Source organism: Gasterosteus aculeatus, chromosome 11 (genome assembly GCF_964276395.1).
Source record: "Gasterosteus aculeatus chromosome 11, fGasAcu3.hap1.1, whole genome shotgun sequence".
Classification (NCBI taxonomy): domain Eukaryota; kingdom Metazoa; phylum Chordata; class Actinopteri; order Perciformes; family Gasterosteidae; genus Gasterosteus; species Gasterosteus aculeatus.
In genome coordinates, this window is record NC_135699.1 from 15,821,231 (window position 1) to 15,891,407 (window position 70,177).

Here is a 70,177-nt window from a genome sequence, read left to right on the forward strand (position 1 = left end):
TCTGGTAAAATCACGTTTGTCTTGGATCAATTTATTTATTTATCTGCTCATTTCAAGTTTGTGACATAATACAGATCTCTAATCCATTTAGATCAATTGGTCGAGGAAAGAAATGATAGTTTGGGTTTAAATAACTACTGTTTTTAGGTAACTATGTCATGTAAAATTGTTAAATTCTTACTTTTGCTTTCTTGGGACTCAAATGTTTGAGTCCAACCTGCAACCTGCTGTTCATTTAGAGTTTTATCCAAAGATATTCAACCGAACCTTGAGGATAAGTACTAGGAATAGATCCTGATGGACTGTGCATTGGTTGGACTGGTTATTTCACATATTTCTTTGCAATAATCCTGTTTTGAAGATGCAAATACAGATGTAATGTTGTGCTATAAAGATGCATATGCATGTTTTACAAAACAAATTAAAATATCTTTGATTTTAAAATGTTTTAGGTTTTTTTTTAAGGGTGTGATCACAAAGAATGGAATATCCTTTTTCGCAATTGTGGCAACCTTAGGATTCTTCTACAAAATCCACTCTGCTACTTGGCAGTCAAAGTTTATCTTTGCCGCATTTTATCGTGAGAACTAATTGAAGCAGTCGGTCTGCGATGCGATTACAACATTGTGTTTATTAGATTCTCTGGGAATCTAATGTTGAGGTCAGAATAACTCCTCCGTGGTGACGCGGAGCTCCTCAGGTCGGTCGGACCAGCGCGTTTGTTATTCATCACGCTGAACACCAACATCCATCTGCTGCGAAAGGTCTGTGTGTCCAAGACACATTTCACACAGACGGCAGTTATTTTGAAAGAAAGAGTCAGAAATACACCAAACACACAGCTACTGCCTTCAAATGAATAAATAATATCCTCAACATGTAGATAACAGTGAAGAAGGAACGGTAACTGTTTGCTATTAAATAGAATTATTTTTAAGCCTCTTGAGACCCTAAGAAATGATTTTTCTCTTTTTTTTTTATCAGAGGAACATATTCCTCTGTGGACCCTTAAAATAAAGAATACCAAGCTGACTGTACTCGCTGCCTAACTACAAATGATGTCGATTTTCTGTCACGCTCCAGCAACTTCAACTAATTATTTGTCGGCTGAAAACTTCCAGGCTGACCGTCGCCTCTTTCCATTCGTGGGAGATAAAAAAAGTAAACTCAACAAAAAGCAAACGTCAATTTGGAAAAAGTTTATCATTTAAGCTCGTCTTTCACGAGTCGGCGTCTGTCGGTGCAGGAAATTAAAACGATGGATTGTCAAACGGGAATTTGTCCACTGATCCAACGGCCTTTATCGTCAATCGGCGGGACGCGGCGAACGTCTCCGAACCCTTGATCCACATTAGTGTCACAGTCTGCTGCAGCGACTCGTTTTTCGGGCCTTTTTCCTTGCTGAGCTGCAGTCAGCACACCGGGCGCCGCTTCTCGTCAGCTGACACACTCTGAGAATCCCTGGCAGCTCATATATCAAGGGAGATCCTCACAGCAGTACTTCTCTTCCTTCTTCAATGCGCAGGGTTAGTATTTTAATTAGTTGGCTAATTGTCTAAGTAATTGGAAGACAACTTAGCTCAAAGAGTAATCAATCTCTACAGGGCCGTGTTCTATCACATCAAAGGATCTGTAATTAACACTGCAAACCACGGGATGGTCTTTGACTGAGCTCGATAGCGCGGAGGCGCACGATCGCAGATAACGCCGAGGTTGAGGAGACGGATCTGGGAGGCCTCGGATGAGCGCGGAGAGGCGTTATCGTTGAGACGCAACCCGAGTCGAACCCAAAACACTTAGAAGACAGAAACAGTCAGACCTTCACACGCCGGCTGTGATGCAAGAGTTGCACTGTGCAAACGAGAGACGGAGAGAGAGAGACGCCGGTTGGACGCTGATACGGGCGGCGTTTGTTCTTTTAAAGTCTGTAAAACTGGAAAAAAAATGAAATGTGAATGCAGCAAAGCTTGAATATTCTTCCCTTAAATTTCCCCAAAGAATACCTGTTAGCATGATTTAGACAACAGGATTGGCAATTCATTAAATGTTTTCATATACAGAGTATCAATTTCAGTTTGCAGCAAAGCTCACGTCGGGCATTAAAAGAAATTACACATTTGGGATGAACAAGACTAATCATGTCTCGGATTCATCCATTTGAGGCCCCTTAATTTCCCTGTTGTAGAAAACAAGACGTATAATGAACAATTATACATAAAGTTAATTTCAGTGCAGAAGACTTAATTAAAATTACTAATGAAAAAGGGACTGTGTACAGTGTTGAAGTTTATCCATCAATTCCAAAATGAGTGGATGCTTTGTCTTCGTGGGCCGTAATGAAAGTGACCTAAATGGCAACACAAGGTATTTTGCTTGTTTACGAACAAAATGACTAACAACAAACCCTTGTTATTCATTCTGAGAAGAATTTAACATAATTGGCCAGACTGTGCAGAGAAAACAGCAGCTAAACATCAATGCTATTACATTATTTCATCACGACGTATCAGATTATCAATTAACAAATGCGTTCAAAATGCAGAAACGAGCGTCATGCTTGTGGCAGCAGCCTAAAACGGATAATTAGGATGAAACATCCAGAGGAGAGAGTCATTGGAAGACATGATATTCCCTGAAGTGATCACCCCCCCCCCCCCCCCTCGCTCCACGCCGCGAGGCACAATCCGCGCTGTGGCACTGACAGATTGACAAATAAGGTTAATAAGTACTTTCCACCTCTCCTGAAGGCTAATCAAATATTAATCCTTGAGGTGTGGTCAGCAGAAAGAAGAAAAAAAACAACAACACAACAAACAATTGGTGGAGGGGAATTGATTGAATTGATTCTCTCTCGTAATGCTGGCGGTAGAGGAAGATGAAGAGGATGAGGAAGAGGAGGAGGGGAGGGTGCCGAGATGGAACTGGAGGAATTCATTTTACACTGAGAACGGACAAATATTTGGTTATAAGCGCTTAAAGCAATTTCAATTTTTAATCCATCTTCACATCCTGGTGGCTCGCAGTTTATACGCCACATGCTCCCAGTCTTTTTGGATGTGAGGCAGGTTCTTGAGCCCCCCCCCTCCCCCGACTCGCCAAACACACACACAGCAAAAAAACAATGCCTTTTTGTGTCATTCCCCATATTGCATTACACATATTTTAGCATAAATGCTATGAAATTTGTGTTTAGGATCTAATATGAAAAGGGTGATTAATAAAACGCAGCAGACAGGTAGTCAGACGGTGGGAGGTGAGTGGGATTCTTATAAGTGCCCCTTTGCACAGACAAGGGAAGAATCAAAGTACGGAACCCTTAAGAAAAATATTGGTGACAAAGTAGAATTTTGCACAATCTCTTTCCCTCCCCGAACAGTTCTTCGCTAATCGGAAGCCTCGGGACATCTCGAGGCCTAGTGGACCATGTGAGTAGAGCCCCCCACTCATGTACTGATAGGGCAAAATTGGATCCAGTGAGAATGCAAAGAAGCTTATCAACCAACGCTTGCAGGCGTCGCTCCCTGCAGGAGCATATGTCAACATCATTTATTAGATGTGGCCAGGGACTAAATTATGTATGATCACAAAACGGGAGAAAATGGAGGAAAAGGGATCGCACACAGCAGGTGGGTAGAATAATATTTGTAGAGAATATGAAATTATTAATAGAGGCCCTTAAGGGGGAATATTGGTTAACATTAACCAGTAAGTCATTTGTAATGCTCGGAGTTTGTCATTAATCATATTGGACGTTTCAGAGTCATATGTAGTTAAGTGAATGTTTTATTCGCCACCCTGTTTTGGAGAACAGCGTCCATATGAATCCCGTCACATGAATTCCTACATTAAAGTGAGACTTTAGACACAACGAGACTCAAATCAAACACTTCCAAATAGCATCCAGCAAATTGAGTCTTGATGTGGAATTTAAAAACCTGTTTACTGTGTTTCCTTCACTCACAGCCAAACATATACTAAGTAGCTTTAATGTTGCCAGATGAGCCATCTCTCAAGCGAAATACTCCTCAGAGATACTGTGTAATTGACTCCACATCTAACAGTATGGAACAAATCCCACTAGCAGAGGAAGTTGACAAATTGCATTAAAAACACTCAATTGGGCCGGGATTGGATAGAAGCTCATGTTCCTCCTTATCCCATTAAACATGAAACACTTTAATCTCTAAAACTTGCTGACATACCAGGAAACGCTTAAGCGCGCAGCCTGTATTTGATTCGTCGGGGAAAAATCGAGGTGCGACGACGACGACGCGGCACCGCGAACCACTTTGAGCGCCTGTGTGAGACAACGGCAGAATCTTCACCTGCCTCAACGCGGGAAAACAGCATTATTTTTAATCAACGTCAATTACAACATCGTTTACCAGCTAAAGCGTTGACACGCGGAGCGCTTGTTTCAGCTCCGCTCAAAGTGGGAAACGTTAAAAGACTCAAACTGTCAAATCATCCAAGTTTCTTCCTCAACGGCTTACCCGATTTGAACATGTTCCGCTTCTTTTCAGGACATGTAAACAGGTTTTGACATGGGTCTGGTTAAATATGTAAGACATGCCGGAGAAAAAAAGAGGAGAGGGAAATGCCTGCGCGAAAAAAAAAAACCTGTCAACACACAGTACCTGCTTTAAATCTGTTCCCCATTTCAGGCAATCTGTGGGAACCAGGCCTGTGGAGTCTAATCCTGTTTTCATCCGCACCCCCCCAACACCCCTCTCATCTGTATCACACTTTCAATTCCACTTGCTGGGGCCTTTGTGTGATTTTCATTTGATCTCGCTTTTAAAATTCAAAATCTTTTCAAGGTTTTTTTTCGGCGTTGGATTCGCGCTGTTGCCGTGAAGCCTTATTTATGTTTCAGATTTGGAATTGCAAATCGAGAGTGTGTGATTTACGGGGGGGAACGGGGGTCCAAAATTCCTCGGCATCACCTTTTATAATTCTGTGGGTTTAAAATGTTAACACGGGTGAGCTGATTCGTGCAGTTTTAGCCGGTGTGTGGCAGAGTGTTTGTGTGTGTGTGTTTGTGTGTGTTTGTGCGTGTGCAGAGGATTCTCTGACAATAATCTATAATAAACTTATTCGTATTCACTGAGCCTATTAGTCTTTGGCACAGAAGTACTGTGTTTTTTTTAAATGATGTATGCATCACATACCAAGCAAACTACTGTGCTCTATTTTAATGGTTTTCATATCAAAGATTTAATGCATGTGACTGCACTTATTACTATCGAAGAGTGGCCTTATTTTGTTTAGCTTCCAAGCTTTTATTTAACTTGTGTAGTTTCTTTTTACCCTACTTTGTATTGAACACTCTATCATGTTGTTATCTCACCATCAGAAAACATCTCACTGAATGTCACATCCGCTTCACGTGGCTTTTCTTCAGGTCAGTGACGCTTTGCATTGTAGCGTAATATCATGCACATTAGCTTTTACAGGTGTGGTGCCATTGTTTTCTCCCTGAACGTGCCGGAGCTGTGCAGCTGCGATTGCCGCGTCTCGTTGGTGTGAAGCAACCATGCAGCAACGCGCCTGAGTACATCCGAGATGCTGCAGCAACCATTGATTGAACTTGTTGGGAGTCACCGCCGAGGTGTTGAGCACTCATACGCCCGATGATCACTCCCTCCAAAGTCTCAACAAACTCTCGGATTTGCATGAATACAACACAGCAATAATGCAAACATATATGGAACACAAACACACGGCGACGGCATAACTTTTTTGTTTCCATTAGTGCTGGCAAACGCCACTACTTCAGTGGGTCGAGATGCAGAGGAAAGTTTCTGCAGAACAAACAATGTTTTCTTTGATCAGAAGTATAAGAAGCCCGAGGCTGTGAAGCACCTGTATCTATAAGAACGATTCCATAAGAGCGATGAGAAAGAAACTTTGGATCTGCATTAACGGAAGAAATGTAATATGACCTGCTCTACAAATAAATGGCTTCTGCTGAACTCAGTTATGACTGAAGAGCACGTCATAGATGATCCACATTCCTCAACTACTTTAAAAAAAGATGCACTTGGTGGTTTTTTAAATGTCAAAGCGGAATAAACAACTGAATCTTGTTTTTTCTGTGTGTGCATCTCAAGCATGAGCTTCTCAGTATATGTCAGCCTTCCCTCTTTGTGGGCCTGTGTCGAGGCGTGTCGTCGCCTGTTGTGGCGTGTCGTGGCGTGTCGGCGCGTGTCGAGGGCGGTTGGATGAGCCGCGGTGGTGCTGACCCGACGGGGCGGAGCGGCATCACAACGCAGGGCTGGTTTCCCTCTGTCATCACAGCCGTGTGCTCAGGCCCGATACCCGGAACAGCTGAAACATCAGATATGCAAAATGTAAAAGCCCCGTGGCGGAGCAGCGTGTGAAAGAGTGGTATGTGTAATGGATGGAGGGTCACGGGGTCACTGTTTTTTACGTTGCCGTGTGTTATCCTAACCTGATTGGTTTCTGTTAAAAGTTCTTATTTGAATAACAAAGACCCTATTTACCATAAAATAACAGGTGAGGTTAATGGCAAATTATTTGTTGCATTAAAAGCAGAGTTTTGCACGTTTTTTACCGCTTAATGGATTTTATTTTACAGAATATTCTCTCAAAACCTTCATACTTTTGTGTGAAAGTAAATCTATTTTTCATGAATTCAAAGCTATATTAAAAGTACAACTTAAGGGACCATGAATTAATTATTTTGTATTACACACCAAGAACAACACACAACTATGACATTTTGTTACACACACTCTTGGGTGGTCTCATGGACTATTTCATATATTATTATTAGTAGTTTCAAATCTCTCTTTGTTTAAGCCACGTCAATATAGTAAAAGAAAGGAAGAGGTTGCAAATTGCAAATAAACATTCACAAAAAAAGAGAAGCATTTTATTTGTGACGTACATAATGTGACGTCTCCAGAGGAATCTACGCCTATCGTACTATTATCATATTATCATGCATTTAGGTTTACAATTAAAGGTTCTCAGCATTGCTCACAGAAGAGTAAATAGTTCAACTGTTTTCATTCATCACAATTTTTGCTGCAGATTCTTTATGCTTGTGAATGTATTTTAGCAGCAGGACTGTTCAAAATAAACTACTAGCTAACCGTTGTTATGTAGGAACATGTCAACCAACAAAACAATGCGGCTCACTGATTCTGAGCTTTAATAGAATCTGGACAGCGATGAAGCTCCAAATCATTTTCTTGTCTTTTCTTAGCAACAAGCGAAAAGGAGGATAATAGACTTTTTTATGTGTAACTCTCTTCCAGGATCACCGACGTCGCTTTTGGCCTTCAACAGCTTGCTGAAGCATCCATAAAGTGCACCAGACTAACGACCGGAGACTAATTGATCCGTCTTGTAATTGTGGCCTGTACATGCAGCTGTGGATGAGCGGCACCTCTCGTCTTCTCATGATACCGTCTTTCTATCGTGCAATGCAATGCCCCATTACTAACAGCCCTGCAGAGCTACTGGCATGCTTTGATGCCGGTGTTGTGTGCAGTATACTGTTGGCTTCAGCGAGGTCCCCAAGCTTTCCCCACCTGAAGCACGCACACTAATGGCTGTAGCAGCGGCTTTTCCCATGACATTTGGAGGTTAATTTGCGCTGGTTTCATGGTCATCTATCTATGGGCGGTTCTGAAATTAGCATTCACCACGCTTTCTATTGACAGAAGTGTTTAATAACCCGTCAAATCAAACAGGATGCTCGGCGAGCGAGGGCCTCCGTGCACAGACGGCGTGCTCTGGTCAAACTGGACCTGGTCTGAAGCGTATTCTGTGACGCTTCAAAGCAGATGGACTTTGTCAGCGTGGAGGAGACAGATTAGGGAGGAGAGGTTCTCGTCCTCGCCGCGGGTTTCTCTTTATTTTGACATATTTACAGCCTCGCTCAATCGGTTATATCTTTGCACTTTCTCTCTTTCTCACGTCCTTATTGCCCAACGTTGTCTTCTTTCTTTGAGCATGAGGGAAGTTGTTTACTTTCGCAGGCTGAGACTACTTTTGCAGAGTTGAATGAATGATGCTTTTCTTTGTGAGTGAGTGGGTGCGGAGGAAGTGTTGTAGGCTACGGAACAATGTACCGTGTTCACCAACGCATTTGGAGAGGCTCGTGTTAGCTGCAAAAGCAGAAGAAAATCATGTGCATTTTTTGTCTAGGAAATTAGTTAAAGTCCATTAAATACATTTCACATCTTTTTTTTGATCCCCTTTATAATTCCCAGCTTCCTCTTCCACCCTTATCTTACTCCAACCACTGTTGTGTATAATTTCACATCCACAGATTCACACGGCATGTCACCAACTCAGAGTGAAATATACTTATGTTCAAAGGAGTCCTAATGTGGAGTGATGGGTGGGCCTGCTGCAGCCTCAGAACCGTTGACACACAGCTGTCTTTGCTATAAATCTTGCAAATCCACTCAAAGAAAGAGTGGTGAATTGCTTCTGCGCCTGAAAGTAAGTCCAACAAGAATCTTCCTGTGTACACCAATATTGAGCAAATCATTTAAATCCACGGATGAAACGCAGTCAAAGCTACATCTGCGGTTCTAATAATGCGGAGCAATTCTTCTAGATTATGCGTGTGACCAGAATGTAAATAAATCAACAAATGTGACGTGTAACGTATAGTTACTGGACAAGGTTAATCCTGCAGGTTAATAAATACAATGCATTCCCTTCTTAATAGCATGCATGGCCTTGTCAGAGTTCCTTTATCTACAAGCTCTGTCTGCGAGGCTGTTATATAATTATATCATTGCTTTTTTCATTTGCGTTCACCCTTGGGGTGAAGAACAAATTAAAGCACTCAGTATGTTAGCTTTATAAGCAGAATGTCTGCAACACAAACCATAACAAAAGTTCATATTTTCTGTGTAATGAATGTTACATTATTTATACTATGAATTATGGATGAACTTGTGCAGACCTGAGCAGCCCTGAATTGGATGCCTTGTAATCAATCCTTGTCTGGTGGACCTCTCCGAAAAACAGTTATTAGTGGTTACCCTCGATCACAGCTGTACTAACTGGCACGGAGCAACAATATGAGCTATAATTACCTGCAGTGCAGGTTTAAATCTGTCTTTGATTCACAGAACATTCATCGCGAGTAATTTTCAGAAAAATAAATATTAAAATATTGTGGCGATTTAAAGATTGCGGCAACAGAGATTAAGCGACGTTGAAAGGCTCACTGAAGTGAACCGTTAATGCTTTTTATGAAATACGAAAAAGAATGCACATTAAATGACAGCGTCCTTTGAATTAATACACTTTGTAACTTCACAGGCAGCGGCATAAGTACTGAGCTGAGATAGGAAGGAAACACTATTCATGGTGTTTTTCTTCCTAACTCCACTTTATTAGCTTATTTCATTCCCCATTCTCCTCATAGTTGATTCAATACATTTCCTATTTGCATAAAACTGTCCGGTAAGATTATCTTCACTTATTCGATCTATCCTAAGAGTCACCTTGTTCAGGATCTTATATGAATAATGAGATTTTAAATTGGAAGACACTCACACAGAGAATGAGGCATTTACAGTTAATTCATCTCATTGAGTTACATTGCTTAGAGGTATTGGAGGGTTTAGATTTTCATTCAAGCATCATATTTAACAGTGTCTGCTTCACCCACTTTACTGCCATTGAAATTTAAATGGCCTGAGCCTGACAGATCCAATATTGCGGCCCACTGTTGCTATTTTCCTGGGAGCAAATGCATTGTCGAAAATCCGTATTTTCGGAGAAAGAGAAAGCAAAAAGAGAGCGATCACACGGAAGCCCCTCACTATTGTGCTCTCCCCTTTTTACAAATACTTCAATAGGACCGAACCGCGCTCTTTATTTGCCTATTTATAGAAACTGATACACATCTGAATGATTTTCACATCTCAAGAATCAGCATCCAAAAATGCTTTAAAGATAGAAGAGTATGAGCCAGTGTTTTATGTAACAAAGACATTTAGTACGATAGCATCACAGTAGTATATAGCCTCTACTTTTGCGCGTGCATGTGACCTTTGACCTCAGTCACATGCCAGAGGGCGTGCAAGAGGGAACTTTTGGGGGGTAGGAGGGGTGGGGGGGTGGGCATGTGACCGCCGCCATTTTGACCGGAAAAATGCGTCATTGAACTTTTGGGGGGTAGGAGGGGTGTGGGGTGGGCATGTGACCGCCGCCATTTTGAAGTCATGCCCCGGAAATGCGTCATTTTACGAATGGATACGTTAACCATTTTTGACGATGATGTGCTTGGTTTTGATTGGAAATTTGCCATATCAGTGGGTGTTTTATGCGATGGGCGTTAGTTTTGACCGGAAACACGGGACTGTAGGAGGGGTTTCATCATATATATAGATGTGTTATTCACCTCCACCACCAACGCACTCATTTTGGCCTCATCCGCTGTTGCTGCTGCTGTTGCTGCTGTTGCTGGTTCCGCTACTATTGCTGTGCACACGGATTCTTTGCAAAATGCAGGCTGCATATTGCATGGAGCAGGCCGCAGAGACTGACATAGGTATGTCTACAGAAAATAGCCCATGCTATACAGATGTAGATGCTTCCCAGAGCCGGAAAAAGCGTGAGGGATGTCTTTCTAGAGAGCCGGCTGTAGAGCTAGAGCTGGAGGGTGTTTATGGGTACGTGTATAATGTTAAATACTATGATGGCACGGTCACTATGATTTCTAGAATCAAGGCCCAAGACAAGCTAGGAGGGGGTGTTGGTGAAACAGTTGATGATGAGGCTGCTGTGGGGGGTCGACATGGGTGTATGTCTGTAAAAGATTGGCAGCAGTTTCGATCAATTGTCTGCATAGATCTTGAACAATCAGGTTTTCTAGAATCTCTATACTCTGTTCAGTGGTATAGTACAACCGGGCCTAAAATACACCATCTCATGGCAGATCGGTACAACAGACGCCCTGACGATTTCATTTTTTTAAACGTTTGTGAAGACAGAGAGTATGTGGTAGCTCAAAGAGGCCGCCGAGGATGGAGAGAGCATCCGTACCCTCTTACCATTGAAGAGTTTAATATATGGTTCCCCCTCGTGTTCTTTGTTCAGTGGTGTGACTGGCCCGCTCTGCAAAAAGTGTTTAGTCAGATTGACAAATCTATCCAGAGAGACAGCGTCAGTAAGGCTTACGGGGCTGTTAGAAAACGTCTTGTTTACGACAATACACCGAGCGGTGTGCAACCTGGTATATCTACTACCATGTGTAGACCGAAAATAATTCACCCCTCAATCATCTAAAAGAATGACAGGTGGGTTATGCTAATGTTGTGTGTATATATATATATATATATATATATATATATATATATATATATATATATATATATATATATATATATATATATATATATATATATATATATGTATATATATTTCTGTCACTGATGTTAATTCATGCAGAATCATAAAAAAAGAAAAACATTTTTTGTTTAGTCTCTGAAATCTCAGGGACCCAGGGGGGATGGACCCCGCCCACTTCTCCTTCACCTCCAGCTCTGATGGTTCACACCCCGCCTCAGACTCCGCCTCCCGGACCGACGGCCACACAAGAAAAAGAAGAAGAAAAGAAGCTCTGTGAACCTCACGAGGTGTTTAAGGATACTGCACGGTTCCTAGAATACCTTAGAATCGGGGTGCTACATCTGTTGAACAAGGTCTGGGTTAAATATAATATAGAGATCTGCTACGGCTGTCAAACAAATAATCCCAGTCAGAAAAACCATCCGTGTTTATATCCATGTGACTGGTTCTACGAACTACACTTTGATCCGCTGATGAAAAGGCTCTGGAATGACAACTTCATATCCGCCATCCTCCTGTTTATGGATATGAATGACCTTCAGGTCGATGCAGACCGCATCCAGGGGGGTGCGGAAGTACTTCTTGACGAGCTGAAATCTGGAGGCAATGCGGCTGAAAGTATCCAGAAAATGTATGATACACTGATCGGGGAAGATGAACTCAAAATGAACCAACTGAAAAAGCTTGGCAGGTTGTGGGGAGAAGTATCAAACCCGTATGAAGCATGGGAGGTACCCGATGATGATGATGATGATGATGATGATGATGATGATGCGACAGACATTGATGCGTAAAAACAATCTAACATGCTAAAAACAAAAACAAAATGAAATCGAAAATGAATGAAGTTCTTGAGTGTTTTTATAACTGAAAATGTATTTTTGCTTTTGCAGTGGGGCGAAATACTACTATACTATCAATCTGCTTGTCACATGTTGTACAAGAGAAATAAAATATGTTGTAACGAATGAACTGTCGGGCATTTATACTTTGGTATTATCATGGAAGGGACTCTACAGAAGATTTATCTAGACCCAGCCCATCCGGGAGGGTTAGGCAGTGTGTCTAAACTTCGCAATGCGGTTGGAGAATGTACCGGGGTGACGCCGTCACTATCTAGTGTTAACGAATACCTACTAGCGCAAGACGTGTACACATTACACGCCAAGGCAGCCGTACATTTCCCGAGGAATAGGGTTTTGGTCCGCGGCATTGACAAACAGTTTCAGGCTGATCTAGTTGATATGGGTGAATATGCTGAGGAAAATGATACTGTGCGGTATTTACTGACGTGTATCGATGTATTTTCCAAATATGCGTGGGTTAGATGTCTTTCTAACAAATCGGGCCTCACAGTCACAAAAGCCTTTAAAGACATTCTGAGTGACGGACGCATACCTGTGAAACTTCAAACAGATGAAGGTACAGAGTTTTATAACAACCACTTTCAGCGGTTAATGTCACAGTATAAAATTACGCATTTTTCAACATCGAACGAGACCAAGGCCAGCGTGGTGGAGCGCTTTAACAGGACTTTTAAAACCCGCATGTGGAGATATTTAACATCCGTTAATTCACGAAGATATGTGGATGTAGTACAGGAGCTTGTCGAGGCCTATAATAACTCACACCACAGGTCCATAAAGATGCAGCCATCAGCAGTCAATAAAGACAATGAGAAGACGGTCTTCATCCAACTGTACAAGTTGTACCCTCAGAAGCCAGTATGCTTTAAATTTAACAAGGGCGACACCGTGAGAATATCAAAACTCCGCGGGGGATTTAGGAAGGGTTATAAACAAACATTCACCGATGAGCATTTTACAATATCAAGGTGTATAGCCCGAGATCCTCCGGTTTATAAACTAACTGATTGTGCAGGGGAATTGTTGAAAGGTACGTTTTACGAACCGGAGTTACAAAAAGTAATTATAGGTAAAAACAAGATGTTTAAAATAGAAAAAATTATGGATAGAAAAATCTCCAGAGGCAAGAAGCAGGTCTTTGTGAAATGGTTGGGATGGCCCGAGAAGTTTAACTCCTGGGTCTCAGAAAAAGACATAACGGATGCTTGATAAAAGACACATGCATGCATCTTGAGAGCTCACTCTTAAACCGGCCACCATAGGACACGGCACGATGACCCAGAATGGTTTTTATGTTACACTACCTAGTAACGCGTCTGCTCAGGTTTATCCTAAAAATCAGATATGGAACTACAGGACAAAATTAGCCAAGGCCATTGTTCTGAGCGAACCACATGAGGTGGGGTTGGTAGAATTCCAGTATCCGAGAGTGTGGTACAGTTTTCCGAAAACAGATGCGGTTGTAAAAGTGTACAATGGTAAAAATAGGGTTAAATCGGCCTTTACTATGGACATTGGGGTTTATGAGTCTATACAGGCTATTGTTAAAGCGTTTAATGCTCGAATCAGCACTAACACGCAGCTGGAGGGGGTATCTATGCATTATAGTAGTGTTAAAAACCGCGTATACTTTCTGGGGTCAACAGAGGATTCAACTATAACCTTTGTAGGACGGCTCGCGACAATATTGGGGTTTAAAGATGGGGAGGCTTTTCCCCTACCGACTACTGACAGATCCCACATCACCCCCTATCCCGCCGATATACATGCAGGTTGTTACACATTTTACATATATAGCGATATTGTCGACTATCAATTAGTGGGGGACAGCCATGTACCTCTTCTAAGATGTATAAATGTGGCTGCCGAACAACGACGCATACCCACTCTGACTTACGACAGGCCGCAATACACATCTCTCTCCAAAAACGTTATTGATGATATTGAGATATCCATAAAAAACGATCAGAACGGATACATACCCTTTTTATACGGAAAGGTCATAGCGAAGCTACATTTCAGACCTATAAAACAGCGTTTCTGAAAAGAAGAAAACAAGTGGAAGATGAGGAATAGCCACTACACACACGACGACGGCCGATATATGGCATATTATATGAACCAAGCCGGCGGAGAACTACCGGGATTTATAGGATCTCAGACACAATATGGCAATGGTTTGGGGGGTATATTTCGGGGGCTGCTCAGGATGGCCCTTCCTCTTTTAAAACGGGGGTTCAGCCTGGCTAAACCACATTTGAAAACAGCCGCTACTAACATCATCGGAGACGTTGTATCAAATATAGCCAAAGGACCGTTCTCTGGGGCTCAACAACAACCAGAGCAGCAGCAGGGTCACGGCATGCTAATACACACCCGCAGGGCTTTGAAAAGACCCCCCACAGGCAGGGGCGGTGCGGGGCCAGGGACCAAAAAATGTAAAAGGGATGGTAGGAACAAGGCGGGAGTCAAAAAGAAATCTGGCACAGCCCGAAGAGGTTCTCAGATAAAACGCGCCCGGATTTTGGCTAAAGACATATTTTAGAGGTAGAAACTATGGCGCTCATCCATAATCAGTCGGCGGAGTGTGTAAAGTCTGAACTGGATCTCTTTACTGTTCCTTATACACAAACGTCCATAGAGAAATATTCCTTCATCGAGATCCCGCCAGTCTCATCCATTACAGACAGAGGCCCTTTGGAGTTTCATATTTCGGCCAGCGGTGAAGATTACCTGGATCTGAACGATACCTTTCTGTATATGCGTGTAAAGATAACTAATGCGGATGGGTCCAATTTAGCAGCCGATGCTGATGTCGGCTTCATAAATTACCCTGGATGTACCTTATTCTCCCAGGTTGATATCATGCTAGGGGACAGGCTCATTTCACAATCTTCAAACACCTACCCATACCGAGGCATAATCGAATGTTTGCTTAATTACGGGAAAGACACCCTGGAGACGCAGTTTAGTACAGCTCTGTTTAGTAAAGACACCGCGCAGCATATGGACGAGACGTCTATTAAAGGGGACAACGAGGGGCTGGCCGCGCGAGGAGGACACACCGTTGAAAGCCGTATAGTGGAGTTAATTGTACCAATACATGCCGATTTGTTTTTTCAAGAGAAGCTGTTGCTTAACGGCGTTGATATTTCCTTGAAATTTATACGGTCAAAAGACGAATTCTCTCTGATGACGGCTGCAGCGGCTCAATACAAGGTCAAGATAGTCGCCGCTAGTGTATTTGTAAAAAAGGTCTCCGTAGCTCCGACGGTCCGACTGGCGCACAGCAGGGCTCTTCAACACACAAACGCCAAGTATGCCATCGACAGAGTAGCGCTGAAAACATTCTCCATTCCGGCGGGGACCCGAGTCTGCAACCAGGAGAATCTATTCATGGGCCAGATCCCTAAGTTTATTGTTTTAGGGTTTGTTGACAACGAAGGATACACGGGTAGTTATACACGGAATCCCTTTAATTTCCAACACTATGACACCGAGTTTTTAAGCATTTACGCTGATGGCCACGCATATCCAGCGAGACCGCTACAGCCACTCTTCCAGAGCGGCCAGTACGTGAGAGAATATTACCACATGATTCAAACAACAGGTCGACATTTAAAAGACAGATCGCTGGCTGTAACACGGAGTGACTTTGGTCACGGTTACTCGCTGTTCTGTTTTAATCTGGAGCCTGACGACGGGCAGTCGGGGAACGTGTCACTAATCAAGACGGGGAATGTGCGCCTGGAGGTCCGCTTCAGAACGGCCCTTCCTCGTACCATAAATATCATATGTTATTCTGTTTTTGACTCCGTTATCGAGATATCAAACCAACGACAAGTCTTGGTGGATAACTTTTAAACACCATGAACACCATAGAGTTGACGAGTATTGTTCGAAAACGGGTTGTTAGGGGGGTCGATTTTATGGGCGTGTTAGCGTGTGACCAGCTGCCTATGAAGGCTTTGCGCAAGTATCCGGTGATGACTATTGTAAATACGCACCCGTCCAGCAGCCCCGGAGAGCATTGGTTGGCGATTTATATCACAAAATACAAGCATGGCTTTTTCTTTGACAGTTTTGGAAACCCTCCTGATTATGAACAGTTTCCAAAAGAAATAGTTAATTTTCTCAATTATAACTGTACGACTATGTCTTATTCTAGGAAACAGGTTCAAAATAATTTTACTACAACCTGTGGCCAACATTGTGTGTTTTTTCTATGTTATATACAAAAAGGCTGGTCTTATTCACGAGTTTTAACTTTGTACGGACCTAATCTAGTCAATAATGATGCGATGGTCTGTCGTTTTGTTAACAAAATCCAACCCTCAGGGTGTTGTGAGGATGCTTTTACGTGTGTACAATGTGTGATCTAATGATAAACTATCCTGTGACGTTTTATGAATAAAATATATAAAGACAACTTTCAGCAGTGAACACCAATTTTATTTTCCATCCACAAAGAACAGACTAACAGATAATACAAAAGCATTACAAACACTTGTGTAAAGTTAAAAACAAAATAATAATAATACAAAATAAAATAAAAATAATATGCATCCAGTACAAGCTTAAAAATAAAAAAGACATGTGTCACACAGTAATAGCCAAACAAATCTTAAAAATCTTCCCACGAATCATCACTCCTAAAAAATTTGGTCTTTAGGGATTTAGGTGTCTTAAAGGGGGTGCTGTCTATAGATCGGCTGGTCCTAGTTTTTGTTTTGAATGACCCCGAAACATTAAAACCCCCGTCATAAACTGCATCACCACCCTTATATTCAGCAATAGACCTCCTAACCTGCGTGTTGGGGATAGCGGATAGGGGGATATTTAAATCAGCTAGCGTTTTTAAAAATATCTTCCAACCGATAGGTCTAGATTCGTCTAAAACATTATACGAGGACGTGACACTTTTCACCAGATCATACAGATGGGTGCCTTTGATCGTTTGATTGTTGACAACGATCTCCCCTCGGTCTGTCCAGGATATGTCGTTTTTTGCGTGGTTCAAAGCATCCAAAATATATTCGGCATGTTTTTTACTTTTTTTAGGTATGTGCCTGATCACATTGCCTAAAATCACATCTTTTCCTGGTACGTCATCTGCTGAAACGACAGGATTTGAGCCCGTGTCACTTTCACCGGAGGGTAGTGGTAAAGGCAACGCCCCCTTCTCACGCTCTCCCTGTCTCACCACAGCCAAGTATCTTTGTAAAATAACGGAATATTTTTTGGCTTTTTCGTACATGTCTGTATCAGGTTGATTCAACACGTCAATCATAGCTCTATCAAGCTCATTTTGCACCGCCTGTCTTATAGACTCTCGTTGATCCTGCTGCTTATAATGAGGCTGCTGCTTTACCAGGCCAAGCTGATGCTGGGGGACCAGAAACATTTTTTGGGTGTGCTCCATTTTTAGCCCCTCCTATTGACAAGACTAATTATAAACGGAATAGCAGCCCCTAATAACGGTAATAAAAAGCCCCCCGACTGGTTGAGGGTCTTTTTCTTCTTGGTCCGTTTAACTTTTTTATCCGCCACCAGCCGGATAATCTTCTTCTTCTTCTTTAAGAGGGCGAATTGTTTGTCGGTCAAAGGAATGTTACCTCTCAATACATTGAGTGCGATCTCACACAGAGAGTCGATAAAATCCGTGCTGGCGTTATTAACAATGACACGTCGCACACGAGGCGTAGATTTATATATCAACTCCAACAATGACAAATTCCTCTGCATGCGTGATGACATTTTAGCGTTATTAACGCCTGTTTGTTTTTTTGGGGATATACACAACCTGTTGGTCCGATAGCAAAGCCGTTCTGAGTCTTAAATGTTCGGGGGTCAACGCTTTATAATCTATGAGAAGATAGCCATATGATTGTTGGGTCGCATCGTTAAAGGCCTCTAAAAAATATTTAGTATTACCCGGAAACATCTGTCTGGCCAGTAGTGTGATTTGATATTTATCCCTAGGGTTTTTAAACAGAATGAGATAGTTGGTGTTTAAACTAATAGTGCGACTAGATTTACCCTGAATAAATAAATTTTGTACTAAATATATACAGCTGAGATTTCTATGATGTACATATTTGGTAAAAACATTTTGAACTTCTATATTATTCCCGGCATCATTCATTAAATCGTCTATAATGAGTAGATTGTTTTTGGCAGGAGGTAGTAAAACATCATCGCACAGAGACTCTGGTAAGCCCTCTACAAAGTTAATGTCTCTGGTTTTAAGCAGTTGATCATATAAAGGCTGCCAGCATGAATAAATGTAGACGACATTGTCAATACGATGTGAAATAACCCTCTCAGCATTTGCAATAATATCCTTGACAAAAAAAGTCTTTCCACAGTTTGAAGGCCCACTCACTACCAAACTAAAGGGGTGTTGTAGTCGTGCATCAAATCCCTGATCGCTGTTAGTATCCATAAGGAAGGGTCGTATAGTCAGACAACACCCTCCGCTTATTGTACACCACTCTGACTTGCTTAAAAACTGTCTCGTTTTTAAGATGGAACTTCTTTTTATCACGCCTGATAGTTTCAGACACTGTGGTCAAAGTGTGTGTGTTGTGATTGGTTACATAAGCCTGTACGAGGCCAATCAGTGACTGGGGGGTGACGACGGAGGCGTTTCTAGCGTTTAATGTGACGCCTTTACATTTGACAGCTGTTTTACCCTGTACCGTGTTATAGGCATAGCATTTGGGTCCTCCTGATACAAACTCTGTGATGTAGTCTTCACTAGGCAGCCCGCATATGTCTCCGCTGTTTAACTCATCAGTCAGGTCACCAAGATATGCCCCCAGGGGCGGCACCCAGTCGCTCCCTCTCGATGTAAAGACAATGCTGTCTGTGTCACAGTACAAGACCCTCTCCTGCAGTTTGTCTAACAAGTCGTAGAGCATCAATCTGGCATGGGCAGTTGTCAGGGCTCCTATAAAGACGTTTACGTCTTTTATACGGGAACCGCGGGCGTCTGCATGTCGCCACTGTACCAAAGCCACGTCATCTGAGATAAAACAGAATTGTCGCACATCAAAGTGGTCACTAAACATCAATTGTGTGAACCGAGCCGGATCTGTGATCAGCTCGCATGCAGGCATATTATTGCGCATACTAAAACGGCCCCACAAAGAGTTTAGGAGGAGTTTGTTGCAGCTTCTCATGGCTTTGTTGACCCTGATTTTGTCAGGGTTTAATTGAATGCCTTCCTTTTCAAAATAGTCTTTGACATATTTCTCCTTGTCGTCGGGGGTTTTAACATGGCCAGGGTAGCCTGACGCTTCCTGTTTACACTTCATGAATGTCTTCACATACCCGCTGAACAATGTGTCTGTTTTGTTGGGGAAATGCCAAACTTCATCAATGGACACAAGCCTGTATCCCTTTTCCACAGCCTTCTGCAGTTCAATTGACACCCAGACCCCCTCCAGCAGTCTGTCTCTGTCTCCGTGAGTGCACTCGCCACTCTGATTCAAATCCTCAGCACATTTGCCACACAATGGGAACATGAGTTTGTCATGACATCTGTATGGTAGGACCGGGTGAAACAGCCCTCTGGGCGGTAGCACTGTGCACTTTATGAGTCCAAAATACTTGTCAATAGACTCAAAATCCTTCAGGATAACCTGAGGATGTCCAACTGGATACTGCTTTTTAGCCTGAACCGTCGGATAAAGACTGGTGAAGTCGTAGTACCTGATTTTTTCATCAGCACCGATCTTGTGGTACAGCTTCATAGCGTTTGTACGTCCCCCAAAGAGGGCCTTTCTAGGCTCTAGACGCTCACGCTTTTTGTAAGTAACCATAAAAGCCTGTACAGCCCCGCTCGTCCGTTTTAACGACGACCACTCACACTCCCACATCACTACAACTCGCAGCCCGTGTTGTTTTTGTAGAGAATATATTTTGTCCATGAACACCCTGTATTGTCTACCGTAGGTGATTTTTGTAACAGGGTTCATGTCGCTCTGGACGTGGCATTTGACACATCCGTGGAAAAAACATCCCGCAAATTCATAGCAAGTGTTTGTTACAGAGTTATAGCCATCCACATAGAACGGCTCAAAAAGCTGTTCACCGTGATTGAGAGCATGTTTAATCTCAATATTCTCTGTGAGGGCCACATATTCAAGCCATTGCATCGATACATCAGAATACGTCTTATTCTGAGCAGTGTATGCCCCCTCAAACGTCAGAGCAACTGTGTCCTTTGGGAGAAACAGGGTTTTGAACACCCCCATGCAGCTCGATGCTAGGGTGGTAAATGAGAAGGGGTCAAGTTCCGTGCACTCTATGAATGTCTCACGATAGATGCTGCAGGCTTTTCGCAACACTTCTACATCGTTAACACAGTAGCGTCCGATTTCTTTTTGGAAGTCAAATGTTCCTCCTGAAACGGTATTATACCATTCCATGAATCTCGCTTTATCGCTATCACTCATATCGTCAAAGCCGTAGTAGGACGGATCAGGATATTTACCGACATAATACTCATGCTCCCGGGTGTTGAACTTGTGGGGAAAATAGCCTTTCTCGACATCACTGAACCCTAGGGCAGCGGGGGTTTTTGACAATCGCATGGGAAGGAAACTGAATGAGTCAATCCATCTCTGCCGGTATGACCTGTCATACATCAGTATCACCCGACTCCCTCTCATGGTGACTTGCGGAGTGATCTTTTGTTTGACAAAATATTCCAACAGAATATAGTTGTCAAAGCCGGATGCGTTGTGGGCGATAAACGTGTAGCCTTTGTATCTAGGTCTTCTGTAATACTTCACAAAGGTGTCCACACAATTCAAAGTACTGAAACAAAACTTTTTTCCCTCTAAATCCATAGCACATACATAATTTGCCTCGTGTTTTCCGTTATGAAACCTTGTCTCAAAGTCAAATAATATGTAGGTTGTTTGCGGCTCTTTCTTTTCAAGAGGCTGAATAAAACACTCATGTTTATCATTGCTCTCCAACTGTTGCTCACCACAGTGGACGCAGACTTTTGGCGCGCATTTGTGCGCTTTTTGTCCTGCTTTGTATGTTTTTCCACATGCCTCACAGTATTTCATAGCATCACAGGGGATGAGGGCATGGACGCTTTCTGGCCGCTTGTGCTGATCAAAACAATATTTCGACTTACATATGCGTTTACAATCACCGCATTTCTGTGTTTTACCCAGCTGTGTACGACACTCTAATGTAAAACACACATTACACAGCTGTTCACAGCTGTGGTATAATCGATGTTCATAGGCTTGGTAGCAATACTGACATACTTGTTTTGCCCCAAAAAAGCCTTGCTGGTTTTCAATCAGGTGATAATGGTCATTGTGTAGATATAACCAGACTGTCCGGGGATGAGGCGCATCGTGGGTTTGGAAACACTGAAGTCGTTTACGACCTGCTGCTGCATGGTGGAAGATTATGATTTTCACACCCAGATGTCTTTCGAAAGCATCTACATCGGAGAATGAGACCTTGTGCATTGGTCCAAAACCCAACGATCTATGTAGTTGAGTTGCAAATCTCACTTTATCTTGCAGGGACATGTCTGGATGATTAAAATGTGCTAAACAGAGCGAAAAGCACAGGTTATTATCAGTATTGTCAGGGGTGTGCAGAAACCGCCCCTTCTTTGATAATATCACATCATATGGGACATTTGCTAATTTTAGATAACCCCCACCGTTTCTGTTTTTAGCTACGGTGATCACTAATTCCAATTCATCATCCGTTATAGTCTCATCATTGCTCTGTATCACTTGTGCAATTTGCTCCATAAACAAGTCAGAGTTGTACGACTCGTTTACGCGTAGAACAGCTTGTATGTCACTAGCCAATGAAGGTCCCCGTAACAAAACGTTCAGCACACTACCAGCCGGAGAGGCCTCTACAGCTCTATCAATTACACCCGCCACTATTTCTCTGACCATGTAGGGGATTTGCTCGAGGTCAGTAAGATCCACGTTTCTGAAATCAACCCCTTGTCTAAGCTCAAATGCATTGAATGAAGGCATCTCTCTCATGGTGACTGTCCTTCCCTCTATGCCTGAGGAGGTCTCACCCCCCCTCATTATCTCCCCTCCTCCTGTTAGTGTATCATCATGCCCCCCTTCTGTTCGGGCCTGCTCCCATGACCCTCCCTCATGACCCTCAGCAGGCCCCCCAACACCCTGTTCATGCTCCACATCTCCATTTGCCCCCATCTGATTCAGCCGGTCGTCACATATTTCTGCCAACACACACCCCCCAGCCCCTGCATCATTGTCTGTGTACACAAGTGGGCCGTCTGCATGATCCAACACGTGGCTATTTGCGCCTGTGGTATTAAACCCTGGGTCTAGGACACTGACCAAGTCTGCATAGCCGCTATCTAGATACGATGAATGTTGTTCCGTATAATGAATTCTGTCAACATCATGAAAAGCTTCGGCAGGGTATGCAACAGCAGCAGCAGCAGCAGCAGCAGCATCAACGCGCGATCTCTCCACCAGTGCACGTAGGCTTTTAAGCTGTTTCTCTGTATTCTGTAACAGGACCCTATACCCATCATCATTATTATTATGGTTATCCCCTGATCGATGTATATCACCCGTGCCCCTCTTCAAAACTTTTCTGGGGGGAGGCATACTACACGTCTGTATTGTTTATTTAGACACCACCCCTTATAGACACCATGCCTAGTAGATCACCTTGGATAAAATTTATTTGTAAGTAGAGCTATGATAGCTTCACTGGATGCATTCTGAGCTATCAGGTATTGTTTTATGGAACAGCCGTTGGCGTCCTGTGTTTGTCTAGCCTCCTCTTGTTTCTTACATAGATCGGTTACTATCTCTTTTAATGCGGTGTTGGAACGCCGCAGTTCACTGATTTCATTTATCAACTCTACATATAAGGGGTTAGCTGTGTCCCTCGGGTGCACAATCACCACCGTGGGTTCTGTGGGTATACCTGCTCTGTTTTGTTGAAATGGGGTTACACACTCTGCCGATGTTGCTCCTATTGTAGTACTCTCTTCTTCATAGTCACAGACCGCCTGCAGCATTTCCTCGTCAGTCAAACATTCTGGATAGTACCATGTGTCCTTTGTTGGTGTAGACCGGTCAATCTGCACCCTGCTGTACAAGCATACATGGTCAAAACATGTTATAAAACAAATGTCTATATATATATATATATATATATATATATATATATATATATATATATATATGGATGATGTCACATACCTTGTAGAAGGTCTCTCAGACTGGACACCCGTATGTACTTTTTTTTTTTTCACTGGGGGAGCATAGAATTATAAAATCATTTGAATGATTCGTCAAATAATAAATATATAGAAAGCTTATATCATACTGTCATTTTCCCTACCTGTGCCAGCTCCCTGGTTGGGGCACGTAGTCGTTGTTGGTAGACAACTGAGTGCAGCAATCTCCTTTTCCAGTTTTTCAAGACTCCCATGTATAGGATGCGCGCTGTCATCTATTTCTAAAAGGTATAAATACCTATTAAAAAAATATATATAAATATATAAAAACAAATATGAATCACTCGACATAGTACAATCTTTAAAGCTTTCTATTTTTAATTTTTTTAATTTATACCAATGTGTGTGTGTGTGTGTGTGTGTGTGTGTGTGTGTGTGTGTGTATATATATATAATATATATATATATATATATATATATATGGCAATGAAATAAGTACTTACCACATATCTGGTCCATTGCTCCCCCCTTGTAGTACATCTGGCTCTCACTGGAAATGTCTTAAATGTGAGGATGCACCAGTCTGCCAGGGTGTCAAGAAGGGAACCGTGGCTGTATCTATATAGGAGACCCATACCCCCCGAATGCAACATCATTACCAACTAAGGACCCTGTTTTTTCACACGCCAGGGTCTCAGTGGGGGTGAGGGTTCATATGTTGCTTAAAACTAAACAAACTGCTCACTGTTTACCACATAAGGACTCTGTTTTTCTCCATCCCTGTGGGGCTCTCAAGCTATTTAGGGTTTAGCACCGTTTGGGTGCTGCGTACATTATGCGACCCTAAGTCGACACGCTTGTTCCTCGTTAAAACTGTATGTTTTGCTGAGGGGTTTTTCCTCTGTTAGGTTACAATGTGTGTCCTGTTGGCTAAGAAGAAGATAGCCCCCTAGTTCATGCATTAAGCTGTTATTTTTGAATCTGAACAGAAGCACCAGTGTCTCACTGGTTTGTGGTGGGACCTCTCATACAATTGAAGAGAAGCAGAAGAAGACGTTTGGGGGTTGGCCCCCGGCTTGTGTACTGTGTCACATAATGCTACACTAAGTCGGCATATGTGCTCCTCGTTAAACCTTAAGATGTATGTTTTGCTGAGGGCTTTCCTCTGTTAGGTTACAAATTGTGTTCTATTGGCTAAGAAGATAGCCCCCTAGTTCATGCATTAAGCTGATATTGGTGAATCTGAACAGAAGAACCAATGTCTCACTGGTTTGTGGCGGGGCCTCTCATACCTTTGAATAGAAGAAGAAGAAGACGCCACTGGGACCACACTGGGATAGGCCTCTGCTGTTTCACTAAGAATCCTGGAGCGTGAACCATTCCAAAAGGAAAGTTCGATCGAGGCGCCAAATAACACATCTATATATATGATGAAACCCCTCCTACAGTCCCGTGTTTCCGGTCAAAACTAACGCCCATCGCATAAAACACCCACTGATATGGCAAATTTCCAATCAAAACCAAGCACATCATTGTCAAAAATGGTTTACGTATCCATTCGTAAAATGACGCATTTCCGGGGCATGACTTCAAAATGGCGGCGGTCACATGCCCACCCCACACCCCTCCTACCCCCCAAAAGTTCAATGACGCATTTTTCCGGTCAAAATGGCGGCGGTCACATGCCCACCCCCCCACCCCTCCTACCCCCCAAAAGTTCCCTCTTGCACGCCCTCTGGCATGTGACTGAGGTCAAAGGTCACATGCACGCGCAAAAGTAGAGGCTATATACTACTCATCACATTCTTTTTTCACATGCGTGCACATTCGCAGTGATTTGACAGAGAGAAAGAGCCAGAATGAGAGAGTGAAAGGGGGAGGGGGGGGTTAATTGGCTTTTTATGACTCCAATTAAATAACATTATGCATATACTGGCTTAACGGCTTATATGTGGCCTCCATTAACAATGTCCTCTTGATTGGTTCTTGGGCTTAAGGTCTCCTCCAACTCGGGCAGAGCTCGTCATAGTGTTTAAACCCATATGTGGAGAAGAAGCTTGTGACCGTATACGGGATTTTATGTGCGCGTGAATAATTTAAAACGGAAAACTACAACTCGTGAGCAGATCAACGACACCCCCCCCCCCCCCCCCCCCCCCCCCACACACACACATCTGTATGCCGGCGACAACCTGCGAAACGTTACCTGACTGCGCTGACAATTGAATCAAATAAATCTCATCATTAAGGCCTTGGTGCGTTATCTTTTCAAGCAAAAGAGAGAGAGAGAGAGAGAGAGGAAGAAAACAAGCATGTGCCTGTCCTGAAGCGGAGCTCCTGAGGTGTTAACTAATCTCTGGTGGCCAGTCTGTGCACTGCCTCCTCTAATTGCTCCCTGTATTTCAGTCTGGTGTGAGAGCAGCCATTGTAGCGAGCGCCCAGTCAGCCCCCAGAGGTCTCACACCTTCATTATCACTCTTTATTGCAGAACCTTATACGGGCACTCGGCACCAAACAGCCTGCCCGTTAAAAATAGAGCCTTCTCCTTCTCCTCTCCTTTTGGTGGTTTCAGTTTTAATTACTAACACGGAGCCAAAGCCAGGAGTCCTCAACAGGCCGGGTGTTTTTTGTTCACTAATTAAAGCGAGGACGGAGTTTATTGAAGGGAACCCGACTCTCTGCTCTCTCATCTATTATTAAGAGGGCAGGACAAATCATTTTCAAATGTATATGCTGAAACCCGTCCAGGGGACGGGGCGCGGGGGCGGAAGAGGTCGCGGGGAAGGCGGCGTGAAACAGGTGCCGAACACCGAGGGACGGCGGTTGAGACGGTGGCGGCGAAGAAGAAGAAGCCCCAGAAGTGCAGGAAACCAACTGTTGTGTAACACAAACGCAAATGTGAAGGCGCGCAGTGAATCGATGCTAACGGCTGCACCTGTGCGATGCTGCTGCTAGACCTGCACCGGTAGTATTAGCAAAGATAATGGCATTGATTAAAGGACCCCCCCCCCCTCCTCCGTGTGCTCTGTGTAAACAGGGGGCGTAGATACCAAAGACAGCAGGACGGTAATGTGAGGGAACAATGTCCAGCCAGATCCTGAGAGGTTCACTAACTCCCTCCGTGGAACATTGTCAATGGCCTAAACAGCTGCACAGGTGCCTCCCCGAAAGAGCAGAAAGACGGACCTCCGGCTGGGGAGACGCAACGGGGCAAGACAGCCGGCAACAACACATCAAGCGGGGCAGTCAAGGCCGGCGCATGCTTCTGCGTTTGCGTAGCTCTGAAAACGCAGAAGCACAAATCAGGCTTTAGACGGTGTAAAGGAAACTTTAGACATGTACTGTTATGTCTTACAAATACTCTTAATACAGATTTCTGTACAGATTTCGAGGAAAAAACAAAAGGGAAATAAAATTTGAAAATAAATTTAGTGTATATTTCACTTCAAAATATGAAATGGGGTTTGCAGCAACATTCTTACCGTCAAACTGATGCGTGCAAACAAACGGTTTATCGAATTGCAGCTACGCATTAAATTGGTCTCTAACTGCCACAGCGGGCGAAGCGTCCGCGCTGAACAACACAACAAACCCACATGGAAAATTAGCTGCACACAATTAGAGAAAGAAAATCGTCATATCTGGTTTCTGGCCCTTTATAAGACGAGGTGGAGTGAATTGAAAAGGAGAAATAATTAATTTAGCCGGGTGAGGAGCAAGAAGACTCTTCCCTTCCCTTTGCCTAACAAGCAGCTCGCATCCTCGGGGCAATTAGTCACTGTCATATGAGGGCAAATGTAGAACCCTTTGCATGCTTGTTAAGTAAAAACTTACACAGGGGGCACTGACGTGTAAGAGAAATGCAGTGTAACCACTGAGCCATAGAAGACTTCCATGGTAAAATGAGCCAGACAAAACTCCGCCATTACAATAAATCTGTTATTTTAAACATAATCTAGTCTTATTGAGCACAAGAAAAGTTGTTAAATGTAGCGGAAGACACCACTGGCTTTCACACTGATCCCCTTTGTTCATATATGACAGGCTGGCCTTCAAAAACACAAACACGACGGTATATTTAAATGTTTTGGTCGTTTTTTTTTCCGTCGCTACACGCATGCCAATGAAAAGCAGCATTGTAACACGTAACTGTTGACGTTTCTTTCTCTCTGTGTCAGGAGTTTTTCAATCAACCCCTCATGTGCTTCCTGCGCCTGACATATTTCTAGACAATTTGCCTGCTGCCTCGCCCAGTTAACACCAAACAAATCCTCCATGTACAGCAAACTGAAGAATAAAGGGAATTTCACACCTTTTAAATATGGGATTGTTTAAATCCACCATGTCTATGCATTATAAATGTAGTTTTTTTTATTCAAGGGTGGATTTTTCCAATACATACAGGGGGGGGATATATAGGTCAGAGACCCCGGTGCCTTATCAGTAATTCGCCATTGCCTGGTTATTAAGGACAGCTTAGGTGGAGAGGGCTGGAGTACCAGGAGGGGTTAAGGTGAATTGATTGCCTGTGGACATGTTAAACATGACCCTGTCAGGCCTCCACTCCACTCCACTCCTAAAATGCACCAACCTGTGCACCCTCACTCCAAGTAATCAGCTGTGGAGGCTTTAATAAAATTCAGAAAGCCCCGAGAACTTCCCCCCGGGGACTCCACCAAGTTGGAAATAATCGAAACCCGCGGCAAGAGACATTTGCGCCGCGTTACCGTGGGAAGCATAGCAAAGCGCCCGCTGCTGTGAACCCCTTCAAAAATGTTTTCAGGGAAACGAAGAAAAAAAAAAACACACAGAAGTTGTGGTTTATGAGCGTAGTGGTTGTTGTTGACTGTTAAACAGATTGGAAAGTAATCACCAAAGAGCCCGTCCCTCTTGCCGACTGGGTTCAGATGCAGCAGCTTGCAGCAGAGGGGCAGTGGCAGGGTAATTACGGGGTAACTTGGGCTCAATCTGTCTGCAGACACCCTCCCTCTCGGAAGGGGGTGTTTCCCTTGATTAGCCCGACTCAGGGTGAAGCCCCCTCTGCAAACGGCAGATTGAAGTTCATCACAGGGGTCTCAGCTGCCAGTATGTTGCAATGAATTGCTCGGTGTAAGAAGGTGTTGACAGGAGCAGCTGGACATCACAGAGCGATGAAAAGAGGAAAAGGGAAATTCATGGAGAACCCAGACAGAACGGCCCACTGGGGGAAAGAGACGGGGAATTGGTCGCCTGCTGGTCAGGAGCGGAACTGCAGCCGTTAGTCGGGCCTCAGGCTGTGTGCGTGTGTGTGTGTGTGTGTGCGTGCGAGTCGTCTTTGTTTACGCGAGGCCTCCGTTCTTCTCAGAGTCAGAAACACTGAAGTGTGTGAAGTTCTGTCACGCTGATTGATGTGATCACTGCAGCCTCTGGCAATTACTCAAGTGATAACCGCCATGAAATAGAAATTTAAGTCAAATGATAATGTCAACCATTCAAAAAATTGTGACGCGCCTGAAGCGTGTTGATAAAGGGGGAATAATGGTGATTCTGCACATGAAATGTTTCTATTTTCTTTATGTCACCTCTTGGCAGGCGGAGTGAACGCTGGCAGGAACCCGCGTTGTGAAAAAGTGTCGAACGCGTCGCTGTTTAACACGTGATCACATCAAGCCTTGTTTAGCATCCAAATTATGAATAATGACACGGGACAGGCCTTCAGGGTGGCTGACGGGGACTCGAGGACATTACACACATGTGTCCATTGTCTCGCAAGGGGCTGCACCTTAGCTCAGCAATGGTGACTAATGTTAGTGAGAATGAGAAGTGTGTGTGTGTTTTGATGAATAGAGATGGTGCCCTAAGGTGAGGATGGAATATATTGGTGTGATTCTACCATTCACTATATTAATGAACTGCCTAAAGGTGCAAATGAGGTTTTAATGGGTGTTACTTCACGAGCGAGCTTCTACCACACATAAAGCCCTCTCACTCAATGTCCCGCCACATTTTGAAAAAATAAAAATACCAATTACACTTTGCAGCGATTTCAGTGTAACGGCAAAAATAAAATACAAACATTAGCAGCTCAACTTCTGAAGTAAAAAAAAAAAAAAAAAAGAGCCTGTTCATTTTATTATGACACTACGTTCTGACTCTTTTCCCTCCACACTTAAAATGCCTCAACTCGTCCTGCCAAGTTGTGTCTTCCACCGGCTTACTGTGAACAAAGCCAAACCATTTTGCATGCCTGCGCGTTTCAACCCCTCCATGCTGTATAATTTAACGCTCTTTATTTTGCAGCCGGATCATTCGGAAGGAGGAAATGTAGATGTCTACGTTTCAAAGAAATAGGTGTGAAAAGAAAAAGAGAGAGAAGTTGGGTGGGGAAGAGGACGAATGCGGTTTAAGTCGGTGGTTTGGGAGAGCGGCGGCCGGCCTGACGTGGTCTCTCAGCATATACTCGACACCAGCCACTACGTAATTAGCTGCCATCAGCTCCAAAGAGCGACTGCCTAATGATTAACGATAAAAACGCATGAAAAAAAACTTTGACAAAACACAACATGTCATCCCGTGTCCTCTACAGGCGTGAACCACTGCTGGTGCCTCTTGAAGCCAACAGAGATTATTAATGCTCACCAACCTGATTAATATCAGATTTGTTTCTGCTTTTCCAAACACAGATGGAATGCCGGGACACTGTTTGCATTTTTAATTGGCCCTGTTCCCCCCGCAATCAGTAATTGATAAGGTATTTTTGACAAACATAATGGCTCACTGTGCAGAGTCTGCAGGGAAATCTGAGTCATGTTCTCTCCGTGTGCAGTGGTCAGGTATTGCATTTTTCATTGCTTTAATTCCTCTACTGAATCTCTGAGCATACTGCAAAATCAATTGCTTTATTGATCTATAACTAATTAGGGGAAGATAAATGGTCCGACTAAACAAATACAGCCCCCATAATGAGCAGATATATTAATTGACTTCTTCATAATAACAGACAATTTTTCTGCATCAGACCTTTGTGTTGAACAAGCACTAATGTGTGTGAAAGATACCTGAAACTGGAACAAGAAATCATTCATGCGTTTGCCTTACAGTCAAAATACGTCTTATCTCCACAACCATTACACCAGTGTAGCAACCACATCCCAAAGAATAAATGAAAACAACCACCTCTCTGGTGCGCCGCTTGTTGTGTGTAGTCACCAGCGATCAAAGGCTAATTAGTTTCCGCTGACACGGGTGCGGCCCTCGGGTCAAAGATCATGACTGATGTTATGGAGATGATGGTGGCGAGAGGGAGAGAAGCAGGGGCGAGCACGGGGGATCCCAATCCTCATTAACCAGAGAGCGCTGTTCTCACGTCAGACACATTTCACATGCTAATCACTCGCGTAAACATCCCGGCGGTGTGGTGATACTTCTTCCCCCGGCGTGTGTTTTAGTAGAAAATAGAAAGGATATCAGATTTCAGGAGCCTTGTAGGAATCGAACGCACAAAAATATAGACTTAGCAGTTTGCATCATCCGGTTGTGCCGTGTTATTCCTGGTTGTGAGTCTGCACGGACTCGTAACCAGGGGCTCCCTCTGCAGGCCGAGCGCCACCTTTCCGACAGGGCTCAGCTCCCCGTAATGCTTCATTTGTCACCGCAGATGCTCGAAACTATTTTCCCTGGAAGCCTAAAATTTAAAGAAGTAAATTAATATCCCCTCCCCTCCCACTTTAAGTCCCTCAGACTCAGTTCATAGCCTGCACTAAGTGCCCTTGTTGACTCAATTGGATTAGCACTAATATGTAAACACAGGAGGTAAGAGGAGTAATCCTCTAATGAGAGGAGAAAAAGTGAATAAATAAGTTGAAATGCCACGGCTTGCCTTTAACCGAGGCGTCTGTCAGGTGAGGTGGGTCTGCGCGGATTGGAAGTGGGTATTAAACGCGGACCGGGGGATGTTCTGAGGTAAACAGTTGTGACCATTCAGTGACAGCGTAATTACTCGTTTGTAACTTAGTTGGATAATAGGAGTGCCGCCTCAAGGGGATGAGACAAAGACTTGTTAATTATTAAAGCTTACATCAGCCAGGCACTAGAGAGTTGCAATTATTAATGTTGTTGTTCGTGTTTGTGCTTAAACACTACCTCTGCTGTTAATGTGCTCATTAACCAAAATGAGTGATTTTATTGCTCTTGATTTGGTTTGGGGTTTGTTAAACGTATCAGGGCTCAGCTGTCGTTGTTTACTGGAGGATAAACTCTTGTGGACGGTTAACGACAGACGCTCGCTGGCTCGAGTTTTCTCAGATTGCTCATTCAGAAAATGTTATACGTACGTTATGTTAATGCAAAAATTGCAATTCAGAATAGGAGCTTTTTGCTCTTTGCTCGTTTGCGTCGCATTTTACAGTATTTGTTCTATTAGAAGAGTATTTTCATTCGGTTTAATCACACAGACGCCGACTCCAGACCAGTGACTGCAAAGCATCACTCAATTCAAACACAATATCGCATCGCGCTTTAAAATTAAACAAGTTGTGCCTAATTAAGCAAATGTTTTTTGCTCAAATTATCCAGCGCCATATAACGCGCTGTTACAACATCCTCTTCTATTCTATCCCATGTGGGGGAAATGCATTTAAAATGTCTGTTGCATAGATAATCACAGCTCAAATTGTGAATGAGTTTGTGAATGAGGCAGTTAAATCCATAACTGTAGTTATAAAATACCATTTTCTTCAGATATTTAAACGTTATGATCACGTACCAACAAAAATGCAATAATCTTGCATTACATGAATTAAAAGAGAATCCATCAAGCAGGTAGAGCTGTTTTCTTTACTGTTGTTTAAGATTACAGCAACTCCACTATTGTTTTGTCGGTACAACAGATACCAATAAAAGCTCCACTCACATCTTGCCAGCAGTGATTTCAGGTGTCCTCACTGTTGTTGCTGCTCCCGTAGTCTCTGTAATTGGACCTGTCTGTTGATGGAGGACGTGTGTGTGACTGACTTATTATAATACAGAATGATTAGTTTAACGCAAAGTTAAATATATCTGTTTAATGAGCTGTTGCTTTAAGTTTTGTATTTGTATTTACTCAACTGGTTTCTATTGTTTTTTCGTTTTTTTTTTCATTTACTCCATCACTGGGGAAAATGAGCCGCCTCTTCCTTCTGCTGCAAATCCACGTGGCCTTTGTCTAATTTAGAGAAACATTAGAACGCCGAAAAGCCACAAAAACAACAAAAAGAATTGTTAAAGCAAACAAGCAATTATATTTGTTCACTCTCCATTGTGAGCCAAAACCATACGCAGCTTGAAAGGGTGTTCCTTCTCTAATGGGCCCCGTGGGGACCGAGGGGTTAATTGATGCAGATGTTGATCGCTTTTCCACACGATGCAGGGAGCGTCTCCCCGGTGGCTCCTATTAGAGGCAGTTTTAATGAAGTGCTAAACAGAAGGCTTTCCTACAGCGTGGCCTGTCCTCAGGAATACTCAGCAAAGAAAGCACTTCACAGGAAAACAAGGTCCCCTATTGATCGTCATGCCAAATAACTGAATCCGTGTGAAATCAATGCTTATTTCTCAACTTATGGAGCCTAATGGAAGACAACGCGCGAGAGGGGAGTCAATCAGGGAGGTGTTGTGCTTCTTAGGGCGCGAGAAGGAGCTGGATGCTGGTCTCGCTAATTCAGCTGAAGGCTTTTATTTTGATATATATATATAATGTATATGTGGATTTTGGTGGTGAAATCTCAGAATTCCCAACGGAGGGAAAGTCTTTAGTGTCAAATCATAAAAACGTACATAAAAAATGATGTAATCGAACCCTCTTTTGTTTCTGAAATTCCAGATTAAAAGAGTGACGCCACATAATGTGTGCTAGTCGGTGGAGGTTGGTTAAAGTGATGCTAATGTGATGGGGCTTCTCACGCAGCGTTACCAGCCCATAGTCACTAAATTCTACTCATTAAAATGACAAACCCAAACCCAAAGTTGCTCAGGCGTGATCTTCAGCTGTGTATGGCATCTGGCCCTGACGCACCTCCGCCCCCCAATCCCCTGGAGCCCCCCCCCCACACACACACACACACACACACACACACACACACACGCAGAGTAGCCCCAATCAAATTTTAAAACAATCAGCATTGCTTTCATTTCCAATTTAGTCACCTGCCAAAGGCTCCTATTAGAGTCCGCAGTGCTACAATATCAGAGGTTTGTAAGCGAGGACGGCGGCGTCCCCCCCCCCCCCCCCCCCCTTCAGTCTGGAGGAGTCTCTGCGTCTTCCCCAGTCAGCTTCTGCCTCCATCCGTCCGCCTCTTCCATCCTGATTATCAGGAGACACCAATTTCAAAGAGACATCTTAATAGTGATGTCAACGCATTAATTAGAAGTGTTAATGAGCTAAAAGCAACCCAAATTAAATTAATACAGCACTAGACAGAGAGCGAAATTAGCTTCAATTTCTGTAAATGATTCTGAAGTGTGCACAACATATCAGCCTGTCTGAACATTCCCATCCCCCAAAGCTAATCAAGAGCTACATTGCAATTAGCTGCTTAATTAAAGCAACACTCCGCTCGGAAAATCCGGCACAATTAAGTAATGGCTGTTATAGCATGAAGACAGACTGTATTTTTCTTCTGGAGGAGGAAAAAAAAAAAAAGAGAAAACAACATATTCTATCCCTAATGGCCTACGGGGGATTGAGCCAGCTAAGACGTGCCAAGATGGAGAGGTTTCCATCTTACGCTTCAATGAGGATCTCTGCTCCAGCTGGAAGCCTCGTGAATCAATGACAGCAAGGCGGATCAAAGCGCCGCGCCCGGGCCTGCCGACACGTCACCATTGGCGCTGACTGGGGGGGTAGGGGGGGGGGGGCCACCGGGTCCTAATCGCCGGCTCTGTTTTCGCAGCTCAGCGGCTTCCAGTTGGACGGAGCGGCTCCAGACTATTGACACTATTGCACATATTTCAGCGGCGGACCTGTTACTGATCCTCGTGGCCGCGGACGACGTTGTCCTTCGGCCCCTGCTGGCGTGGCTGGAGGTCTCTGTGGGACAAACGGTCCCAGAGCCAAAGGGGGAAAGTGTCAGTAGCTTTATTTACATTTAGTATAGATATGTACAAATCGTATTCTATCGCAGTGTGGTGCAACAGATGTATCAGTTGGCGACCAAATTGTTACAGTCAACTTTCACTTTTATGAACTGGAAACACAGTCCCAAAATACGAAAAACATATAGCGAGCTGTCAAGCACGAGGTCCTTTACTAAATGAAAATCCTTCTGTAGCCTATTGGAGAAGCCCTGAAACCAGGGATTGAAACCACAATGTCTACAAGGGCAATAAATGGAGTAAGAAGTTGGGACGTTAGCACATTGACTTCAATGCAACCGAGGAAGATAAGTAGAAGCTGACACATTTTTTACTGACTGACCACCTCCATCTCCTTTGTGCATTGCATTGTGGGACAATAGCGTCCGTCAAAAGAACCGAGTAGCATTTTCCACGTTGCTCACTGACTCTTTTAGTGTAACTTTGTCGCTGCAAAACCGCCGTAAACTCAGTGTGCGTGGAATTGGCAAACAGGGAACCAGGCACCCTGCTACCACTTGTTTTCTTGTTTTTTAAAAAGCGCCCGAATGGGTGGTGAGCTGTGATTAACAGCCGTCCCGGGGGGGTGGAGTCCGGGGACCGCGGTGTGAACGCCATCCTTTAGCAGGTGTAGGCCACAGCAGAGCATATGCCGTCAGGTAAGCGGGCTGGTCTGCCCTACGGAGACTCGGCCCGCCATCGTTTCCCTGCGCCTGCTTCTGCTGGGAACCGGTTGTCGCTCGCAAACACCATCTGCCTGCGAGTGGCGCCTTTCCGCTCGCCGACAACAACAGAAAGAAAAAGCCCCCCTGCACACCTGCTGAGGAGAAACAAAAGGAGAAGGTGCCTTGCACTTCTTTTACAGCTGCTAATTTCTTTTTAGGAATCAGCCATGTAAACGTAGACGTTGAAGCCGGGAGATGGCTGAGATCCCACAGTGCTGCGGGACTCTTCTCCCTTTGCGGGAAGAGAGGAGAAAAGACACCTGAAGTGTTTGACGCCAAATTAGCTTTTCAAAGACAATAATTAGACTTCTCCCCCTCAAGGTAAATTACCTGCTAACCAACTGAACTGTGTTCTAATTATAGGATCTCGCCCCCCCGGAGCCGTTGCCAAGGATCCTTGTTCCCAGCGAGAAGATGTAAAACACCGCCAACACAAGAAAGAATACACGTTGCGGTCGTACAGCCCACCGAACTCCGAGTGGGAACATGACGGATCACTTGCGTAGCTGCAACAACCTTTTGAGGGTTTAAACAAGATGATTTCACGCGGGCAACCAGATGGCAGCCATCGCTTTCCTCGCGTGCGTTTTTTTTCTTCGACAGAGGAGGTTGACGGAGGAGAACACCGGACAGGGTGACGACTACTTATCGGTGCTTTGCATACCTCGCAGTTCACCCAGCGGAAGGATATTGAACGTTTACACTCGCCGTGTAATAAAACCTATTGGGGGGCGGGACTGGTTGGCCTTTGGATCCAGGCGACTTCCAATTGTTCTGCCGGGCCGCCAGGCGGCACTGTGGCCGGCGGGGGGGAGGGGGACGGGGGGGGGCCGCGGCAAAGCCACAGCAAGAGGGGCCAAACATTTGAATTCATCGCCCGTGCTGAGAGCCCGCCGCTAATTAATATGTAAATTTAACATTGTTTGTTTGCCGCTGTGTCAAACTTTGATGCGAGGAGCGGCTTCCAGGGTTAACTGAGATTTAGAGGAGATTGAGGGCTGGAGACCTGCCACGCGTCCCGGCCAGCCGGTGATCTAATATTTTATTTAAATACATCGGCTAATGCGGTGTGTCTCCGCAGCTTAGAACCTGGGAGACGGGCTAATGATATTTTATTAAGCCAGAGTAATTGAGGATCCCATCAAAATATGTAATTAAACACTTAAGCATAATTATCCAACACAGTAGGAACCCGGATGAATTAATTAAAAAAAAACGTCAATACATCAATTTATTTGAATTCCTTTGTCCCTTTTCTACTTGTAATAATTAACATTTTAATTGCCTTAATTTGTGAGGAGTAAAAGAAACTCACTCTTAATTCGACACCAGCAATAAAGCACGAAATTTGAACTCATAGGAATTTGTTCGCGGGGAAATTATGATGAATGTTGGAGCCCGTTGCAGCCGAGAGACGGAAACACTGCAAAAGAAAAGTGTTTTTCTGGGAGTAAAAGTGGGGGAAGCAACTACATGCGTGTGTGAGTGTGTGTGTGTGTGTGTGTTTGCTTGCCTGGCTGTATGTTCATTATCAGCTGGCTGCATGGGTTTGATGCATACCTGGAGAGCAACTTAATATCCTCAGGCCACTACTACATGTCAGGCCGTGAGAAAGATACACACACAAGACAGAGGAACATCTCTGGCCCCGGTGGAGCCATTTACCTTTCTGCAAGTAGGTTCAAGATATTAATTAAGATAAATCTAACTCAATTCACACATTCTGCCATCTGCCTATTTATCAGAATTATGTTAATCATTTCTGTGGGGCAGACGAATTATTACCCATTTTGTACGTAATTCGTATTAACATCCAGAGTTAAATAATTCTGCATTCTGTTCCATGTGGACTCCTTACAGCGCGACATCTTTTCAGCAGACGCTATTAAAAAAAGTGACACATTCTTAAGACCAGCGCGTGACAGCGCTTTCCCTCCGGTGCTCCCACAAACAATATGGAAATGTATTCATTCTAATCATACACAGCCTCTCGGGGTTTATTCATCACGATGCACCTCGCGCCTTTCAACAGCTTTGAACAAAACAATCATTTTGTGACGATCCATTCCGTCTCATTGGCTGTGATTTGATGTGAGTCGTGGCTATTTTTGTTTTTTTTTCCTGAGTTTTTTTTGGCCTTATATGAGCTAGTTAATTAAACTCGGAGGAGATAATTAAGACGAGGCGGCTGCTTGACTCGCTCCGGTCATTCTGCCATTATCTGGGGCGGGCCGACAGGTGGCACGAGGCCCCGCGTCACCTGTCGGTCCAGCCGACAGATTTTCACGGCGTCCCCTGGCGCAGACCCACGCGTCACGCAGATCCACTGTAGCTTATCGGGCCGTTGGACTTGACTTCAGCTTTAGGTGTGTGGATGCTGCTGGCTGAGGGTGCGTCTGGGTCGGAGTCGGGGGGGGCAGGAGGAGAGGGCCGGGGCGGAAACAAGGCAGATCGTACTCCTGCGCGAGCCGAGGACTAATGAGGGTGAAGACGGGGCCAGGCGATGCTATGTGATTAAATTTGGATCTGGAGGGAGATCTTGACCCATGGTGGCCCACATCTAAGTGACATTTATCCCAGAGAAACACACTGCAGCTGAGGCCTATTAACCTTTTATGGATCTAAGCACTGGCGCCGGTATTAATTGGCAATTGGATTATTAAATTGACTGAATTCAGAGTGATTTGATCCAACAGGTTTTACAAGGTGGAGGCTATTTTGAAAGGTCCATTCTGTGACAAAGTGTGCTTCCGATCTTCTTCTTCTTCTCTGGGAGAATTCTCAATTAAAGGGTCGCAAGAATGCAGCGGTTTTTTTTTAGGTAAATCAGATAAAGTGTAAATTAAACTGTCAGTATTGAAGCGCTATCAGCTCCTAGGAAATAGAAGTCAGGGCAAAAATCTATGTTGTGATGGAAATTGTGTTGACCACTTTTAGAATTAGTTCATCACTTTTGTTTGTGGTTCAAACCTTCCCAAATTAAGGCCAATTGTTGATTTAATCGCATCAGCTTTATTAATATAATGGATGAAAATGCTGCCTTCTTTTCATCAATAGGTTCAGAATGGTTGACTTATGTTGTAATAATGCAAAAGATGGATCAATATAGATCAGGGAATTGAAAAAGTATCTGGCTTTAAAATAAAAACACATATTCCCGGAGTGAGGCCTCCCTCGAGAGCTTTCCAAACCCTAACACCAGCTACAGAACTGAAAACAAATATTCAGCTTGAACAATATTCTTGATGCTGAAAATAAGTCTAACAATATGTCACAATTAATTAATTTTGATTTAATCCTGTTTATTCATTAACCACCAACGTGGGTTTCAGTAATTGTCAATTGTCAATAATTCTGAATTCATTCAGAATAAAAACTTGACGTGTTTGTTGCTACGACTGTGGAGCCGATGTTTAAACACTGACGTCTGCAGTAAACTGAGGCATCATTAGCTAATTCAGTTCAACACGTCTTTGGCCAACCTTTGCAGAGCAAAACCTATTGAGTGGATCCTCTCAGATCTTGTTGAGATTTCCAAACGCTGCACGTCTTTAGCGTCATGCGTGAAATTAACCAGCAATTGTATTCATTTCCTTATAAGGAAGAGATGGTTTCCCTCTGTAATTGTTTCGTCTTTAAAAAACAGTTTCAGATTTGAATAAAGTTAAAAACTTTAACAAAGGGGCTTTCAAACAATACGACAACAATAAATTCCACAGATGATTGTTGAGTTGTGTTCTTAAACCTGCATATATGTTGTATAATTGGATTTGGCATTATATTATGTTTAAAGAAAACATCCGGTCCACGTGTTCTGTTGCAGGCAGAAAACTTGATCCCATATTCAGATTCAAGTCAGTTGAACTGATTATAATTTGTTAATACACCGTGTATTTACTTCATCGGCAAAGTGTAAAACAATTCAGATGAAGCGGCTGAGCCAAAGACATTTTCCCAGCAGCTCTGAAACTCGCGTCTGTCCCGCGGTGTTTGTGCAGATATTCCCTCAGAACAAGACGGCCACTTTCATGGACTTCTTACAGTCAGTTAAGATGACCGACAAGCACCGGGAACATTACTTCTGTGCCACAAGTCCCACACATCCACTGCCTTGTGACGAGTAAGGGAGGGGATCAACATATTCTAAACGAGAAGACATAATCCCACTGAATGTGGAGTTAAGCCATTTCATAATTAGCAGATTTTCTAATGTATGCCAGGCTTTAATGACCTTTGCGAATGAGAATGGTTGTTTGAATTTCCATCCCTCACATCGTTTTATCCCTGCCATATCTGCCTGATAGAATGAGTGCACCGGTTGATGATACGCGTAAGCTTAATGAACGAGTGCGCACACTTCTGAATGGAAACTGATGGGCTCAAGCCAGGCAGATTAGAAATGCATTTCCACACCTTGCATATCATCATCGTGCCCATAAGTGGTGCCTCTCTGACCCGTTAACAATGCATTTCAAGCCTTTTCCTTCAATTAGGTACACTTCTCACATTCGATTTTGCTCATCAAAACGCATTAGCGTAGTATATTATAAGGATATACTAGACTCTTATAACACCCCAACATCTCAACTATTGGGAAGTGGAGGATGTTAATTTGTTTAAAAGTGCAGACGATTTCCTCCTCTAGCTAACAACCTTTAACGTTTTCAGGCAAAGTAACTGTGATGTGGCAGAATTTAGCTGCTTAACAGACTGATGCTTCTGGTATTTCAGGTGTTGGCGGAGACACAAAACATCACTTCTGGTGGGCGAGCTCGCCACAACCAAAAGGCCCCACCGTGTTATCGTTACACCACTTACAGCAAAGATGGTGGAGCGACTCGCGGAAAATGTTGGTGTTTCTTCTCGCAGTTGTTTATCTGCAGGCAATATCTCAAGAATTGACCAAGTAACATGAACGGCATTCTTCCAGACATATGCAAACATGCAAATGATCACAACGTCTTAATACGGTTTAATTAGAGCGATTTGTCACTGTTGGTTTTACCTCAATCATTATCGCAGGCGGGTTTGGTATTTAGAACAGACTCACGTCTTTACTCGAATCTCAGGGACGACAAACATTGTTAAAATTGTTCCCACCGCAAAAGAAACATCCGATCCACTTCAGCGGCGGCAACAAAGCTCCAAACACCAGGATTTGATGTTGCTATAAATGTCGTAAGAATTATTAAAACATTTGTTCATTGGAAAGTTCATTTGAAATCCCTATTTGCTCACCTTTGAGCAGAAGTTTACGTTACACAGACGGCGTAAAGCACTGTGGAGGAACCGCAGTTCTACTGGACGGCGACTTTTCAGGGAATCCATCCGGTTTTGTGTGTTTTCACGCGGTGCGTTTTCGGCTGCAAGCTCGCGGCTTTCAAGCTATCAAACTGTAATCTGCCTGGGATTTGGCGTGTGTTAACACAGTCACAAACGCACAGATCACACACTTCAACGGGCGCTACACAAACGTCTCAATATCCGAACTAGGCAATAAACACGCTATTCAATTCGGAGGATTTGCATGAGCAACGTGAGCATTAGCGAACGGGGGGGGGGGGACGAGGCCTCTGCCTTTTCCCGCCGAGCCGGAGCTCCAGACGCCATCCTTTGTCAGACGGGATGGGTGGGGGGGGGGCGCGAGACGCAGACCCGCGAGCCGCTCTCGCTTTTTTTGGCGGATCTGGGCGCTCAATGCCGTAGATTAGCGCCGGCCTGACCACACAGCTGAAATAAGCTAATTGCTTAATTAGTTGACCCAATTCTTTAAGCTCCTTTTAGCGTATTAACAAGAGCTGTGTAACAAACAGTCATGTTTCACAGAGGTGGTGTTTGTTTATGGAATTACAATAATGAGGATCAAATGGAAAACACAGGGAACTCCTTTTGCGGAATCTCTGCTTTAGGAATTTGATTTAATTTGATTTCAGACGCTTTTTGTTTTTCGGCCTTTTGTCTAACGCAACACGCCAACGATCCTGCTGCTTTTTTTTGTCATTGACATCCGTTCGCGTCCGCTTTGCGCTTGTGTTTATTTCTCTTTTCTCTGTTAAACAATTAAGCTGCTTTGGGGAACAGTTTGAGCGCCCGCTCAATATTTCTGGACATTTGAGCAACAAGGGACAAATGAGAGGAGGGAGCAAAGGAAAATCTTATTAGATCAAATGATGATTGAAATGGGTTCATTTACATTTTCTGCATGCATACTTTACATACATGATCTTTTCTCAGCACTGGGAGTTCTGGGCAAAAGAGCACTGTTTGTATGAGATGAACTCATCTATATGCTAATTCATTGGCATGTAGACCTGCTTCCTTCCTTCCATTCACGACTGTTTACCTATTAGCTCTTATAGATGCAGAGGGAATTGGCATATTAAAACCAAAAAGCTGAGGAATACGGAGCATTAGCAGTACATCACTTGTTATTATATTTATATTAGGGTGGCATTTCTGCCCTTTATTTAAGCTGAAACAACAACTTCCCAGACACTTATTACAGATAAAATAAGCCGACTCTTTCACTTAACTGAGACTTGTTGCCCGCGACAAAGGCTCAGTGGCTTTTCAGCGTTCCTTCAAAGGCCGACACTGCTGAAAACCATACCAGCTCTCCGATGTGACCCTTTGAACGGGAAAAAGGCTGTTTAGCATTTCACAAGTTGATTTCCAGGATTCAAGTAGCAATGATGTTCTTTTGTTGATTCATAACATTTCATACCGCGCAACGCCCGACTTTGAATGTGGGCCAGAAGCGTCGGCGTGGCCCTGTGAGACGGCGTTTGACGGATCGGGTTACAAGTGATGCCTAAATGCTAATGTAATTTCATATGAACCGGGCTGAAAGAGATGCAATCAACCCGTTCCTGATTCAGACCACTGTTGGGTTTAAGAGGATGACAACCCCCTTTCTTATTGTCTATGTAATTCACCAAAATTGCCACTTACAGCCGCTAAGAGCGGGACGTTTCATCTCCACAGCTTCCTCTGGTCTTTGCCACTCATCCCATTTCTGCTTCCTCCAAAAGTGCCACCACTTCATTAACCTTGCCAGGCATGAGATAAGAGAGGCAGTGCATCAAAGCGCTCTGCCCACAGAGAGAACAGAGCCCTGCATGGCTCCACTACGCACACACAGACACACACAGAGTCCACAGACCATCCGACGTGCAGACAAGGCCTTTTGTGTTCCAAACTGTCATTCACAACTGCTGTTTTTTCTTTAAGGGTGAAAACATTTGCTTGTTGGAAAGGTTTTAAGGGGCGTTTGATTTGAAATAACTGGTCCGGGTCGGACTCAGCGGCGTCGTCGCTGCTCGTGACCTTGAAAAAAAGAAAATTCAACAAGAGAAAGCATCAAAACCAACTGCAGCCCGATGAGTAACAACTCCCGACTTCCTCCAAGCATGAAAGTAGAAGGTAGGAAATGTATTAGCTGAGTCACAATATTGTTTTACTAGCACCACATACAAATCTCTCTGGTGCATTTAATCCCTCTGCCCACAGTTTCTCAGAAAGGAGGATATAAATTATTTTTCCTTTGGTGGAAACTCTAAATCCCTGTCTGGATTCTGTTAAAGGGCTTAAAATGTCACTAAATGCCAAGGCTGGGACTTCTGCTAACACGCAGGTCTTAAAGACAAGATGTTAAAGCGTTGAAAGTTACCTGAAATTGATGAGGTTAATATTCTTATCGCAAACCGAGGCTTCGGTGAGAGTGGATATTGAAAATAGCCACGTAACCCTTCATATTACAGGCTATCATGAGGATTAGCGGCATAAACACCAATTACACATTTAATTGTTTATTGTCAGTTGTGTGTAGAAAGGCTGCCACAGGATCGGGACGCAGAGAGAGGGGGGGGGGGGGGGGGGATGTGCCATGATACGGTATCGTATCATAGGTGTTTATTTAGGAAAATGTTCCCGAAACAACAAGTCAAACTGCTGAATGCTCGCCTGTAAATCTACCATGAATATCCTTCTCCGTCCCTTTGCGGCCGCATGAATTTCCAAACCACGTTATACGCTGCTGTCGGTCTGTCACTGAAATTCCAAATGGAGGACAAAGGGGGGCCACTGAGCAAATGGGTTTTATTTTTACCCTGCGAGTCCTCTGGCAACGCGAGGCAGAGGTAAAATACAGTAAGTCAGAGGCGGCACAGAGGAGGGTGGAGTGAGACATTCGGCTATCTATTAAGGCCTGCGTTACGTATACATTGTGTTTTGCAGGAATTTTACTGATCCACAAAACCAGCAGGAACGGATCAGAGTGATTCCCTAAGACCACGTGGTGCGCGACTGCAGTGCAGCGTCTCAGGCAAGTTGAAAGTTGCTGTGCCGTTAAGGAGAAAGTCTGGCAGAATCCTGCATGCCTGCTGATAACATGGTTGGATTAAGGATGTTTAAGGGAAGTGAAAATTATTCATTTGAGATGGATGAAAGCTGCACTTGTCAAGTCTACCAGTCATGCACTTTATACATTTCATTTCCACTAGCCAGCATGCATAATTTCCCCTCAATGCAAATTTCTACACACTGAAAATCGTGAGCGTATTTACTCCGCAGCCTTAACACATTCTTTGACACAGAAAATGGATCATCTCCATCGAACAGGGACCAAAACAATGCAATTTGGTCTGCAGCGGTGTGAGAATCTAATTTTGGAGGGAAGATGAAGTCACACGGCTCTGTAGAATACAAACCATGGCTTACATTTGGAATCGTGCTCCAGTCAGATGGAGAAAATTTCTGGTGGCCCTGCTCATCGCAATGAAATCATTTTGCCACATAACCGATCATCCATAAGGACTTTGTGTTTTGATTGTAATTACTGGTTTCAAGTCTTAAACGGCTTGGCCTCGGTGTGTACACACGTCTACACTGTCTGTTTATCTGCGTCTCTCTATACAAATATTATGATATCTCTGATGAGAATTAAGTCTGCAGCCTGGATGGCCAATAAATTAGAAGCACGCTTCTCGTTTACTCATCAGAGCTAATGAGCCTGATAAAATTACCTCGAGGATCATAATTACAGGCTAGTGGCAGAGACTCTGCCAGGGGCTGGAATAAGACACACACACACAGTTAGAAGTGGCAGCACGCAACCTAAAGCATCACAAAGCGCTCACGTCTTATTAATAGAATAAAAAAAGGCTGATATTAATGAGCACAAGCACAGATTATACGTTGTGGATTTTCATTTAGGGAGAATAAAACAATTCAGCTAGTGAGACGTATGGAACCCAGTGTGCTTTTTTTAAATTTTTTTTTTAAATGTGCTGGATGTGTACGGTGCTGAAACAATACTACAATATCCGCCTTTATGTCAGTTGGAACAGATTTCACCACCATTTCATGAAAACTAAGCACTTGGTGGGTAATGGCATATTTTAATGAACGATGGCAGTCTGGACACAAGAGCTCACCTCAGAGGATTCCATTTCATCACACAGTCACAGGATGAATTGTTTTACTTATGAATATTAATGTCCCTCTAATTTGAGGCTGTTGTTAATGCTTGTCGCTAGGAGCTCGGCAAATCAGGTCCCATTCCTGTTAAAACCATGTATTAGACACCCCCCCCTGACACTAAGCCCTCGCCTTTGATTCTTAATTGCGGCAGTGCAAGCATTTGCAGTAGATGGGGCGCAAAGCTTTAATTAACTCTAATATCACACATTCAGTCTCGACTGTCACCCACATCACGCGTGGCATTTTGTACCAATACCAACCCCAAAGAGTGTGTTCTTAGCTCATGATCACAATTTCATGCATTTCAAAAAAAATGAGGGATGTAGTTTATAAGTGGCGGTAATATATTGAGGTTGTCATGAAAACGTTTTTTTTTTTTTTTTGTTAAACGTATTAAAATCATGCATCGATGCACGTCTGTGATTAGAGGACAGCTTTGATGAAAAGGAGTCGCAGCGCCGTTGGTTTCTTACTGAAAGCAACGTGTGACGGTGGCAGTTGTGGAATCGGAGGGCGAAGCTTGAAATATTAGTGACGTGATGAAAAGTTCAAGGATGTGTTTCAATCGTGGAGATATGTGGCAAAAAGAAGCTGCTCAGTAAATAAAATGAACCGCTCATACACGCTAATCTTCAAAGCATTTATTGCACTACAGAGTTCAAGTTTAAAAATACTATAAATTGAGTACAAGTATATTCAGAAACACTTAACATTAAAGAGCATTCCGCACAGAAACACCGCAAATGCCATTTTCACACATGAATGACTCCACACAACCTCTGAACATTTTAATAGAGCAGGTACGGAGCATTTCTGGTGCAGATATTAGTAAAGAGTAATGTTTAATTAAACGCGGTTTTAAGATAAAGAGCTCAATACAACCTATAGTTCATAAGCCTTCCCCAGCCATAAGCTACTGCTCTACCTAATCCTCTTTCCCATAACATTATTGCATCTGCACAGCCGAACATTTTCGCAGCATTTATAAAATTAGCAAAGAAATTAACTGTCCGCACTGTGGCAAATTGGATTTCCAAGTTCTTGCCTGGTGCTGCAGCAAAGCCAGGCTGCCACCTACAGTACAGCCGGAGAGCAGCTCAACACTGCACACACACAAACTGAATCCTACAGGCGCTTTCCCTCCTGATAAGATCATTAAAGGACATTTGTTAAAATCCATTTTTGAATAAATACTGATAGAATTTCATTTGGGATGAAGGCTGTCGAAGGATTACACATTTATTCGTACTCGTTTTAGCGTGTAGAACAGCCGGTGTTCCCGCTGTAATTTGAAAACCGATAGCTTATGTTTTTAACTCCTAACATCAGAGCAGAGAAGATTTGCAAAAAAATTAACAATTACATTCCTATGATTCAATAAATAGACAGAATCTTTAAATAACAAACATATCCATGACTGAAGACAATATTTACGACACTGGCAAAGTAAAATTAACATGAAGGAAGATACTCGCAGCTGCTTTTCACATAAACAGCTTTGTGAAATATAACTGAAAAATAATTCTGAAAAAGACACGACACCCATTGTGAAAGTAAATATTTAATCGTATGCTATTTAGAAATTCTTATATCAAATTTAACAAGACAGGTGAAGTGGTGAACAAAAATAAAGTTCTAACTTTACGTTAGCGTGATACATTTGGAAATGACTAGAAACACACAACTTGTGATTTGACCCAATACGTTTCCTGTGAAATCTCTTAATTTTCCCTCAGTAGCAAAGTGTGGTGCAGCAACATTTAGCCTTTAAAAAAAAAAAAAGTAATAACGATGTGAGTTTAGTGTGAAAAATGCCTTCATTCCACTCGCCTTTTACTTCTTCGCCTGAACAGTTTAGAGATGGAAGATTTCCTCTTATGTTTGGCTTTCTTTACTCCTATCACCCAAAAATTAGTGAGTATTAGACTGATGCACTTAAGTTTGGAAAATCTTAAAGAGAAAAGGCCTTTCGTGCAATACTTACCAAGATTTTGCATCATTTCATTCAACCGCTGATCCTCCTCCACTTCCCTGAATTTGATTTAAAAAATATATATATATAACTGTTTAGCATTAGTCTTATTTGCATATAACTAATAATAAAGCGTTAAATTATGGGAGGTAAAAAAAAAAAAAGTATTTTAAGATTGATCACGTTACCTCAGCCGGTCTTCATCCAAACCTTCCACTATTGCATTCCTGCCGTCCACGATCTCCATCAGCCTGCGCATCAACTTCTTCTCCCGCTGCTGCTCGTCTCTGGACTTCAAATAATCTGGAACGTCACAATTACAGACTTTAGTGCTGGAAAAAAAATGTAAAAAAAAAAAAATCTAACAGAGGTGACGTTCAAAAGGGAGTCTGATCTCCACCTGGCTCCTCCAGAAGCCCGCGAAGTTCCGCCTCCACAGCCGACTGCTGCTGCTCCAGCTCCTGAGTTCTGGCTCTGAGGGACGCAGGCAGTCATTACATATTAGGTGCACGCAGAATCAATTAAAGCTAAACTTTGAGATACAAGCCATGTAGCAGCTCACGTGTAGACGAGCTCGGACTCCTTCCGAATGTACAGCTGCTTCTTTCGAATCAAGTTGAACCAGTCGACCATCAGTGGGTCCATTAATAGGTCTCCCTCCCCCTCTGGAAAACACAATGCCACATTTTAGTGTTGGAAGATACAGTTGTGACATTTAAAAAAAAAAAATCAAGTTCCATTGTCTAGTTAATGCGTTTTTACCGAGTTACACTTACAGATAGAAGGTGACTCATGTCAACACTTACAGGACTGTGAAGTCAATGACGCACAGCATGAGGTGAAGGGAACCCCAAGTCTGTTACTTTTAACCTAATGTTAACGTTGCAGCCACGTGCTGCGTACGATGGTAAATAATAAAATAGAAATGTCCCGTTTGGTTGACATTCTGCTGTTGGACTTTCGCATAACTACGAAGCTATGGGTCGCCAACGTAAACATCCCTGGTTAGTTTCACAAATGTGAAGAACTAAATCTGTCTTTCTGCAGTTTTTAGACTGCTGGTCGTATCAGTATTTTAAATGCCAGGTTAGGAAACTCAATTTCTATATAATTAAAAGAAACATGACTTGTTAAATTCATTTTAATCATTAGTTGCAGCCCTCACGGTAAATACACAAGCCCCTGTATTCCAATCTATAATATAATTCATCATCCAACTTTGCAATTTAACTTGCGGGGTTGCAGGGCAACGCAGAGGGAATCCATGACGACGCACAGATTTGTCTTCATCACTTATTTAATAACTATGTAGCAGTAGGGATTAGTTAATTATTTATTTATTCAAACCCAAAACTTGAAGGACATGATTAATGTATAAATCTAAACGTTGTAGGTGGTTTAAAGATTTTCCTAAAAGCAGGATATGCACTACAACACAGTTTGCATATTCCCACTGGAATACCCGAGCAGGTGGATCAATAGATTTCTTTGAGTGAATATTTGCCAAAGCCAATTAGAAACATTTACAGTGAGGACGGATCGGGACAAAGACGGTCTACATTCTCACATCACTGGAACAAACGGGATTTTATCATCAATTGAGAGCCAGGGTTGAGTTTCTAAGCGGAGCGGTAGATGATCTAGTGAGCGGACGATGTCAAATCCAAGCCATCGCGTGCTCAGACTACAGGAGAAAAATAAAGTACGCAATAGACCGGAATATACATTACTACACTCGAGTCATGTTGACCTTGGCAAAGCAATCAGGCCGTCTAGTGCCGCCACCTCACAAGAGAAGCAACGTCCCTCCGGGCTGCATGTGCCTCTCACCTCATTTGGCTGCAGACAGTAATAGAAATGGCAGGTAAATCTCTCACTAACACACGTGTGTGTGTGTGTGTGTGTGTGTCTACACGTCTCTCTCGCAGCAGTGTCACCAAATAAAATATGCTATCTGCTAGTTTGTGTCAACTTTATTGGCCGCCAGAAAGGGAAATTGACAACTTCTCCCTGGGAAGGAGTGAAATTGAGAGTGTAGAGAAAAACGCACAATGCAGAGCGACGGGAACAAAGTACCTTCTTCACAGCGTCGGAGTTGCTTTTCCAGCCCCACGCCCTCCTGCTCCAAATGGGCCATGTTTGTCTCAATATCAGCCAGGTCCCTCTCGATCTGCTCCACTGGAATATGATGAGACTTTACCTGATAAAAGACATGAGACAAAAGGGACTCGAGAGTCACAGAGTAAGTAAAGGTTACTTCACTTAAACGTGAAGGAGGGACTAGATTTTTCACTGGGAATATAATGTGCATATTTGTAGAACTGTTAATTAATCTCTTAAGAGACTTAATGGAGGGAACTTACAGAGGGTGACCTCATTTCAGTCCTGGAGGCGTTGGTGGGTGACAAATACTTTCCCTTTTTAGCACCTAAGAGGTAGATAAAATAGGATTAGATGGTCCTTTCATGGCGGCTTTTCAAAAAAGTATTGTCACATGTGACTTCACCTGATTTATATTTGGCAAGAATCGACTGCTCGTATGAAATCAACAAGCTGGCTCGGGCCACATGTGTGCGCGCGCTTTGGATGACGACGTTTAAAAAAAAGAGAAAGAAAAGCTGGGAACCAACCTGACGGATTGTGATTGGCTGCTGCGGTCGACGAAAACGACTCCACAGCTGGCCGTCTGTTCGGAGATTTCACAGGCGAGTAACTCCCATGTCTGATCCCTAAGATGAGGACAAAAATAAAGGTCTACATGCTGTTGATGTGCAGAGAGTCTACCAGGTTTGTGGGAGCCATGAAGTTATTCAAGTACAGAGGAACCCACCGAGGTTTTCTGAACCACGCTGAGGCTTCTGCAGAGAGATTTCAGGATCGAACAGTGCGACACTAACTGGAGGCGCTGCAGCAGCAGAGCGAGGCCCCGTGGTTCTATCGAGGACATAAGAGGAAGTCGGGGACTTGAATCCCGATTTATGTCGCTCGGTAAAAGCGTCGGCATCGCTGTGGGGAAAAAAAAAAAAAAGTCAAAGAGCCTTTAAAGTACGTCACCATATTAAAAAACAGGCTTAAAGAGGCATTTAATGCACTTTGTGTGCATGTGGAGCATAAAGCCACAGTCGGAGACCTCACCTTACGGAATGATAAAAAGGTAGGGAATGGAGGAGTCATCAGCAGGGATTAGAAATGAGAGGAGTCTAGTGTTAGAGTGGGAAACGTTCAGGCTTGGCACTCCCTCGGGCTCGTTAGGACGGGGGATAGAGAGAGCTGATGAACTCTCAGCCAGTCAACATTCAGACAGACGGAAGAAGCGCGGCCATTCTGCATTCTGGAGAGTGAATAAGCTGAATGGTAAAAGCAGCAGTGGAAGGTAAATCGTGATCACCTTCGTGACATCATCCTCCCCCCCAAATCCACTTAGTGGGGGTTTTAGTAAATAGTGAAACGCGAGACGGTCCAGGGTACTTACTTTAAAGCTGGTTTCATAGGTTTGAGCTTCAGTTGCCCCCAGACTGGATCTGCAGACAAGCGACAGAAGACGTTGAGGGAATTAAAAAGCAAAGCTTATCACCACTTTACTCGAGTTTGAGATCATTCTTAATTTCAAAACCAGTAGGACATACTGTCACGTGAGCTTTTATTTGACATCTGCTTCGGCAATTAAGTGTGCACACAAAAGTTAAGCTTCCTGAACACCGTAAATAAAAGAGTTCGTAGACTCTTCTCCCTGTTACATGAGCAGCTCATGCAAGATTTATCATCTCACAACAATGTCCAAGCATAACGGATTCTCACCTGCATATCTATATTAAAAGTTAAGCTCTGTTCATGAGACCAGTATATCAATTCACAAACTATGTGATCCCTACTAACAGGCAACATAATTACTTCACATGAAAGGAAAACGTCTATTAAAAAAAGAATTTGAAGACCATTTCTGTAGAAAACCGGCAGTAATTGTGTTTCTGTCTGAAAAGCAGCCGCCTGTCAGGACGCTGCACGCGCAATCATCCAAGGAGTGACGGTTCAACTGTGACAGTTCGGCCATGAAAGTTCATTAAAAGTGCGAGACCGAAACGAACCCGCCGGTGTCCCACATCGCGGCCGTGTAAATAGGGCAGAGAGGACAAAGCCGCTTTGTTTTCAATGACTGCGTTGTGAGGAGACACAGGACGAACGAGGGCCGGATACCGGCCGGGATGTCAAATAGTGGATCAGGATCCACTGAAATGAACGTAGCGGCGCTTGCCTTTGGCATTTGTGTGCACGGCCGTTGGCCTCGCGCCGTCTCTGCTGACGGCGTTCAGGCATGGCGGCTCCTTATTGGGGGGCTGTCCTGCCCGGCTTCCTGCTGGGACTCGGCTGCGTTCATCTCCTCTCAAACCAGCGCTGACGGCTGAACTCGGCTCAACTCCAAACCTGCAGAGAGGGGGGGGGGGCGCTCGCCGTCACCCTTCACGACATAAATCACTGCAGAACCGTCCAAATACTGCAGACGGTACCCACCGACTCTCTGCTGATCGGACGGTGAACGGGCGTTTGTTGTTGTTGTTGCGGTTTTCCTCGGCCAGCGCCTTTCCGACGGTCGTCCTGGCTTTGCTCTTCCAGTCATCGGCACTCTGCGGGACCTTTCCAAAAGCACCCGAGGGCTCCGTGGACTTCCCGTGACCCGCCGAGGCCGCCGTGGCCGGCGCTGCAGCCTGAAAGAACCTCTGCCGGGCCGCCTGCGTCCGATGGGCCGAGGCCGTCCAGACCCGGGAAGGAGGAGCAGGACCGGCCGGCTTCAGGACAACATCCGGAGGGGCTGACAGCACAGAGGGGGGGCGGGACGCCGGCCGGGCGCCGACGGCGCCGTTTAATCGAGCGGCTGAACTGGCGGGTCCGTTCTTGATCCCGGCCGCTGAAGAGGACGGCTTGCAACCGTTTTGGTGGCCGTTGCAGATATAAGTGTCTGGTTTCTTCCCGGGTTTGAAGCCTCCGGCGTGAAGGACGCTGGAACATTCACTGCATCTGGTGGACGTTCATTAGCGTCATATAATTAATGCAATGAACAGCACAGGAAAGTATCGATGACCATTGATTCAATTCTTACTTGAAACAGCTTCGGTGATACAGCTTCCCATCCACCAAGTGCCTCTGAACCAGATGAACGTGGCTCCTGCATGCAACGCATTTGCTATGGAGCGTTCCATGTTTGTTGGCGTTCTCTGCGCACACTGCCGTCTGGATGAAAATTAAAGTTATACTCCAGAACAAGGTTATTAATCTAAAAAGAAAAGTCAGTCCAGGTAAAAGTTGAGACAAATTCTGTGTCCCAACTTTTGAAAAACTAAAAAAAATATATGATATTTGGACAGTTTCATATGGAGTTATAAATCATCAATAAAAAATATTGAATTGAAAAATGGTCAAACAATGCAAAGAAAGTCAAAATATTAGGGGGAACATTTAAATATGTTACGTGGTTTGAAAAATATGAAAAAAAGTCAAATTTCATGAATATTTTAAGTGGAAAAATATTTGGGGGAAAAAAAAAAGTGTTAGGTCAAATGTGTCACTTTTTTAGAAATGTATCTACATTCAATTAAAAAAAATCAAAAAAAAGTGTACGACAGTAAAGATTAACTGTCCGACACAACCATCGATTCAAATGTTTGAGGAAGCGTTCTCACAAGAGCACCGACCTGAGCAGTCGCTCCGCACGCTGCAGGCGCCGTCTGGCCAGTGAGGGTCGAAGGTAAACTTGTGCCGTTTTTAGACACGAAGCTTTTGGCAACCACGGGGAGGTTTTTCTTCTCTGATGGCTCCTCCTTGGAGCCCTCTGCTGGCCTCTTCACACCCCCCACTAGAGGAAACAGTCAGTTTCAATCACCTTCATCATACATACGAAACCGGCAACCCAATTTATTTATGATATTGGAACCGGCCATATTCTCACTGGGGGGACGTCCTTTGAAGTAGTTGTAGTACTGGGAGACGTAGGTAAGGATGCTCAGCCGGTCCGGGATCCTTAAAGCCACCATATCTTCTGCATCTAACAAAGCGGGAATCCCCAACTTCTCCTCTGCGACCTGAAAAGCCTGAAGAACACAAGAGACCGTTTAACAAACCGCTAAACAGCGTTAAGATTCAGCGTACGATGCACCAAGAAAACCAACACGGTGTTCATTGGGTGACGTCAGCGCCTACGATTACAGCAGGTCTAAAAATGTCAGACAATACAATTTAAGAGACTAGAAGTATTCTGTGGCTCTGTATGATGAATGGCACACTTCCTGCAGGGAAAGGGGGGCCGGGGGGGGCAGGATACTGGGGTATTGTTCTGGATCAGTGTGGACATGCTCCGTCAATCCTACTGAATACAAAGTCTGCTTAAAGAAAAAAAGCACAAATGATCAAGAATGTGAGAATCGGTTTTGCTGGTTTCTCAAGCGTCTCGTGTAACGGCTTGTAAAATAACCACCAGTAAGAAACGCGACACTTCACGTCATGAAAAATAGAAGGGTGTGAATTACGGTAACGTTCACCGTCTCAGGTTTCGGTACAGGGAGCATCTTCAACATCGAAACCACAGAAGAAAATATTCTGCGGCCAGAAGTTTAAAGTCCTACTCGGTAACATTTAAGACTTAAACAAACAACGGCTTCGAGTGAACGGTCACTGTGAGGATGGAGGGAGGGGGGGGGGGACGGGGTGCTGGCCTCATTCAAAATGAATCAGCCCGAGAGCTTCAGGTTTGTTATCGACACTCCCAGAATCATCCAAGGCCACAAGGAAGTGGTACAGAGGGCCGAGCCCATGACCCGCCGCAGGAAGCTGGTCAAATGGAAGAAGACTAAATAATGGAAACGTCCCAGTGGGGGGGGGGGGGGGGGACAAAATAAGTGAGTTCGAGTGGGGCGGAATAAACACGGCGTGGAAATGAAAATGTACTTTGTAGCCGCAGTGATTAAAGCAAACGCGTACAGTGAAGAGCAGCGCGTGCATCTCAGGACGTGTCATCATGCGTGAGGGGTTAAACAAAGTCACGCTTTAAAGCTCCACTATGGACACTGTTGAACAACTTACCAGCCTGTTGTTCTCAAACACGTCCTCCTCTTTCAGGGAGTCGTAGTCTCTGGAAAAAAACAACAACATAAAAACACAAAAATGAGCAGAGAGCGAAGTTAGAACTTGGTCATAGTGGCGAGAACAATATCAAAAAGACTTTATGTCAAAATGAACATAATATACACTATCAAGGAATCACCTACCAATCTCATGCAGAATATTTAAGGAATAAATTAGCCCCAAGATTACAAAATAAAAAAAAGGTGTTTGTCTATTGTTTTTGTAATAATACGGTTTACCAAGATACCGAGAAGTGCGTCGCAGCTGCTCCAGGTCGTCACAACTCACATGAGGTCCGGTCTGTACTTGTGTATCAGCGCGCAGAAAGCCAACCCGTTCTTGAAGGAGGTCGTCATGTTGGTGATGGCCACATCCGAGTAGCCGTCGCACTGCGTCTTGCACCACTGCTCCAAAGCCCTGATGGCAGCCATGCGGCCGGCGCGACGGGCACTCGCTCCCCGCGGTAACCGCAACGAGGGGCGCAACGCGCGGAGGAGTCGGTGCGGAGGAGCCGCTGTGGAGGAGTCGGAGGACGGGGAGGTAAAAGCAAAGCGTGCGTGTGTGTCTGTGTCTGCAGCTGCGTCCTGTTTCCTTCTTGTAGCTGAACGGCAGCGGGAGCAGCTGGCGGCGCGTCGCCTCCTCGGTGCGCGTTTCACTGCTCATTAAACTAATTGACACCGACTGCTGTCATCATCATTAACGACACTTGAATACAACTCGACTGAAAGGCAAACTGTTTATCTGGTGTGCGTTATTCCTTCGTTTATAATTCATTTTTTATAGCAAACTGGACAAAAAAAATTATATATATATATATATATATATATAGGCTACATTAATAGTGGCAATATCAGTGACTATCAGCTAACTTTCTTTTTTTTTACTTTAATGCAAAAAACGTACCGTATTATCGTTATTTAGCAGTCAGGAATATACAAGTTAAGTACGTCTTTAAACTAATTCTACTTTGTCTGATTCCGCATCAGTCCACATGTGGAAGGAGACATTGTGGTTATTGGGGGCACTGGACGGGAGGTGTTTGTCCAAAGAACGCCCCCTGTGTTGGAAACGTTCCCTCAAGTGGAACCTTTTAGGTGGAACGAAGACGCATTGGAAATGGTCAAATGTTGCACCATCGGCAGTATCCAGTCACATTGTATGACGTGCTGACAACTTTTAGTTTTTTACAATTCCACGCCATCACGGTGAGTATGAGGACAAAAGTATGACATACATTTGTCCCCCGTCATCTTTGTGTGCGGCCTAATTGGGGACTAATTGAGGCCAACTATTGTCATGCAAAGGTTCTGGCCCAATTAGCTCACACGACCCATCGAATTTTAGGGGAAATATTGTAATTTGATTCTCCTGCAACATTATGAGACTTACTGTTAAATGTTGTTAAAGGAAGGATGGTTAATATATTCATTCTGCTTGAAGAGGAAACTACATAACTATTATTTCAACATTCTTTTGTGACCTATATTGAAGAGTAGTGTCAAATCTGACCCCGATACCTTTAACATGAGTATCTGAAATATGTGTGACCATCACTGGGCTCAAGACTATGAGACATCGATTGTTTATTTGACACAACAGGATCTGAAGCAGAGGAATCCATCTCTTAAAGTTTAACTATTGCTGACACAACATACAAAATATTTGTGACCGCAGTAAAAAGAAATTAATGCATTTGCTGAATTTTAAAAGCAGCTTTCGATCACCTCCTTCCTGTCTTGAGGACGCCTTCCTTCCCAGAAGGGGGCAGCGTTACCCAGAGGAGCAGTGCAGGCCGCACACTGTTTTCATGCAGCACGCTGTTGTGCCAAAAGACACAAATCATGCTGTATTTCGTTTCTACTCAGTGAAGTTGTTCAAATATCTAATTATGAAAAAAGCTTCCAAGCTCACTGCTGTCTTTTGTTTTGAAAGTTCAACACGTGAGAATCACTCGGATGTAACCCATAACAACCACGTCTGCGGTTTAACACTTTGGCTTGAATTTGGATTCAGAAAACTGAATTATTTGTTGTACATTGACTGTTTATCGCAGCCCTCAGACCCTGAAGACGTGCGTCTCTTCATGGAATCTGCGTCACTACCAACGAAAACATGAAGACAGAGTGTCCCGCGCTTCTGATGCATTGTGATTTCATTTTCCAGCTTTTCCCCATTTCTTTCTGCGAGGACGTGCAGGTACATGCAGACATCCTGCATGTGTTACCTGAAGGTAACCTGAGAGGTCAGGGATGAGCCTTCCATTAGTGAAATCATTTAGCAAATGATCGCCCTGCGTCCGATTTCAGCCCCCCCCAGTGGCATTTGTCATTTGTCACCGTTATCTGTTCAGGACTGATTTTCCTCCTGAGTCATTCAGAGGTAACAACCTCAGTCACATTCAGCTGGAAACGGAGAGTCAGAGGCATAAACGAGGTAAGCAATCACTTCGTAAAGAAATGAAAGAAATAGCTTTACAGTTTCACATTTTTATCCAAAAGGTAACTTAAAAAAATTAACTTTTGTACAGTTGTAACATGACGATGAGAGAAGAAAAAAGAAATGCATGTATATAATTTGATAGTATTACATGTAAAGAAGACTTTAACGTTGTGTAATAAGCTAAATAATGTCACTGCGCATTAATAGTGTGAATTCGCAGTCTCTCCATTATCATCTGTACAAACAGGAAGAAGGAAAACTATCAATCGCCTTCCTGCGTTTGTGGCCGCGTCTCGCCTCCTGACGCGCTCACGGCGCCGTGGATCTCGGCCTCGTGCTCTCTGGCTTTGGCCCTCAGCTTCGCGATGCTGCAGGAGCGGAGCTCATCGGGGCTGAGCCCCTCCGGCCCCTCGGGCCCCTCCCACTTCCCCGGCCTCCGGGTCGCGGGACGCACGCGCACACTCGCGGTTTTTGTCCACGGGTAGTTTCCTCCTTCCTGCGGCCCCTCCCGGTGCTCGCCGTTGGAACAGTCCGTCGGCTGTTTCAGGGTCGCGTTGGCTTTCTCCAACGTGTCTTCGTTGTCTCTTTTTACAAACGGCCCCCCGAGCGGACCCTGCACTTTGAGCTGCCGCCTCATCTTGGCACGCCGGTTTTGAAACCAAACCTGGAAAGAAATAAGTGAACGGTTAATACGAATGACAGGGAAGTTTGAATAGATAAATACACTTTCAACAGTGTAACAAACTGTAAGTTTAAAAATGATAACGATGGTATTTCAGGTCAAAGTTCAATAATCTTTCCACACTGTTTGATCTCTTGATGTATTATATGTTCACCTTTTAGGTCAACTGACATGAATATGAAATAATTATGGTGTCATCATTTATTTCAACCATTTAAAAGAAAAAACTTCGGAAGGTTTTGACTTTATTAAACTGTCATTTTTAATACATTTGCACAAATTAAGTGCTGGTAATGCACTTAAGACCTAATTCTAACAGGCGTGTTGGGAGGAAAGACTCAAACACAGTTTACGCTTTATAGCGATATCATTAATTAGATTGAAATGAACAATTCAGCGTATCAATTACTTGCACTCTGGCCTCGATGAGGTCCAGTCTGAGGGCCAGGGCTTCCCTCATGAAGATGTCTGGGTAGTGGGTGGTCTCGAAGGCCTTCTCCAGCTCCTCCAGCTGCCAGCTGCTGTAGTTGGCCCGTGCACGACGCTGCTTCACTGGCCTCTGTTCATCTGGAAAGCACAGCGCGAGCACCAATTACACCATTGCCAACGGGTGACAAGGAACTAATGGCTCTAGATTGGATAATTAGCACGGCAATCATTAGGCCCACATTAACACTAATTGATTGTTAGTTGCGAGCTGTTGGACAATCTTTTGTAAACATTTACACTGTGATCAGATGGCGCTCGCGGACTGTCTTAGAAACAGACTGTGGTCAAACTGTGCCAGTTTGGCGCCGCTGTGTCACTGGTCCCGTTCCTGCCACAGCAGCTTGCGGCGTGAACTCACCTACGCCCTCGGGCGGTGGTCCCATGCCGGCCGCCTGTGCGGCCAGGAGAAAGGCCTCCTTGCACGGCTCTGGCTGCAGATAACTCCTCAAGGATTCATAGCTGAAAAAGGGTCCCGGGATCAGGAGCTGAGGTTGAGAGCCCAGTCGGGTGGGGAACGCCGGGAAGAAGTGAGCCGCGGGCGAGTGGAAAACTGCAGGCAGCAGAGTGGATACCAGTTGTCCAGGGCCAAACATGTCCATGCCGTTAAGAGCAGACGCAATATTAAGCATCGGTCCACTAAAACGGGCCGGGCTCGCTCCTACAGCGGGGTCTCCATTTAAAAAAAGAAGAGAAAAGAGTTGGGATGGTCCGCTGCGTGCATCTGTCCAGTCGGTGGTTAGATGTGCTGCATGCGGCTCGGCGCAGGGATTAGGTGTTGCCTTAAGAGGAAACGTAACGCTTGAGTAGTGGAGGTGGTCTCACCTTAGCTGTCTGTGCTTTTCCTCCAAATCCTCTCCCCCGCCTCTTCCAGTCACATGGCCTCCAAACCAACAGCAGGGCTTGCTTTAAAGGACGGGGGCGAAAATGCAAACCTAGTGATTCATCCCTCAGTGGACCTCCAGTTTTACTCCATCAGTGTTTGCTGTATTCGTCATTACCTTTTTGACCACAATCTGTTGCTCCCATTTCGAGGGTATGTGTCCCCTGCGTGTTTCCACCTGGGACAAGTTGCAACATCTTTTGGCTTCTGAAATTTCAATCGGTGAGACGGACAGGAGCTAAGGGTGCGGAAACTCACTTGTGAAGGTGACTAATGATCGCTGAGACATTTCTGCTCCCATAGATTTGCGCGTCTCATGTCTGGTTGTTATAGTATAGTGAGAACAAATTATTGCAAAAGATGTACAATAAAAACACAAGTTGTTCGGTCCTGTGGGATGAAAACAAGGTCGCAGGACAAACATCCTCCTTTTGAATTCCTGGAAGCTTATTTTCTGTTTCAAGCACTAACTTTGTGTTTATCCTATCGCTGATTTAACAGCAGTGTTAATAAAAGTGCCAACTTACCAGGTCGCGTGAGCGTATGCACGCTAATCCCTTCTTTACATGAGTAGAATTCCACTAATGAAATAATAAACCAGGTGTAATGAAAATGTCCTGCCAACCAACAGAACGTGATTCACCGCAGTACAAATATGCATTATTTTGGCTTAGTGGTTATGCATGTATTTCATCTTTAAACTAGTGAGTACAGTAGCTGTTGGACTTGGACGAAGAAAATAATACATTTTCTTTTTAATCAACATTGACTGTTTTAAAATCGACCGTCTAGTTATTAATTCACAGGGAACCGGACTAATCGGTGGGGAGGTTCTTGCCATCGTTGCCTGTTACTGTAGTCCAAGTGTTACCGAACACTCACGGGATCCTTCCGTCTCGGATCAAAGCGTTCACATCAACACATTATCAGCCAGGGCAGGAAAGCGCATTAACACTTCTTTTCTCTGGGCAAGCAGCTGTGGCTCAGCGCTGATGGATCTCTGATGAGATGATCGCCCCGGCACCGTCTCCGTGCATCAAACACAGGTGTGTCGATTAATCCGAAAGGTACACGTCGGCTCGCGACGCATCTCGCTTGCTGTCGGCCTTGTCGCCGCTGGACCGGCGGCGGGCTGAGGCGGCTTTGATCAGCGCGAGACCTCTGCAGCTGGTCAGAGCCGAGGGGAGTCACGGGATGGTCGTTCCTCTGCAACACCCGCCCGCCCCCACCTTTCATCTGCACCTGTTCAAACACCAGGTCAATGCCTTAGTTGAGGCAGTAAAGGGCTCCATGTTGGGGTTTGGATGTGTGGTTAAAGGTCCACGCTTTAAGGTCAGAAGAACTGAAAATGGCCACAACTTCAACCCAGAATTTGATTCCCGCGATTTAATTAATAAGTGTTGGGAATATCGTGGGAGGCCTGAAGGCTCCGGTGAGACCAGACTAATAAAACCTTCTTTACAATGAATGAAATGCTCATTACTGAGGTGTATTGAATTAATAACACAAATAATAATCCAGACTCTGCATTTATTTAATTTAGGCGTTTACAGGGAGGACCTTCGTCATTGGTGGGCAACACAACTATCCGACTAGAAACATCGCTCTGCACCTTGATTCAGGGAACAGACAGAGATTCATCTCTTGGTTCCAGGAGGAAAAGCCCAATGGATGTCGTCTGAATAAACACCGAGTGTCGTGTGCCTGATGACGGACTCGCTATCTGAAAGTAGAGCCCCTTCTCCCAACACCCCTCCCCCCAAACCACTGTGTTTGTCTGTGCCTGGGTCCTCTAATGCCCATTGATCCACATAATCAGGGAGAAAATTGGGCCGGGGGGGGGGGGACACAGCGGGGGAGGTTCTGACAGTCGTTACTCAAAAGAGCGGCTTGTGGATAATTGAAGGAGGCATTAAGACAACAACGGTAATGGCTGACGCCGGGCCTCATTGGTCCCTCCGGTATCTCTGGCTCCCTGGATGACAAGGCACGACCGGAGATCCACAGCGGAAATGGCAAACATTGTGTCATTGGCGGAGCTTCGACTGCAGGGACAGAATGCGAGTTATCCGCGGGTTTAGCGAGCTTGACATGAACGTGTTTGAGCTCGTATTCATTCATTACAAAGCAGAGGTAAAGGGACATCTGAAATCCTCCTCAAATGTGTGTTTTTTTGGATCTCTGATGACGTTATTTTTCGGAAATGTTTAAATACTTTAAAGTCCCTGGCCAATAGAGAGTGTGTTTTGTCTGTTGAATGTCTGGCCGTCCCTGTGCACTTTGACACTAGAAAGCTAAATCTGAATTTAGGACATGTGACAGTCCCAGTCCAATATCCAACTAGCAAGCCGCTAAGCCTCACGTCGCACAACGCATCTGCTGGAATTAGTTGCAGAAAAGCTCTTTGGATGTGAAACGTGAATTAAACGACGAGGGCTATTTACCTCCTCTTTTCCCTTTGAAAGGCCGAGCTAAAGTGGATTAACTCGTGCATCATACAATCTAACATAATGGAGGATGTGAACACTGCACATTATTACTCCTTCTCATCCACTACAATGGCACTTCAGTTCATGAAGCAAGAGTTCTGCCAAATGTCGTGCCAAGATGGGTGATTATCGCCGGCTACGCCGTCACGGGAATATATCTATCTGGTGTAATTTGCAGGCTTGAACAGCAATGAGCAAAGATAGGATCAATATTTAATGAAAGTGTAAGTGAAGCTTAAGGGTTTGTCACTCACGCCTCTGCTGTTAATGACATGTCACATTATCATCCTTATCACATCGGGTCAATCTGTACTGCAATTACCGGCTTGGTTTCTTTTGAATTCATTACAAACGTTGAATCCTTTCAGTCGTCCACCTCTGAGCAAACACACCACGAGCGTCTGACTGCTCGCGCAGGTTCTTCACCTGCCTGCACAAACTTCAAACTATTAATGGGAGCCTGGAGTGGTATAATTCAATCATCGCACCTGAAATGTGTTTTTAACTGGGAAGAAAGGTGTATTTTATGGTTGAGGAAGCCCCTATGCTCGGTGCCTCACTCTCTCTGGTAATAGTATCCCAGAGTGAGCGGGCTGATTGTTTTAGTCCTGGATCACTGGCCGTGGGATAAACCTGAGAGCCCAACCTGCTTTTCATGTCAAAAACCTTCAAGGGAAAGCGGCCACAATCCAACAGCAATCACACTTGAGACATCAAAGTGCCAGAGGGGCGAGAGACGGTCCTACATTTCTTTTCTTTTTTTTTCCACGCGAGCCAAGCGCAACTCAAGCGTGGCGGAAGAGGAGATGATCTAAGGCGAGGGCGCCATTGAGAGGAAGACGGCGAGCAGACAGATGTGCGTGGGCAGGTAGCGGCACATCGGGGGGCCCCCGACACCAAAAGGCCTCCGCTGGTCACATTCCTGCCCGCTGCTCCTCCGCTGTCCACTTTCTCATGGGCAGGAGGACCGGCTGAGGACCAGAGTTCACCGGTCCTCAGCCGGTCCTTCCCCGTTGTGCACTAAATGTTCTCACTAACGCAGAAAGGTATCGGTAGAATTATACTTTGTTTGGCAGGTGAAAGATACATTTAAACACCTGCTTAAAATAAAGTTGGGTGATTTTGCGAAGTGGTTCCCAACCGAGGGGTTCGGCCACCCAAAGGCGATCACCAGCTGATCCAATGGGGTCAAAGGCTGATTAGTGGATGTGGAAAGACTATATTTTATATCATGTTTTACATCATTGGCTTTTTTGTGAAATATTTGATTAGTTTTAAAAAGTTTCAAACTCTTGATGAGGTAAAACCGTTGTAAATGACGAGGAGCTCCTAGTAGACAAACTTCTTTGTTTAATACTTAACAATGAATTGTATTTTATAGGAGCAGCTTTTAACTTTCTATGTACAGAGTTCATTCTGGAAAGCAGAAAACATTTATGTCCAAAAGTTTGTGGCGCGCCATGAAAAGTGAGAAATAGCAAAAAGAAAGACTTTCCCAGAATGCTTAATATCTTATGGCAATGAAGCAAAAAGCTCAGCATGAACAATTAGACGGTGAGCTTGCAGCTGCATTTCAGGGCATCGGCCCGGTATGATGAATGAAGGCAAGGGTTGTTAACTTGTCAGTGGTCCGTCACACTATTCAACCCCCCCCCACTACTCCCTCGTTAGCTGTCATTCATCTCTGTTCCGCCTCACTGCTGCGCAGCCAATGAGAGGCTGGCGCCTGACCAAGAGCCCAGGCTGCAAAGACTTGTGTTGTAAGTTGATAGATAACCATAAACAGAGCTTTTGGGAAGTTATAGGACACCATACAGGTGCAATTAGCGCATCAGGCAGCAGAGGCATGATGGGTACGACATGTTTGGCTTTATGTGTGGAGTTTTTTATAGGAATGGATGAGCGAATATATTTAATATAAATAAAAAGTGATGTTGTCTGAGACGAGCTGCTATCAGCCGGCCAACCGCTCAGAACACCCGTTATTCTGAATGTGCGATGTTACTGACCCAGTGCAGGCAGGTAACCCCCCCCCCCCCCCCCCCGAGAAAACCTATGCTATGAGATCACATCACGTCTTCAAAGCACCTCAAGTGTTTCCATTGCATCACATTGTTCATTTGTGCGCTGCAGATGAAGAGCGAGCGAACACACGACAGCTGTTTCCAGTTTATGCTGATCCAAAAAAATCATTGGAATGAAATGAAAGGCCAGAAACCTTGTGGCATTTATATCGGAGTCTCTAAACTATTATTAACTACTATTAAGAAATGACCTGTTCTTGTGAGTAATATAAATCGTTCACAGTAACGGTTTGTCAGATCGGCGTGTCATTGTTAATAGTTTGATGGAATGAGGGAAAATAGAAGCAATACGTGTTGATGTGTGATGGCACGCAGTCCATACTGTTGATATCTTATATTCAAGCTGGCAAGCAAACACTAGTGTGCCGTTTTCCGACTACACATCAAGCGTTGCACTTTGTAATAAAGTATATTAGTAATTTAATAACTGCAGGAGAGCAAAAAACTCCCACACAAATGTCTGAAAATACAATAAAACCAAATGTTTTAATTAAAATGTAATTACTTTTTTAATACTTATATTACAATATTCATTATCATTTTGATATTCGGTGTTGCCTTCAACTGCTAATATATCACCTAATTATACCCCAATTCTTCTTATCTTTTAAATAATTGGTTAATCTATCATTATATCAGCTAAAAATGACTTGAACTCCTTCAGAAGCAATACATGTACTAATTGTACCATTATTAGAGAGCCACGCGGTTTATTAATAAGTGATGATCAAATTACAGCAATGTTTGAAGTAAAGGCAATCTAAAAAATGTAACTCTGGAATGCAGAAAATGATGAACGCTGTAGGAAGTGCCGCCGCGACGCTCTGCTGTTACGTCGTTGCCTCCATGTGAAGGACCTTCATGGACTCGGAGATCATTGAACTGGTGTCGATTTGTCCGTAGATGCCCACCAAAAAGGCCTTGTGGAGCAAGATGTCTGCGTGTTCTGTGAAGGAAAAGAGCACGGATGCGTGACTGGACTCTGGGTGTTGAATCACTGCCTGTCAAAGACGTCTTCTTCTACCTTGACAGAGCAGCACAAACTCTGGGAGATTCCTGAGAGCCGTTTGTACCACGTCGAAGTTGCCGCTGCCCATGCAGTACATGAAGGTTGGCAGGAAGTCTGTTGCTAGGCTGCAGCAGAGAAAACAGGTAAATAGTGACAAAATAAAAGCACGCAGACAGACGGCGTGAAGATGGACAGACTGATGGGAATCACTGCGCCGCACAATTCCCCTGTTGCTTCCTGCAAACGCTTTCTCTGCCGTCAACTCACCACGGATTGTTCTGTATGCAGCGCAGCGCCAGACCGAAGGCCATGTTCCGACACAACTCCTCGGCGGACGCCATGAGCCTCTGCAGGTCGTTCTAAAGCAGGGAAACAAAGCGCTGATTGAGGACTTGCACGCCGACGGGCCCCGCGGTTACCTCTGCTCCCTTTGTGGTTGCTCATGACTCACTATGAAGTACTGGATGATTTCTGGGCTCCTTCTAGACTTCTCATCCACCTCCGTCAACACTTCCAACACGTCTGAAGGGAAAAAAACAGCATGGTTACTTATTACGACACTGAAGAGATGCACACGTGTGTGCGGCAGTTTGTTTGTTACCCTCGACTGCTTCTCCTCTGGACATCTTCTTCAGGTACGTCGTCATGTCAGCCGCACTCAGGGAAACAGTGGCAGATATGTTGACTAGCGGCAGGGAACCGGTGGGCAGGTCGTCTGGCACCGAGCAGAAGAAATTAGTTTACCAAAGAGGGCGACGGTGTATTACATACAACACCACCAGCTAGGTGGACTGAACTGGTAATGTTTTGGTTTCTGTGCAAGCAACTGCATGAACTCAAGAGATCCTCCTGCGCTCACCATCTCCCTCCTCTGGCGCAACCTCTGCAGATGACCTCTTCACTGGCAGCGTGAGTCCCGCCAGCAGCGACTTCAGCTGAACCAGGTCGGGGTTTTCGGCACACAGACCCCTTGGGCAGTTGGAAGAGCAAAACTAAACCTCTAACAAAGCCTTTTTTTTCCCCAGTAAATAAAGTACAGTGATTTATAGTTTGCTAAAACCAAAAAGGGTCACACTCACTGCAAGATGGCAGAGTGCTTCTGTAAGTAGGGAATGGCGGCCGATGCAACGTGGGTGATGTACTTCTGTGTGAACTGCAGAAACTTGTTGATGAAGACCAACGGAGAACGAGTCCTCTGGAAGTTCTACGGGAGGAACGATGCACAAAACGCATATGAATATTGTCAAGAGATCCTGAGATCTAATCCAAGGTGAGGAGCTGCCGGCGCGCAAGTCGCCTACCCGGAGGACCTTCATAAATGACAGGAGGCAGTCCTGAAGCGCCATCTGGTGGTCGCTGTGGAAAACCAGCGGCTGAAGCAGCTCCAGGATGGCGAGCACGTTGCTAAAGAACGTCATGTGGTTTTGCTGCCTGAACTCCTGCATGTTCAGGTGAATGCGGCCGTGCAAGAGACCTGCAACCATAGGCAGGTGTCTGAGGGTGGGGGGGGAGGGGGGGGGGGACAAGGAAAGGAAGAAACGCGTTAAAGTCGGCGTACGTCGACCAAACCCTAAAGCTCTGCTGCGCACTGGGTACCAACTGGTTTCCCACCTGAGCAAAAGGACAGGGTGCGACACGGCCAGCTTCCTGCAAGCGAGGTTGGCATCAGACACGCGGCCCTCCACCGACTTTGAGTCTCCTATATCGGCGAGCAGGTTGACCAGACGATGCACCAGGACGTCGAGCTGGGAAAGAGGCAGAAAATAAGTGTGCGCGCGCCGCACTGCGACTCCGTAGCTCAGACAGCGAGCCGGGATACGATGTTTACCTTGCAGCTGCTGCCGTCTGCGGCCCCCCCGCTGCTGAAGGTGCCTTCAGGCAGGGTGACGTGCTGGATGACCTCGGGGAAGTGCAAATAGATCTGCAGCAGCAAGTTCTGGCACCGCTTGCTCATCGCACTGAGAGAGAGAGAGGACAAACACAATGGGACGTATGCAACACATTCCCCTTTAGGGGAAACACATTTGATTTATTGGTGGCCGAGACGGTTCGGCTGTTAAAGCTCGGTGAACAAAACGACCGTGAAGCCTAAATGTTATCGAGTAGTGTAGCGTGGCGGTATTTAAGTGGCGGTGACTGGTTAACCAATTTTGAGAAGCCACAGAACTGTTTGTCACAGCTTTTAAACTGGAGTTGGCTTCACTTTATAGTGGGAAAACAAAGCAAACAATGTCCCCAGTTTGACTGAGGAATTACCTCCGGATTCTCTTCTCCATCTCTTTCAACGGGTTGTGAACAGAGCTGACATCACATCACGGATTAGAGAATGATGAAGCACTTTTCTAATGTTTGTCTACCAGCTGAGATAAGTCATGTAAACCAGTACGAACTGGGCACATGAGCAGTGTAATATCATCCGAAGGCTCTTGCCTTGAAGTAACTGTGGCTTCACAAAATCCTTTAAGGCTCTTGTAAGACTCGAGTGATGTTCTCTCCGCTAACTGAGGAGATTCATTACAGCTGTGAATTAAGCAAATCAGAGCGACCTTGACCGAGAGTAAAGAGTCTGCTTGTTGTTCAAGAGTTGGTGTGTAATCGCAATAAACAACAGCTTATTCCCAAGAAGAACGCGCAACGTAGAACGCCGTGTTTATTCAACACAAGGCCAAAAGCCTTTACTTTCAACATGTTGTTATCCGGCCGTATATTCACCAGCAACAATTTGACCAGACAGATTAGCTGTACTTAAAATACTGTAATTCAGAAGCTAATTTTGCTTGACCTTGGCCAAGGTTTCCTCATTAAAGTGGCTTAATAAGCAGAGACATATTCATGAAAGGAGGGTTTGCCTCCACAAAGAGTTGTACCCTGATCTCTGACAGCCGAGTCCGAGCAGGAACTCACAACACGGACGAGTTTGGAGCTTCAGCCTTAATCCTCTCGGCTTCACTGTAACGCACTGAGCTTTTAGGGAGATCACAGTACAGACGACTTCTGCTGGTTTTAATTTCACACCAATAGACCTAATTATGGAGTTTTCCCTGGTCCACAGCACAGAGAAGGAAAACCTAGTGCAATTTACCCCAAGGACTGTGCGTGTTTATGAAACCGTAGGTCAAAAGGTGATGAGATACAGCGTACCTGTCCTCCCATTTCTTTGTGCAGTTGATGAGGTACTCGGAGACTTTCTTAATGTTTTCTAGCTCCCCGCTGCAGTAGGAGTGAAGGAGGGGGAGCCTGGACTGGATGAGGGAGCAGGAGGTCTGGTCCAAGCTCCTTTTGTCATCGTCGCGACTGTTGAGCTCCGACTCGGACAGGATCAGGTCCACCAGGCTGATGAGCTCTTCAGAACGGAGCCTCAGCACAAACTTCTCGGTTTTCTTCTGCAAAAGAAAAGATGAATCAAGCAGAAAGAACTCGCTGGCTTCCATCTCAGCAAAGAGGCCGGAGATCAACTGGGGACCTTGTCCCTGGACTTTTGATCTTACTTGAGGGATCTTCTGGTCGCGGCCCTGCCAGATGCGCGGGATGTGGCTACAGGCCCACAGGAAATCAAGCGCCGATGATGGGTCAAGTCTGGAGGATGTTACACAGACATGCTCAATAAAATCTCATGCATCGATGAAACAAAAACATATCACACCACAAAACATTGCTTGACAACATGTTACTAAAAAAAAACAAATAGGTGTACTTGTAGTCTCTGCGCTTGCTGAGAAGAGCGCTGATGCACTGCAGGAGGGTCGACCAGTTTGACTGATGTGTAAGCAGGGCCAAAAGATACGGCCGGTAGGCAGGGGTTCCTCTTGACTGAAATGGAGAAACGGCAGGAGAGGAAGCATCAGGAATGACTTCACTGTCAAATGTTCGGTATTTCTGGAGGTGCATCATCTGCGGGTGACGCTCATCCTACCCGGTTCAGGGCGAACAGCAGTTTCTGCTGAAGTTCTGGACACACTGAAGTGACCTCAGGGTCGAGATGCTCGAGCCAATCGACCAGCAGTCCGGAGCTCAGTCCTGACTTTGTCACCTCGGTGCTGCTGGAAAAGGTGGAGCTTGAAAGGTCACCTTTTTATGGAGAGTCTGACCTGAACTGCAGTCTTAATCAAGACCTCAGACTACGACTAACAACAAACAAAACCGTATTCTCCACAAATAAAATCACTACATATTTGTATTCAGTAAGTATCTGCCCTTGTGGCAGCAATTCTTTAAAGTCAGTGTAAAGCTGCAAAACCAATCAAACCTTTTCGAACCAAATCCAAAAGCAGTTTTGAATACGAGGCCACAGACAGCAAACGCGCTTGGTTATTTGTTTTGTCACAGAAAGCCGTGTTTGTCATTGAGTCCCGTCAAATATAAATCCTTCTTGCATGACTGGAAAGGCAAACGGAATTGCGGTTCTCACTTGTTAGAATCCACTTCCTTTTTCACAGATCGCTCCTCGCTTTCCTGAAGCAGCAAGGAAATCACCGTGGCAACCGGGCCAGCTGTCCCGGTCTGGGTACCAACGGTCATCAGCAGAGACAGAAGCTCCTCCAAATACGGCGACCGCACGTCCATCAGCCCTTGTAACACTGGAATGGAATTTAAAAAATAAAAAAAAACATTTGAAATGCTCACTTCAAATACAATGCACATTGTCATCAGAGAGTTAGTACCTTTCCCAATGAGCTCTGGTTCAGCGTTACATCGCTCGCCGGACTTCAGCATCGCAATGACGGCTATCAGGGGCGGTTCGATGTCTCTGCGATAAGCCAAAGCCTCAGCCAGGTGGAGGAAACCTGAACGCACTGCGAGGCAGAAGCTCTCGTCACTCGCTGACCACAAACAAACGAACCAACGCTGCGGGAGGCGGAAAGGATGGAGGGGCTCACCGTCACTGTGCCGGTGTTTGTTAGAGTTCTGACCAGCGAAGGATTTCAGCAGAGTCTTCAGTGGTCCCGCCTCCACGGTGGGGTTCTCTAGCCAGATTAGCATCTCGAGAATGACCTTCAGGAAGAGCGAGGAGAAAGCCGCGTCCTGGGACACGAGGCGCTGCGAGAGACCGGATCACGATGAGCCTTCTGTAGAATGTTTTAGGACTCAGCATGGAACGAAACACTGGTCAGAAGCCGGCCTTACTTGGTAGAGGTGGAGTTGGCGCATGAGGGGACAGGACAGGGCGTGGCTTTGGTGCATCGACATGACAATAGCCCCCGCGTGAGTCGAGGTCAGCAGGGCGGCGAAGGCGCGCAGGAGCATCAACGCCAGCCCTCCCGGCTCAATGTGGCCCTGCTTGGCGCGCATCAGCTCCTTGGCGAGGGCCTGCTGCAAGGCCAGAGAGAGCTGGCTGGGGGGGGGGCCGTGCCAGCGAGGGTCCACTTTCAACGGGAATATCTGTGAGAGCAAAGGTTAGAGAAACGGGTCAGTTTGATAAGGTGATAAAACTTTTACTCGGGTTCTTTCTCGAGTAATGAGACGTCTTTGCCCACAGAGTTGTATTTTCATCCAAAAAGTTTGAATGAGAAAAATAATCAGAAATAATAAAAAAAAAAGTTTGAAAATCCCACCTGAAGCAACATGCTGGTGAGATCGTCATCAGGCCTGACTTCAGGAAGCTGACTGGCTGCTCTCATCTTCACAGAGCTGTGGGGCGTTTCCACGGTAACTTTGGCCTTACTTGTTTCCGCCGAATCTGTCAGATGTTGCCAGGACATGGACGGACTTCATTTATTTGCTTTCATTTTGTCACTTTACATTGTGCGGTACGTTATCTAAGATAATGTGCCACAAAAAAGGAATGTCAAATGGTAAGTAAGTGAGATAAGTAAGTTATAACACCAAACACACCAACCTCTATTTGGAGGGAGAGAAGAGCTCAGTAATGAGTGGAACGTGTGCCCCCCAGTGGCCCCTCGCTCATGCTGCACTTCCACCAGGTGGGCCATGTAGTCTAATGCAGGAAAAAATACAAAAATGAGATCAAATTTCCTGCACCCAAAATGTCCTATGGTAGGAAATCTGCTGCACTCTTACGCTTGTCCATGATGTTCTGCTCCAGGGTCTCTGTGTCGTGAGAGACCGCCTGGTCCAAGTACTGCAGCAGTTTACTCATGCTGGACACAGGAATGCCAAAGGACTGCACAAACAGCAGCAGCTGCTGGGACTCCAGGTCTTGTAAAGCTGAGGGAGAACATGCATTACTCAGTTAGCAAGTAAATATGTATTTACATGGAGACCCTGCACATTGTGATGTTATTTAGTTATACCTGCATCAACTAATCGAGAAACCTCCGATCGGAT

At 44.5% G+C, this 70,177-nt stretch overlaps 3 protein-coding genes and 2 long non-coding RNA genes across 15 annotated transcripts in view; 1 reads left to right on the forward strand and 4 right to left on the reverse strand.

Annotated features, from left to right (window-relative positions):
- The first annotated feature begins 10,269 nt into the window (after positions 1-10,269).
- On the forward strand, positions 10,270-12,320 carry LOC144384581 (uncharacterized). Its single transcript, XR_013451382.1, has 2 exons — positions 10,270-11,300; positions 11,485-12,320. It is a non-coding gene; the product is annotated as an uncharacterized LOC144384581 (long non-coding RNA).
- Positions 12,321-16,648: 4,328 nt separating this feature from the next.
- LOC144384560 (uncharacterized) lies at positions 16,649-24,969 on the reverse strand. Of its 2 annotated transcripts, none has more exons than XR_013451352.1 (4): positions 23,949-24,969; positions 23,610-23,726; positions 23,468-23,519; positions 16,649-23,356 (listed from the first exon to the last, which is right to left on the reverse strand). It is a non-coding gene; the product is annotated as an uncharacterized LOC144384560 (long non-coding RNA). The 2 variants fall into 2 exon arrangements; XR_013451353.1 differs by having other exon boundaries at positions 23,610-23,743.
- Positions 24,970-45,361: 20,392 nt separating this feature from the next.
- micall2a (mical-like 2a) lies at positions 45,362-54,421 on the reverse strand. 7 transcript variants are annotated; one of them, XM_040191936.2, is made up of 17 exons: positions 54,109-54,421; positions 53,779-53,827; positions 52,649-52,790; positions 52,395-52,555; positions 51,803-51,933; positions 51,217-51,720; positions 50,960-51,129; positions 50,180-50,228; positions 49,538-49,713; positions 49,338-49,436; positions 49,071-49,135; positions 48,784-48,907; positions 47,270-47,372; positions 47,108-47,181; positions 46,896-47,010; positions 46,720-46,766; positions 45,362-46,632 (listed from the first exon to the last, which is right to left on the reverse strand). In XM_040191936.2, the coding sequence occupies exons 1-17, from the start codon at positions 54,249-54,251 to the stop codon at positions 46,553-46,555; spliced, it is 2,232 nt and encodes a 743-aa protein (XP_040047870.2). In that variant the 5' UTR covers positions 54,252-54,421; the 3' UTR covers positions 45,362-46,552. The 7 variants fall into 7 exon arrangements, with proteins under 7 accessions (XP_040047870.2, XP_040047868.2, XP_077940851.1 ...); XM_040191934.2 differs by having other exon boundaries at positions 48,784-48,934; XM_078084725.1 differs by having other exon boundaries at positions 48,784-48,901; positions 52,383-52,555.
- A 1,869-nt stretch (positions 54,422-56,290) lies between these two features.
- On the reverse strand, positions 56,291-58,190 carry LOC120827850 (visual system homeobox 2). Its single transcript, XM_040190983.2, has 3 exons — positions 57,789-58,190; positions 57,351-57,508; positions 56,291-56,923 (listed from the first exon to the last, which is right to left on the reverse strand). The coding sequence occupies exons 1-3, from the start codon at positions 58,057-58,059 to the stop codon at positions 56,522-56,524; spliced, it is 831 nt and encodes a 276-aa protein (XP_040046917.2). The 5' UTR covers positions 58,060-58,190; the 3' UTR covers positions 56,291-56,521.
- A 5,160-nt stretch (positions 58,191-63,350) lies between these two features.
- The window catches only part of ints1 (integrator complex subunit 1), a 14,088-nt gene continuing 7,261 nt past the window's right edge, over positions 63,351-70,177 (reverse strand). For 2 of the 4 annotated variants that reach the window (XM_040190982.2, XM_040190980.2), the window contains exons 27-48: positions 70,144-70,177; positions 69,911-70,057; positions 69,729-69,827; positions 69,445-69,569; positions 69,017-69,271; positions 68,770-68,929; positions 68,554-68,685; positions 68,301-68,469; positions 67,806-67,929; positions 67,587-67,702; positions 67,381-67,468; positions 67,034-67,275; positions 65,721-65,850; positions 65,504-65,637; positions 65,194-65,386; positions 64,972-65,096; positions 64,752-64,861; positions 64,494-64,607; positions 64,344-64,414; positions 64,160-64,251; positions 63,908-64,017; positions 63,351-63,829 (exon numbers count right to left, since the gene is read on the reverse strand). The exon at positions 70,144-70,177 is cut by the window's right edge and continues 125 nt beyond it. In XM_040190982.2, the coding sequence (XP_040046916.2) occupies positions 63,714-63,829; positions 63,908-64,017; positions 64,160-64,251; positions 64,344-64,414; positions 64,494-64,607; positions 64,752-64,861; positions 64,972-65,096; positions 65,194-65,386; positions 65,504-65,637; positions 65,721-65,850; positions 67,034-67,275; positions 67,381-67,468; positions 67,587-67,702; positions 67,806-67,929; positions 68,301-68,469; positions 68,554-68,685; positions 68,770-68,929; positions 69,017-69,271; positions 69,445-69,569; positions 69,729-69,827; positions 69,911-70,057; positions 70,144-70,177 (2,886 nt within the window). In that variant the 3' untranslated portion in view covers positions 63,351-63,713. Of the gene's footprint in view, positions 63,830-63,907; positions 64,018-64,159; positions 64,252-64,343; positions 64,415-64,493; positions 64,608-64,751; positions 64,862-64,971; positions 65,097-65,193; positions 65,387-65,503; positions 65,638-65,720; positions 65,851-67,033; positions 67,276-67,380; positions 67,469-67,586; positions 67,703-67,805; positions 67,933-68,300; positions 68,470-68,553; positions 68,686-68,769; positions 68,930-69,016; positions 69,272-69,444; positions 69,570-69,728; positions 69,828-69,910; positions 70,058-70,143 lie in introns of all 4 variants that reach the window. The other 2 variants (XM_040190981.2, XM_040190977.2) reach the window with 1 other exon arrangement.

Bases quoted from the DNA above. Each gene is read 5' to 3' on its own strand.
- micall2a (XM_040191933.2), bottom strand. From the start codon at position 54,251: ATGGCTGCCATCAGGGCTTTGGAGCAGTGGTGCAAGACGCAGTGCGAC. The intron at 53,828-54,108 runs GTGAGTTGTGAC...GTTTTTTTCCAG, and splicing joins AAGTACAGACCGGACCTCAT to AGACTACGACTCCCTGAAAG. The intron at 51,721-51,802 runs GTAAGAATTGAA...AACGTCCACCAG, and splicing joins TATCACCGAAGCTGTTTCAA to ATGCAGTGAATGTTCCAGCG.
- LOC120827850 (XM_040190983.2), bottom strand. From the start codon at position 58,059: ATGCTTAATATTGCGTCTGCTCTTAACGGCATGGACATGTTTGGCCCT. The intron at 57,509-57,788 runs GTGAGTTCACGC...TGTGCTTTCCAG, and splicing joins ACCACCGCCCGAGGGCGTAG to ATGAACAGAGGCCAGTGAAG. The intron at 56,924-57,350 runs GTAATTGATACG...ATTTCTTTCCAG, and splicing joins TCATCGAGGCCAGAGTGCAA to GTTTGGTTTCAAAACCGGCG.